General features: G+C 43.7%; 2 protein-coding genes and 1 long non-coding RNA gene across 3 annotated transcripts; all 3 read right to left on the reverse strand.

Annotated features, from left to right (window-relative positions):
* Positions 1-33,042: 33,042 nt before the first annotated feature.
* Positions 33,043-36,307, reverse strand: LOC112945097. The gene is made up of 3 exons (XR_003248951.1): positions 36,194-36,307; positions 34,362-34,559; positions 33,043-33,166 (listed from the first exon to the last, which is right to left on the reverse strand). It is a non-coding gene; the product is annotated as an uncharacterized LOC112945097 (long non-coding RNA).
* Positions 36,308-37,196: 889 nt separating this feature from the next.
* Positions 37,197-41,542, reverse strand: OTOR (otoraplin). Its single transcript, XM_026036607.1, has 4 exons — positions 41,415-41,542; positions 40,818-40,957; positions 40,148-40,258; positions 37,197-37,260 (listed from the first exon to the last, which is right to left on the reverse strand). The coding sequence occupies exons 1-4, from the start codon at positions 41,536-41,538 to the stop codon at positions 37,237-37,239; spliced, it is 399 nt and encodes a 132-aa protein (XP_025892392.1). The 5' UTR covers positions 41,539-41,542; the 3' UTR covers positions 37,197-37,236.
* A 2,316-nt stretch (positions 41,543-43,858) lies between these two features.
* SNRPB2 (small nuclear ribonucleoprotein polypeptide B2) lies at positions 43,859-49,649 on the reverse strand. The gene is made up of 7 exons (XM_026036606.1): positions 49,583-49,649; positions 49,325-49,406; positions 47,818-47,990; positions 47,215-47,355; positions 46,088-46,141; positions 44,708-44,796; positions 43,859-44,182 (listed from the first exon to the last, which is right to left on the reverse strand). The coding sequence occupies exons 2-7, from the start codon at positions 49,386-49,388 to the stop codon at positions 44,023-44,025; spliced, it is 681 nt and encodes a 226-aa protein (XP_025892391.1). The 5' UTR covers positions 49,389-49,406; positions 49,583-49,649; the 3' UTR covers positions 43,859-44,022.
* Positions 49,650-72,089: the final 22,440 nt, after the last annotated feature.

Genomic DNA, 72,089 nt, shown 5'->3' on the forward strand with positions numbered 1-72,089 from the left:
GACACAAAGCTGGATCTGCATTTATCCTGGAGTGAAAAAATGAAGGGGAACAGATACAGATTTTTAACCAGGAAAGTTTTATCTTTTCCAATTTACACCTCAGCTCTACCTTTTGCTTTTACAATATTAATTACACACTAAATGACAAATATACCAAAAAYGTACGACTTTATGAGAACAAACGTTGCTGTGCTTATTACCACATTTTTAGACAAGGAGAAATCCTCTGAAGAGACTTACCCAATAAAGAAATTCAAAGGGAAAATGTTTTCTTGACAACATATGACAACATCTGTCACACACATAGAGCTTTCCCCCAAAAAAAGAAAAAAAAAAGGTCTGATCATCGTAGGCTCATTGTAGCCTAGCTCCCTTTTCAGGCGGACACTACAATTTAGTTTTTTTCACAGAATCATAGAATCCTTAAGGCTGGAAGGGACCTCCAGAGATCACCTAGTCCAACCCCCCTGCACACACAGGGTCACCCAGAGCACGGGGCACAGGCTGCATCCAAGTGGGTTTAGAAGATGTCCAGAGAAGGAGACTCCACAACATTTCTGGGCAGCCTGTTCCAGGGCTCTGACACTCSCACTGTTAAGAAATTTTTCATTAAGTTCCTGGGGAATTTTTGGTGCTTCAGTTTGTGGCTGTTTCCTCTAGTCCTATCAGTGGCCACCACTGAAAAGAGRCTGCCCCCTCCTCCTCACTGCCTCCCTTGAGGTATTTAGAGACACTGACCAAGGGCCCCCTCAGCTTTCTCTTCCTCAGGCTGAATGAAATGCCTAGAGAGAAGTGTTTGTGAACACCAGCTTCAGGAAAACCACCCCTGTTACTCACCCCAAAGCTGCACAGCAGAGGGTAGGTTGGAGCGACCTGCGCGCAGCTCCTGCCACACGCGGCACTGCCTTGAGAAATGGGGACAACACAAAGGAAACATCACGAAGGCCATTAGCAATCCAGGCAGGTGCAGAAAGGGGGCACCGTGCTATCCTCTTAATTTGGTATTTAGGAATTATTCTAGCACTGCTCAAGACACATCTGCCTAAGGCACAATATTCCCTCTTGCTGTCTTAATTGCCATTCTGAGAATTTGCATTTCAGAAAATGACTTTATTCTTTGCAGCACTACRGGTCACAAATTCGGAGGATGCTGCACCGTTTCCACATTACAAACTAACCATGCACTTTGCTAAGATAATTTCACCAACACTGTTGCCTCTGGCACAAGAGCTCCTAATCTCTTACTGTCCTGGGGTCTCGTTCTGCTGTGGTACAATTTGATGCAGTCCACAAAGAGAGAGAAAACTGATGGGACCTAAACCAGTTTACACCAGCAGTGAACACAAGCTTAGCATTTTTCATGCTCCATTTTCAAGCTCCATTCTGGGGGCAAACACCCATTTTCCAAAGTAGCTGACAAAASTCTTGGGTCCCACTCCCCATCAGCCACACATGATTCATTACCAACACACACAAGTCCCATCTGGCCTGTGTTTGCTTTTGTAGTAGTAGGTTATTTTTAATATTAGAGAAGGAAAAAAACGAAAATAATAAAAAAAAGTCTTATTAGATAAACCTAATATGGAACTGGATTATTGGCTCTGAACAGAAATGCCCAAGGATTCTGCATTTCATATTAGAGAACACTGATTCATATCGTTTTGACTACCAACATCTCATCTCATGTCAGGCCATAGAGAGGAAAAAAGGATTGGGGTASAGAAAACAATTAAAGAATTAGTCTCCATTATCTGCTCCCTGTGCAACACCTGATTTTAATAATATCAGATAAAAATCAGATAATACTTACAAATACTGACCTGTGCAGACAGTAACACTAAGGTGAATTATGCGACTTCCTCATTCACGACAGGGAGACAGAAAGGTCTCCAGGCCCTTCCACTTGGAGGGGGCAGAGCTCACGGACATCCATCGTAGCTCCCCRATTTCACTGGGAATGAGGTTAGAGATACAGGCTGGATAATCACAGTACAAATACATCTCTCTCTCAAGCTGTTCACATGAGTCATTTACTTCCAGGCTTGCAAAGTATCCTCTCCATGGAAAACAAGGACTAGGTGGGCTACTGAAGCAAGGAGAAAAAGGAAAAGTAAACCAAGATGCAAGTTCAAATTTTAACCTTTAAGGCGATTGCTTCTTTTCACATTCTTGAGCTTTCCAACTGATTTAACAGCAAACACTGACTTTTCAGAAGCTGTTTCTATTTGTAACCGTCAAAACAGCACCTAAAGAGACTGTCATAAGTTCTCTGGGCTACTTACACCTTCCCCCAACTTTCCAACTAAAAACAGCACCCTTCACGAGGCTGCTCTTCCATGYTTTGCCTCTGAAGCAAGAGGAATGATCTGGCTATGGCACTGAGCTTCAAAACCCTGTCACTCATGAGGAGTGCATCAGCAGAAAGTCAATTCTCAGCATCTCTCATTTTCTCTCCTTTACCCTCTTCTAATAGAAAAGGAAGATGCGAGTTAACACTCACTGTGACACCCACTYACTTGGTATCATCCCTTCCCTCAAACCACTGCTACAGGGACCCATTTGAAGAGATACCTGCAAAAAGGGCTCGAAATTGGGGATTTGCAACTCAAACCCTTTCAGCAGGTGCCAGTTCTCATCTGAAGAGCTAAAAGCCAAGCTTGTCTCAGAGGTTTATGTGAAGCACCAGTGGTTAGAAACACTTCCGTCCTTCACCCTACCTCAAAATAAACCCCTGAAAAAAAGCATAAAATATTGAGCTCTACAAACAAGAATGAATTCAGCTGCTCTTGAAACACTTGGATGACACATATATCATGACGTGTTTCACCTGGACTTCTCAAAGAAATTTTACATTTCTAATAAATTTAAGCTGCAAGTCTTGGTCAACAGCATTGGCTTTCAAGTTCTCAAACTGCAAAGCAGTGCTGAACAGAGAAATCTGCTTGCTTTGCTTGTCAAAAGGAGACTGGATTGGAAGATTTCTTTTTTGACACAGTACACACCATTGTCAAAATCTGCACGTGCTCTTTACACACAGTTACAAAAGAGGAAAAATAGAAGGATAAATGAAAAAGTATTTCAAATTCCAAACTTTCTTAAGAAGCTTTACTTCATTGAGTGCTTTTTGAGGGCAGAAAGAATCTGTCCTTTTTCCACTGACTCATCTGAGCACAAGGGAAACAAGGCTGAAATGAAATGAATACACAGCCCAACTAGCAGCTCTCCCGCATTTCCAATGACGTGTCTGAAGAAAGAATTCATTGCTGGGGCTTCATTCTTATGCCCTTACTCATCTCTTCTCAACTTGCTCTTACTCTTTGCAGAGTTCTAAATTGAGTCACTCCATGTGGATCAAGTCGAGAGTAAGAGAACACGGTTACAACAGGAAGATGGAAAAACAACTGATGGTAGAAACTGATGGTTTTCAGATGGAAAAGATGGAAGAAGGGGCAGGAGGAGTCCATGATACTTCTCAACTATGAGACCGGAATAGGGGAAGGGGTAACATATGGGTGAGTTAGCAGTGAGGCATCTCCTCTAGACCAGCAGCTTGGAGCACTAAGGTGAAATCTCTACTAGGCTGAGAAAAGAGGCAGGGAGCCCAAGTGCCAGAGATTCCCTGGCTCATCCCAGCAGCTGCTCCGCAAAGGCCACACACATCCTTGTCCAGCTGAAACAGGCCTGGGCTTGCCCCAAACCACCTTTTGGGAACTCTTCCTTCAGAAAAAGCAGCAATTCTCATCCTGCACCACCGCTGGTGTTCTGGAGCTTCACCACGGCAAAACTCTCCACCAACTGGGCCTGCAGGAGACATGCAAGAACAGCACATTAATATGGGATAAATACTTACAATAACTACAGTACATTCAGGACCTCCTTTTGATGCATTTTTAAATACATTAAAACCCCTGAAATCTTGACTTAGCTACTAGATTTACCACTTTTCAGCCCGTGTATCCATTTATAAAGTAATAAATTAAAAGTCAGCTAGTGCCAGSGTATTAAGAGCATTTTAGGAAAGGGCTTAACTTCTGCCAGCAAAAAATGTCAAGTTAAATTCATATAGAAAAGAATGGAGGGAAATGCCATAGYGCCCCTTCACCAAGTACTTTATGTAAATCCTTACAATATTTCCAAGCAGTTTCATGTTGTGATTTGATTATCCGATAACAACATCTCCTAATATCCACATTTCCCAGACCTAAAAATAGTAAACATTTTCATTTACTGAAGTGTCTCACTTGCCACTTACTCACATCTGCATTGAATGAGGCAAATTAACCAAAACATCCACAAAGGCTTCRTTTATCAACACGAGTATTACATGAGATGGTGCCAGTCTAGAACAGCAGAGTCTATGACATAGTTTTAAAAACTGCTTCTGTGTGAAGAACTGGGCACCMAAAGACCCCATAATAAAAACAAGGGACAAACTGAAAAATACAAGATCTATCTGTCCCCTCTTTACCACTTAATGCCTAATAAAGTCCAATGACTTTATGAAGTCTGAACGTCATGAACTTTGCATGACTCCTAGAAGTGCTGAAACGCGATGGACATTTTGCTTCACACTTCTCAAACGTGAAGTATGAAAAAATTTTAAGTTGGCAACAACTATGGAGACCAAYCCATCTGCCTGTCCACACATCCAACTTGCTTTTCTCTAAACAATTTTTCCAYTCGGAGGCATCTGTGATTCACTTTCACCTTTGGAAATTTATAAATTGCCTGCACACAATGAAAATGCTTCTCTGTCAATTAGCTTCCATTTGGCCATCACAAGAAACGGCCAGATGTTTAGCTGAGCCCCATCTGTTTGGGTTCACTGACCAGAGAGAAGTAATGCAGGTGGAACAGGATTTCCATTCATTAAGTATAAAGGGCATTCTTCCTCCAAAATATCTGCCTAATATTTCTCTCAATGTCTTCTCTTCATTTTGCTAAAACCATCTTATATTTGCTTGACGTCACCCAGCCTATCAGCACTGCAACCTTCTACCATAGCAACCCATTATCCTACACACTCGTATAAACTAAAGATGGATGTGGCACTGTCCCTATGCATATGAAGTTTTAATTTAGGTCACTACTGAGGGCTGCAGCTCGTATCCAGAGCACAAGTTGATAAGCACAGCGTGTACCGAGGCAATTTATATACAGAGGTGGCTTTGCTAGGCTGCAGTGCTGGAAAAAATATTGCTTAAACTTGGGATTTGGTTCTTTTTAACTACTGTAACCGTCTACTGCCAACCTGTGATAGGAGGATTTGGGGACAGAGGACTTCTGCATGGCTCCTCTCTCAGCACCCAAACAGAAGGTCATGAGCAAGTACACACYGAAGGAAAATTGAGAAACTTCAGTATTTTCTCCTGAAGTCTGGCATGAAAAACAAGATGATTTCCTAGATACAGCAGCAAGGACTTTGTATTATGCTCACAGTGCAGCAGATGCCTTCAAACCTGCCTCTGAGTAGCAGGAAGGAAGAAAGGATGGTACAGGCAGGACAGGGTAGTTAGCCTGACCTCAGGGTAGGGTTTTAGAGCAAAATTCTCAAAGGGGAAGAGAAAGAAAGAGTAAGGAGGACACAAATAACAGAACATAATTAAAACATGAATTTCCAGTGGTAATGTGAAGAACCAAAGACAAAGGTCTAAAGTACATGATATGCCCCAGAGAGCATCTCTCAGACTTTCATTTCCCACCGTGAGTTTTTTCACTTTTCCTTCCTATGCCCCAACTGGGAAGTGGAGCCTGATTTTGTTCTCGTCCAAGAGGACTCTACAAATCCCTGTTGCTAGGGAACACCAGGGGCTTCTCGTTGTTTTGCTGTTAAACTTCATTTCCTTTCCAATTTCTCCTCCTCCATCTTTTTACTCGTGGTACAATCTAGAATTAGCCAAGTGCTGCAGCTGAGTGCTCTCCATTTACAGAAGAGGAGCCCTCAAGATTGCAGCAGGTATTTGCAGTCCCCTGTAGCAGGGCCTCGCTGCTTAGAGCGCTCAGGATGTCAAAGCGCGATGCAGTTGCACACAGAGACACCAAAGCAGTGGCATCCACCATGCAACACGTGCTGGGCAAAGGGTTTAGAAGCTGGCACACACTAGAAAAACAGTCCATAAGTTACATAAGATCTAAATATATATACAGAACAAAACCAGGAACACTTATATCTCTCTGAAATGAATATAAACTACGTGCCCTGCTATGTCTTCATGGCCACAGATCCACATGCCTCCACAGTTCTCCAAAAAGAACATATTTTTAGACCCATATTTTTACCAAACCTGATCCCCATGAACTTGCTGTTCTTTTACAGGTGACCATGTTGGACAACACACATGAAGTTGTTGTCTTATTTTCAGCTAAACCCAATACTACCCATCATCATATTCTGCACCAGCATTTCTAATAAGTTATGTTTTCCATAACACTTGAACTTGAATACTGCCCATTACCAGTCTTGCCCAAAGACTATGGCCACCAAAACTCTGAAAAATCTGTGAGTCTGAGGGGCAGAGGGAGGAACCACACACACACACACACCCCTTACAGATAGTTTCTGCCCTCATTGGAATCTGCTGCATGTGACACTAGGACAAAAATTACACAGAACGGTTGAGGTTGGAAGGGACCTCTAGAGACCATCTAGTCCAATCCCCTGCTCCAGCAGGGACACCCAGGGCACAGGGCGGCATCCAGGTGGGTTTGAAGACCTCGAGAGGAGACTCCACCACTCCCTGGGCAGCCTGTTCCAGGCCTCTGTCACCCTCACAGCGAAGAAGTTCTTCCTCATGTGGAGATGGAACTGCCTGTATTTCAGCCTATACCTATTGCCCGTTCTCCTATCACTGTTGGTAACAGTGTTGGTAAATTGTTGGYAACCTCAGTCTTTTAACCTCAGTCCTTCCAGTTCGAAGCACTGAGCATCATCATAACTTTCTAAAAGTGATGTGGTGCTGAATAAATTGTGTAATTCTTTTTGTCATTTCCTACTGTGCACAAAAAAGGCAGGRCATCTTGACATGAAATGCACCCTTCTGTTTCCTTCTGGGGAATGCCTTTATGGAATGAYGGCTGAAATTTTACCTCAAAATCAGCCTGACTAATGATGACACCTCTCTCTTCTGAAGCAGACAAGCACCACTTCAAGTAGGTAAGCAGTAGTAAAGACAAGCACTTTTAGTTGCAAGGCTAATACATTACCACAGATTTAATAAGAGAACCAAAGTGCCCTTAAGAAGCATCTGAATTTAACCCTCTCTTGAATCTCAGGAGAGCAGGGCAACACCTMATGGCCTTGTGGTGTTAGTGATTTCAACTCATCTCTACCAAATAACAACACGATCACAACCTATAGCGTACGTGTGCTGCACTAATTGGTCCTACTGAAGCCACAAGGCAAAAAAAAGATAGGCAAGAATATCAAAAAGCAGCCAGCTTTGGTGAAAGTGAGGAGGTAACCTCTAAATGAATCTCACAGCAGCACAATTAATTTATTATCCCCTTCATTGGAGGTTGACAGAGATGTTGGAGAGGCTGAAACAAGACTAAATCTACAATTACAGGACATCTCCTTCCCACTGCTAAGGGACACTGCCACATCACATCGGCTCAGACTCCTCAGGAGGACACGTGAATCTGGCCAATCCTTTGGTCAGGTTTCATTTCAAGCTCTATGTCAGGGCACAAGAAGCATTTTGGAAGATTAAGTAGATGATTTTTTTCTTGGAGTTCCAAACTGACACCAGTAGATACTCTATTTTTTCTCAGTACATGTTAATTGTTTCAATRTCTTTGTCCAGTCTGAGAACTCAAAAGCTTCTACTGAAAACTAATATCTTCTGGAAAGTTAGGATTCCTGGCTAGACTTTACAGTAAGACACTGCACAATGACTCAACGGAGGTTCATGGTATGAGACTAAAAAAACCCACCATCAACTATATAAGAATTTCAAGGAAATATCAGCAGTTCTTACTAATAAATAGGTAGAACACAGTGACCYGATAGTGTGCTATTCTAGAGATAATCCATGTTCAGCTTATGTTAACTCATYTTAGGAAAAGGTTAATAGGAACAGAGATAAGGTATTGATTCAGTCAAAGCCAGTGGCTTCTCAAGGCTACTGAAGATGAGACTAGGATTTCACCTTCTCAAATCACTGTTTTCTGGCCACCAATGTGGGAAATATGGAGGCAAAAATACAATAAACTGGCAAGTCTCTTTAGAAGGGCACAGTAAAGACTTACTCTCCACATTCCTGACCCTATGTTTTGTTCACAGAAGAGAGCACTTGCTTCGCCATGCATCAAAATACTCACCTCAAACACTTGCAACTTCCACRGCTATTTTCAGTCTCCTCAGAATTCCTTCTGTGCTTGGTACATACCTGAACTGCAGAATAAGAGGCAATAATCTCATGAGAGTACACAGTCATTAGCCGCATCTTAAATACYAGGACAAGATTTTTTTTTCCTCTATGCAGGAAAGAAGAAACACAAACCCCTATTTATTTCATCTGGAGTAGGTAATGTTAAGCTAGATAAGGACCAGAAAATTGCCTGCTAGAAGCACAAAATCCATTTGCTTTGGAATTTGATTTTTCTTCAGCTTCCAAAAACTCCAGCAATTAGTTAATGCAGACAAAAGGGGTAAGAGGACACATAATAAAGCTCCTTTTTTTTTTTTTTTTTTTTTTTTTTTCCCCTAGAAAAGACAGGCAACCTGATACTGGTATACTGGAAAATGAAACAAAAATAAACAAAACCCACAAGATCTTTAATGGATTTGTCTCCCCAGCATTTCTGCACTCTAAAAGAGGTTTCAAATCTGCACTTGTGTTAGATAAGCAGAGATCCTGAAGTCAAATTACCTACCTAGACATCTATTTCCGTCAATGCTCTGAAAATGGTGAGGCTGAGACCTGTGTGAAATATAAAATCCAGTGTTAAAATCCATATAGTCCCTATTGGATGTTTTTGACCYGGTATTCATTGTGTACACAATCTTTTCAGCACAGGACCGGAATAGGAGGGAAAGACAAGAACTTCTATGAGTTCCTATAGAAGTTTCCTATAGCCAAAGCTGCTAAGAGCTACTTCAGCCCCAGCATAAGAGAACCCCAGCACTGTTTTACTTTGACCAATTGCAATTACCTGAAAACACCTCCTGCATCAGAAGACTTCATTTACTAGAAGACCTCAGGTTTCTTCAAGATATAAACGCCCTCCCTATTCCATAGGAAATCTCCAGCTTGTCAACAGGGTCGTTTTTCCTGCAGCCTCATTAAGGGCAAAGGTGCAGGTTCTGTGGATGGTTTGGTCAGCAGTGGCATCATTCTCAGTCACCAGGAGCAGCTTCCAGTTCTTTTCTCAGCACTGTCCCATTGCCCTGCCAGGAGCTACCGTGTTGGCAGATCTGCCATCATAGCTATTGAGCTTATTTTTAAACCTTATGTACTTTTTAACTTATGGACTTGGGTATGAGTRTATATTTTGCTTATACATAATGAAAAACACTGAGTAACTTCTCTAGAGAAAAGGGGGAGAAACATTTGCTTTATTTGATTTTCATCATAAAGCATTTAACAGATCATGTTTCAGGAAGAGCTCCCATCTGCAACAGCATTAGCTGAGGATGCAGGAGCTTTCATGAGGGTAGACTTGAGGAGCACGGGCTATAACCCCTTGAAGAAACAGAGCTACTACACAGGACAAGAACACCCAAACTCCCCGTTTCCATGCTGGTCTCACAGCCTCTGCTGAGCGTGCTTCATCACACACACACACACACACACACACACGTATGTGGTGTTGCTATGATAAGAGCTCAGCACTGCTCAGGATGCTGACGACAGCACCAGTCGTTTTTCCACACATTTTCCCATGCTAGTAAGAATCACCAATAGATACACAACAAAATAAAAAGGTGAGAATGTTATTTTGGATATTCTGTTTTCTCTACAAAAATGCCATACGAGATGGAGAGTTGTATAGATACACGCAATAGATGTTTGTTCACTGAACCTTGCAAAAAGAGTCAAGCTCGGACAAAAACACCAGCCCTGCACCTCTCGCGCGTTAATTCAAGTGTCTGTGATGCCTTCCAAGGGCTCTCAGGCTAGCAGCACAGCCACTGACAATAAGAAGGATAAGAACACAATGGCCTGCTTTAAATGCCACCAGAAAGGTGCACTCAAAAGATGCAGGATTTCCTCACGTGGCAKGAGTGGTTTCTGTCCCAGAAGAGCCATGGAAGGGAAGCGAAGTTCAACCCAATGAAGTTACCYGCTGACAGAAGCTGTGTGGGCCCTGCAGCAGCGACCCAAAGGCCCTGGTCCTTTCTGCCTTCCCCAGCCCCTTGCCAACACCCTCCAGGAGGGTATTTACAGCGGTGCACACAGCGGGGCAGACACTTCTGGGCTCCCAGGAGCCTGCAAAGTCCTCATCTACCAACGACAGGTCACGGCGAGAGGTGAAACACGCAGGAGAAGTCAGTCTGTAGTCACCTTGGCTCTGGAAACCACTCACAGCCTTGAAAAGGGCACGAGCAACCTCACAAACAACTGAACTGCTGAACAACTTCACAGCTCGCACCGTGTCAAGCTGCTGTTACACCACATTAAAGAGCACAGGATCAGGAGCTGGTAACCACCACCACAARAAGCCAACAGTAAAACCCCTGCCAAATAGCCTAACATCAGCTGCAATGACAAGTCAAAGCAGGCCAGCTGAGCCAGTCTCTGCATAGATTTAATGTCAAACTATTAATATAGCTTCCCCCAAAGATTTGCAGGGGAGTTCTGGCATTAGTAAGGGCCTGTAGCATCATTTCAATTGCTGAGAAGACACAAGGGCTTTTTGTCTGCTACTGAAACACCAGCACTGAAGCATGGCTCATATTAGAACCCGCTGAAGGAATAATTCCCCCCCACCTTTTCTTTAATGAAAATATTTAACTGTCAGGGCACTCTCTAGACTTGGCACTTGCTATTTCATCAATAAAGCTGCTGTTAACTGATACCCTCCTCTATTTCACTGACCGTTTTTAAATGAGCACAAGATCCAACTATTGATTATCAGCCCCCTCCCTTCCCCTCTCCAGAGGGCAACTCATCTCTACCAGATTCCAGGAGCTCATTCACTAGAGGAGTCAGCGCCAGCAAGGGCTGGATTTCTGCTTTATCTTGTTGCACATCCTTTTATTGTGCCCATGATTCCCTCCTCTGAGCTCATTTAATTGATATTGCCCCAGAAGACCCCTGCAAGATGCAGGAGGGCTCCTGCACTTCTGTGCTCTGAGAGCAGGGAGCYGAGATGGGGCTGCAGACGGGCCTGGCCCTCACATCCACATGGAGCCAAGGACAGCCGGCACCACTGCCCTCCAAGGCGGGCAGAGCCCYGGCTCTGTGCACAGGATTCACCCCACCCTGTGTCGTTGCTCCTTCCGATCCCTGTTCTGCACTGCCGCCCTACCAAGTCCGATTTCCCGGTTATTGGGTTTTAATAAAGAAGGGAATTGGTTCTTCATAATGTTTTGTTTCCAAGAAACAGAGCAGCAYGGAGGCGCAGCACGGCCTCACAAGCAGACTGACAATAGATTTGTCTAAATTACCAAGTTTTAGTGCTGCCTCTGTAGTATTTTACATAAAATGAAAAACCAGGTGATCTGTATCACTGAAGTACTTTGCCTAAAACAAGAACTTTCAGCTTTTAATGCAGTCACCCACCCCTTTGCAGGGAAGGCTTAAGGCTTCTGGGACACTGCTGGGTGGGAACAACTGGCTCGCTCTCGGGTGCGGGGAAAGAAGTTGAGACTGATAATGTTGTTCTTGCCACTATCTTTTTTCCACACACCCCTATAGCTATCTATTATCTTCTCTCATTTATTCCAGCTCCACAGAAAGAGGTGACAGAAAAGCCACTACAACCGCTTTATGTATCAGATGATCTCTGCAGACTAAGTCATCACTGACAATCCTTATGCTCACAGCAGATCTCCAAGATAAGGCTCCTACCAGGAATGTCAAACACAACAAATATGTGATGCTTGCATCGTCCTTGAAAGAGAGCAGGGGATGAGATTTCCCGGAGTTTAATGAGGCCTCGTCCACCTGCCAAAGCAGCATTGCTGCAGGACTTGCCAGTTCCTCAGGGACGGTCACCCCAGCGGCCTCCTCACCTCCTGAACGCAGGGAGCGCCGGCTCCCACACGGGCCCCTCAAGCCCATTCCTSCTCTTTCACTTTTATCATCTGCTCCTTCTAGCTCCCTGAAAAAGGTCTATTTTTCCAGCAGGAGCCAACCTGAGGCAGTTGCTGTGTCCGAGCTGGGGCCCTCGTGGGGACACGAGCTACAGGGAGAACAGGAGCCGTGTTTTCCGTGACGGCCTCCGGCTGCCCTCACCTTCCCTCTCACAACAGRCACTTGCCATGTGAACAAGCTGACTTTCCTCCTGCAAACATTTACCCATTTGGCCTTTCTGCTCTACTGCTCTCCGAGGGAAAAGCAGCACTTCTAAGCAAATTAGAGCTCACCTGCGAACAAATATGTACCTAGAAATCTTCATTAACCCCTTGACCTCCTTATGGTGCCCGAGCTCCGCATGTGCGCCAACCTGAATTCCCTCTGAGGTTTAGTCTTTAGCCTTGGGAAGGAGCAGCTTCTGAAGAGGTTTTCACTGTTACATTTGGAACACAAACAACACATTTGTGTTATTTAAAACACTTACCCAAAACTAGAGCTTAACAAACAATCCAGAAGGACTCATCACCTACATTTTGTTCGGCCACATTGAAAAGAAGACTGAGAGGACCTTCAAGAAGTGCAAACTTCAGGACTTCAGGCCATGACAGCCGAAAGCCACACTCCATCTGCTCGAGATGTGACTTTATCCACTGGAAACCAGTACACTGACACCTCCAGGTGATGAGACAGAGATGGACTCCTTCATACCAAACAGCTGAGGATTCCGGAGAGGCTTTCMAATGCAGTCAGGTACTTGGAATAATTCATTCTGGGGGGAATGCTCAGGGGAATAAAAGCACCCCTGTGCGCACTTCTATTAGTGCAAATGTATCAGAAACACAGCCTCTCCATCCCTTTGAAGCTTTGGGTTAATATGCAACTGTCCATTTTCTTCCCGATCTGGGCAATGCTTGCCACTTTGCCACCACAGGATTTGGCTGCCTTTCCAATGAGCTCAGAGCCTTTCCCACGTTGAACCACCTGCAGTCGCTGCRGGACTCACTGATGGTCTCTGATTCAGGGTAGTTTTTGCCTGATATTCTGAGATTAACACTTGACTCTGGTAGGTGCAGTAAGCAGCTCATGCGGAAAYGTTGTCTAAAGAGCTACACACAAAGCAAGAAAATAAAATCACAACAGCAAAGAGGCCCCACAGGGTGCCTAGGCCCAACACCTGCTACTGCACAGAAGCAGCAAGTTATCTTTTCCTCGAGAGAAGCACTGGAGGCAAAAGCTCCACACTTGTCTAACCACTCCAAACCATCCGCCACTCTACACATGCTCCCTCAGAGCCTCAGTTTAACAAGCTCCTCCAAGCCAGGATTAAGAAAATCTGTGTGCAGCTGCAAGGCTAAGATCTCATTGATTAGGGACACGTGGTGGGACAGGTCACCTGGCTGCAGTGGAGGGACAGGGGCCCTTTRGGAGAGGCAGCCCAGGAAGGCGAGGAGCAGAAGTCACCACTTTCTGTGACAGCAGCAGGGACTGGTGCATCTCTCATGAGGAAAGGCTGGGAGAGCTGGGCTTGTTCAGTCTGGAGAAGAGAAGGTTGAGGGAGGACCTGATCAGTGTAGGTAAGTACCTGGATGAAGGTCAAAAAGAGAATGAGACGAGACCATTTCAGCTGTGCTCAGCTGAGAGASGCACCAGGCTCAGGCTGAAACCCAGGAAAAAGCCTTTTTGTTGGGAAGGTGACTGAGCACTGGAACAAGTGGCCCACAGAGCTTGTGGAGTCTCCCTTCTTAGAGGCATCCAAAGCCACGRACATGGAGGACATGCTCCAGGGGATGCTGCTCGAGCAGAGTGGGCGATCAGGTGATATTTAATGGCCTCTTCCAAGCCCAAGCATCCTGTGATTTCCATGAAAGTCCTTCTCTGAACTGGTTGCTGTTTGTGCTGAGGGGAAGACGCCCAAACAAGTTTCCTGAGCCTTGCGTCACAAGGATCACGATGCAGAGGAAGTCTCCATGTGCTCCAGAAGGGACATCTGGGCACGTCAGGAATTCTGCATAGCCCAAGCTGGATCACTCTTCTGCTAATGCTCAAGGTGGGGGGAGACTCGTGTTTGAGCAGTGTCCCATCACACCCTTAAAGGTTGGATGACTCGGGGAGAACCAAACAGCTGCTCGGGCAGGCAGAGCTAGTGCAAATTTCCTTTCGGCTGTGCACACCGATGGCCACCACRTTTGCTAGGCTCAACGCCAGGAACACAGAAACATTTCTCCTGGCCTCTGGGGGAGCTAGGGGCAGCTGGAGCAGGGAGCAGAGCCTTCCCACTCCTGGGCTTGCAGCAGCCTCTCCAAGCAGCGAGGGGCCCTTTCTCCAGCACAGAGAGCAGGGCAGCAGCTGAACCCAGCAGCCTCCCTGTAAAATCAGACCAACCTAACTGCCACTTAGATAAATCAGTTAAAATCCTAAACGAGCATTTGACAATGAAGCTGCCTTGAACAATTTACAAGATTTTTTTCCTTTGTCTTCCTGTGTCTGCTCCCCAGGCTCTGATCTTATTGCAGTTTTATTTCTATTTTTCCTTTAACAGCTTTCATTTTTTACGTTCCTTTACTCACAGCCAAGGTTATCATTCTAACTCTTTAACTGCTTCAGTTTCACAGTTCAGATGCATCCTGCCCTCTAAAACACAACAGCCTCTGCTGACTCACCTGTAAGGATTAGAAAAGAGGACTGAAAAGGGACATCCTCCAAATTTCAGCAGTGACRATGAGTTGGAGAAAGCTGCTTGTTTGAGCTCCTGCTTGGGAAAAGATAATTTTAAAGTGTTGACACTCACAGCAATATTTGGATTGCAACTCAGTAGGGTAAGGCTGTTCTATATGTCTTTAATCCTCATGAAGGAACCCTGCTGCAGAGCTCCCGAGTCAGCTTCATGTTTTCACGCCATGACTCATACAACCAAGGCAGGGATGATCCCACAGAGATCTGCCTCCCTCTCAGACTTGCTTATCCACTGCCTGACTGCATGACTCATTTAACACCGAATAAAAGTATAATAAGAACTTCTGTTCATCCATAAAGACTATATTCCATGGCTACCATTAATGTCAAAAATGCGGGGAAATTAACTTTTGCATGGGGTTAKCCAGAAGCTGTGCACAAATTACCATGTTTTGACATTTTTAAGACTATGACCTGCAAAAGCAAGTTCAGCATCAGCTGAGATATAAAAACAGTTTTTGCCTAAGAACAGAAGAATKCTGTGGTGAGGAAACACCAGTACAACCAAGAACTGGCAGCACTAAAATAAATTTTTAAAAGTGMCAGAATGAAGGTACAGTTGCCATGATGCAACAAAGAGAACAAACCCATGCRAAACAGGAACACCTTTCAAGCAACCTGCCAGATTTTGAGCCATTTTCTCAGCTCCATATGGAGTTGCCTTCCCAAACGTGAACCTAAATCATCCCRGCAGGAGTGATCAGAATAGGTTGTCTGCTCTGCTATTTCCAGCAAACCGTGCAAGTGAAATAACAGTCCTCTGCCTTCTTTAGCCTTTCCACCTTCCTGGAGAGTCTCCTTTCGGGACAGGAACCCCACGTGGCTGCAGCTCACAAGGGAGAGCGGGAAGTCCTGGCACTAAGGCACAGGACGAGGCTCTGATCAGCGATGGGCTGCGATACAGACACGAGGGGCTTCCAGGAAAGGGCTCACATTTAGCAGGCTGCACGTTTCCCTTCTCCGTACAGGAGAAACACCTTTTCAGCCAAGCCACAGCAAAGCATCTTGTTTGCTCGAGTCACAGCCGCTGGCAGCCAGAGCACCTGGTTTAACAGCCTCTCTAATGGTTTCTCACTGCTTACCCTTTCACACCGCCTGTGCAAAGTTAATGCTGCAGAATGATCAATGACATTTGTACTGTTTAAACAGGAAAGAAAAAGTGCCTCAACGTTTCTGCATCTGTTTGCGCTTGTGCGGCTTCAATGGAAAGTCTACGAGCTGGCTTCTGTTTGCTAATTACTTCAATTTGCTGCATGGAGAGAAGAAAGGTTAGTACATGGCAGATAAGCTTCAGTCTCAACATRAAAAGAAACACATGGCAGAGCATTCAGGCCCTAGGTGAATGGTTTCTATGCTCCTTATGAAACGGAGAACAGCCTCRGCCATAAATTATGTTTGCAGAACAAGAGGGCTGTGCGTGTGTCCCAGGCAGCACCTACCACAGAGAACACAGGCTCCGGGCCCTCATCCCCAACTTGCTTCAGAAAAGCAGAGTACGTAGGAAGGAGTCTCAAAACACAGAGCAAATAACCTTTTTCTGTAATCTCCTGCTTTTTCAGTGCCGCCCCGAGAGGTCTGATGTGATGCTCTCGGCTAGGGATCTGCGTGGCCAAGTTCCCACTTGAGCTTTAGCGGAGGCGCGAGGGGGGCGCGGATCCAACTGCGATGCAAACAACCCTGTCTGTGGGTCAGGAAAAACCTGGCAAACCAAACATGAGGCAAAGGCAGAGCTGCTGCAGGAGGGGAAACCTCGCTGCAGCCTGCAGAATCTGATTTCTCTAGTTTTATACCTGTAATCTTGCAGTGCCAACATAACTGCCACAGCTACAATAGAGAAAGGTGTCAGCCATCCAGCTCGGAGTATATCACACCCCACGCTTACACAACAAGAAAATGGGAAGATGCTGCTACTTTAATGAAGGAAGATACCAATATTCATTCTTTTTCCACTTTCTAGTTCTTTTATATAGTAAATAATCCACATTTTAGACACAAAACAAATAGTAAAAAAAGGTAATGGTTAAAAACACTAACGCTCTTAAACCCCAAGGATGTTATTCATGACCTGTTGCATAACTGTGCATTCGTTGACTTCGATTGCAACTTGACAGTGGCACTTCAAACTGCAGCCCAGAGTAACTAAGCCTACAAAAATCTTTTCCCTCCTCTCTGCTCTTCAGTTCCTGATAAACCACTAGAAGATCTTAGCAAGGAGCCTGGCCACATTTTGTCGGATCTTTCTCAGTACCTGCCGGGGCTCCCGACCAAACAGAAGGACTTGCTGAGCGGCTGCATAGGTTATTCTCACCTGCCACCCAGTGGTTCCCTGTCCACCCTGCAGAAGCACCAGGTTGTTTCTCTGAAGCTCTGCAGAGCAAACACATTTTTGCATCTTGGAGAATCCCTTAAGAACCACAGAATTCTGCAGGCAACAAATAAGGAAACACGAAACGCTCTGTGGACAGCAAACAGCTAGTGACCACCCCTGCTCTCACACTTTGTTTCATTTCAACATGACCAAACGGACTTCAACAGGACTTCACTTGCAGCTTGCCTGGCAAGACCAAACCCATTAGTGCAAGTCATTCAGTACTGGCCTTATTTAAAATTTGCTGAACACTAGAGTGGGAAGGAGTGAAACTGCATCCTTGAATATTAAGGGAAAAAGGCTTTTTAAAAAAAAAAAAGGATTTTTTTTTTAAATCTCAGATTGTCTCCACTCACCTGCGAGGAGAGTAAAGGACATGCTGAGCTGGACATTTTATACCAAGCACAGGAGCCACAGGGCACGTCTGCATCTGAAGTCACCTGGCACCACTTGTTTCCTTTCATAATGCACTAACGTCAAAAAGCTGCAGCTGCTGCGACCCAAGCAGACTTAAATCTGTTCCAAAGAGATGTTCATGGACTGGTGGCCACGATAGCCAGTGTCAGACTAGCTTTAGCCACCCTTAGACCCATACTCTAAGTCCAAGAGCCTCATGTGCTGCCACACTCAAGTATCAGTCTCAAGTATCCCCAGAGAACAGGCTCAGGAGACCTGCTTTTCCTAAAGGAGCTCAGGAGAACATTCCTCACAGTCCATCATGACGACCCTCCAATCATGACTCTTCAAGGGAGGTGTCCAGGCAGCAGGAAGAAGCTAAAAGACTCTCCTTTTCAAAGGCCCCCCACAAATGCAACAGCCAGCAGCAGCCTCTCTGGCTCATTACTGACCAGGAAAGTGTCCTCTGGCAAACACTCACTTGAATATTCTATAGGGAAAACAATAATAAATAAAGAACAAAGCCACAGGGCTTGTTTTTATTTGTCCTGGAAAGAAGGAGAGTCCAGGAGAGAAGATTTGCATCAGGGTTAACTCAGTGAAACACTCTTAACAGGGGGAAGACCCAGCCCAGGAGCTACAGCACACTTGAAGCTAGAAAGCACCCCAGGGAGATGAAGAGGTTTTGTGGGATTATTTCACCTAAAATAAAGCTTTTCTCAAAAACTGGCAAGTTCCAGAGAAAAGCTCTCTCATATTCAAAATGGAAATTTTGCATAAAATCTAATATGAAAAACATGCAGCTTGATCATGAAGACAGTTGCCCAATTTTTTTTTTAATCCTGAAGCAAGTAAAGCAAGATTTTAAACTATTTTCCAAGCTACAGAACAGAACCGCAATATTTTTTCCCCACATTAAAGACATTAGAAGGGGTTACTTGAATCCAGAGGTGACAGGAAAGATCTTTGACACTTCACAAAGACTTTGAATTAAAATCACTATTTTCTTTCCCACCAGAAGATTCCTGGGCAGTTCATGAAGCAGCCCTTGTCCCAGCCAGTAACTTACGCCACATTTTGAGTGCCTTAAACAGGACTTCATGGGCAGGAACCACATTTATCTTTCTTTTGATTGTTTTKGATCCTCTTCAACCTTCCTCACCTCATCAGGAGGAAACAAAGCCTCCTGTGCCACAGAAATGCTGTTGAAAGTGGAAAAGCTCCTGCTCTGAGTAAGCACTTGTTAGGACTATCTGTACTTGTTAGGACCTTGGCTTATGAAGCTTGTTTGGTCAGGATAGCTCCTGCCACAAACACTGACCTGTCGGGTGTATTTAAAGCACTGTAGTAACCATTTGCAGCAGAACTATCTATCCAAAATGGTTTTGCTCCACATAATCTGTTTTACACTTCTGGTAGCAAACTCAGTCTTTAAAAACTTCTTTGTAGAGTCTACCCTTTTTCTTCTCCCCTGCCAAATAAATTACATCTTTCCTAAAAGGCTAATAGTTAAGTCTTGTTCACTTGACCTTCCACACTGTATTTTAAATGCTTTGTTTCTGCTATTAGCAGCTACATTCATCTTGGTATAAACAGTTTAACAGACCTTCAGGTTCCTTGAAAAAGGAAAGGGGGAGAAAAAAAATAGAGGTTCTGTTACATATTAGCATGTTGCAAATTGTCAGAAAGATTAAAATATACATGAAGTGCTGAAAATAAAATGACTGCTTTGAGTGAAACCACATCTACCCAAATCCTAATGAGAGGCAAGGAGAATGGAAAAAAAAATAATGGGCTGCCAAGCTTGTTGAGCCAAAGCTGTCCTGACTTTTGGATCCTCGAGTGACAAGGCCTGTAAAATCTGCAAATAATGAGACAGAGAGGACCTAGCACATGAAGTCATCTGCCACCATCTAATACATATGCATGAATTCCCAAGTTAGAAAGAGGTTTCAYTGCATATTAGTGAGCTTTACAGCTATATATAACAGCTGCTTTTCGACTGAATACTAGTATTCCCAAACCAGCCCACAGAAAAATCATGCGGGGYTCTCTATAATTTTTTAATATGGCTTTTAAAGCCTGTATTTTCAAAGCAGATATCCATTTCAGTTATAGACAAATTAAGGCTTATCAGTTCRCTGTGCAAACAACCAGGTTCAAACAGAAATGAGAAACTATGTGAGCACAAAGGAGCTATAATATGGGTATTAGCCTCCTTAGCCCCTTGCCTTCCATGTGCCTAACTAGGAAGTTTACAGTATTTGGGTACTGGAAAATACTCTAAGTCTGGCACAAACAGCCAACTACTCAATTTTATACAAAAAAAATTGCAGGGATGTTCCTATCCCCACGGACACAGGAACGGCAGCTATTCTGACAAGCAAACAGAGCTCAAGAGAATTAAATTTCTCTTCCCCATTTTCTCTGCCTCTTCTCGTCCTGGTTTTAGCCACTTTCAGAAGTTCCACTGTTCCTTGCTGAAGCCATCTGGGTTACCAGAGCCAGAACACGGTGCTAAAGAGCCCAGCAGGTCTTCGGCACGTTCTCTCGTAGCTCACCCGAGTACTAGCAAATTCATGGCATCTTTGACTTCAAACCAGGACGTAGCACCCCCAATATGAAGACAATGCTTTTAGYACCAGCCACAGCTGCTGCAGAGCCGCTGTTACTCATTTCAAGAGGCCTCAGTCCCTCCTTCAAAAACTCAGTTTAACACTATGAAACAACCCGGGCGTCCCTGTTTCTGTCGTTGACGTCCTGCTCGACTTCGCTCTACGCAGGGACAAGTGTAGTCAAGCCTAGGTGTTTGCTCAACATCAAATCAAATCAAACCTAGCAACTGCTTGCAATTTGTTTTGCAGTGAGAATGGTTTTTATTTATGTGGAGATTTTCAGAGCCCCTGAAAATTGCTCTGTACTAGAGGCACTTACCCAGGAAGCACAGTTCTTGGGCTAGTCACCTTCTGCCTCACGGGTATCAAATGTGACTTTATGTCAACCTTGATTAGCACTCACCTTCCACATGAAATGAGGCAAAAATCACCTCCTGGCAGAGCTAAAATCATCTTCAACAACTTTCCTCTTCATAATTTACACCAGGGCTCAACAGTTGCCTCCTGCTCTTCTCTAGACCGTGCCACAGTGATGCACAGTGAGGATCTCTGAGTTCTAGCAAGGGCAGTTCTCCCAGGTTCCTCCCACTGTAGCAGAAAGCTAAAACACCTAAACTCACTCTTTTCAGCTCCCTGTAACCTCTTCTCTTGGGTAGCAGGTTACCAATTGTTCCTACACAGACAAATTCTACGGGAACAGCACTGCCCCAATGCAGTTTCGCCCAGTCTAGCAGTATAAGCATGTTTTCTTGGTCAACAGAAAACTGTAAATCTTGCCCAGTTTGGGGTACACTCACAAAATAATTCCCCATCTCCTCTTCCGAAAGCCAAATTTCATTACCACTCCTACTCAGTTAGGATCAGTAGTTAACCCTATACTCYGCAAATGGGTGCATGCTTAGGTGAGAAGTGCCAGTCCTGAAGGAGAAGAATCTGCCCATTAACCAAACAGCCAGACAAACAGCAATTCTCTSATTTACGAGTGCTAAAGCCTCCCCTGTTGAAAGCAGGCACAGGGAGCTATCTGCAAGAAGAAAACACRCAGGGAAACCGTTTCATACTCCAGAGGAACTCAATTGCACTGCATTTCTTCCAGCAGGATCAATAAGCACATTTTAATTGTCAGGTTCATTTAGGTAAGGCTGGACGAGCTGTCAAGGCGCATCAGCACTGGATGGAAAGCAGCTCGCTGCCCGCTCGGCTCCCACCGCTGCCTGGTCTAACAAGCTCTGACAGCTTTAGAGGCAGCAGCCCTTCCTTCTGCCCTACGTGCAAGAGGCAGCTCAGGCCAACAACTCCAAACTAAGCAGCAACAAGCGTCACACCGACGTCTTGGTCACCCCTTTTTGTCTGCAGGGGCCATGTGAAATGTGTCTGTGAAGAGGCAGCCCAGTCCTGGCCACGAGACGTCCACCTATGGTGTCTCATTCAGGACCGGTGATGTTGTTCACCTGCTTTGAATCGTGAGTCACTGGCAGAGCGTTAAGGCCAAGACGGATCATGGTCTCTCAGCACAGGCTTCCGGGCCCGCAGCTCAGGTGTTCCAGCTGGGACGGGAGAACAGCGCCTGGAGCATCTCCAGGGAGGGACGAGACAACRCGGCTCCTCCCATGCCACAGGAGATACTGCCCCAGCCCCCTGGGACACAGTAAGCGAGCTCAGCAGCGTCACCGCAAACATGACCTGCGGTTCACYGCAAGGCTCCTTCTGTCCAAGCATGCTGACAAACTGTAAGTTAGAGGGAGGAAAACTAGCTCCTCCCTGAGAATGAGTTCAGCATTCCAGAAACACAGAAATTAACTGACTCAAACTCAGCAGCACCACATTAGGCACCGGGATGGGAAGAGGCAGTGACAAAGGCCATGTGCAGCCTCCCAGGAGCCCTGGCCCCACACTGCAATGTGCACACTTCTGTGTGGGAGATGGACAGACTGGCCTCTTTCTTCTCCTTCCCAAGTGCTTAAACAGGGGCCAGAAAAATCCATGAATCTCTGCCCTTTTCCCTTTAGTTTGCTGCTGTCGCCTCTTGGTGGGATCTGAAGAAACTGGAGAGGAAGGAGCAAACAGTCCCATTTCAAATGCAGAATGCAGGAAGAGTGGACCCAAGCAGACACTCCATACGGCAGGTATCACAGCCAGAGCCCTGGCCTCCTATGTGTTGTGGGCAGACTGCTGCCCCTGCCCCTGTTGAGAGCATCCTCAGCCCTTCCTTTGCAGGGACCTGCCCATTGAAACACCTGCTGTGCTCCCATGCAAGAAACCAGAAACCAGCAACTTCATCACAAATGCTTCTAAAAGCCCAAAGCAAGGAGATAAAAAGGCACTGCACCCCATGCCCGTGAAACAATGAACACAAAAATGCTACTACATTTACCCGTTCATAGTGATATTTTACTTGGCAGATAAWTCAAGCCAAACTCCCCCCCAAAGGAGTACCCAAAGTCCAAAAGAAGCAACGATACAAGATAGATGAGGAATAGCTGCACCCGAGGCTCTGAGGCTGACCAAAATCAGCACAGAAGACACCTGAAATCCTGGCAACACTGCACTGCTCCTCCCATCACATCTTGTTATCTAGAAGTGGTGCCCAGAGCACACAGGCTGCCAGTTAAGAACTGCAATGCAGAGCACGAGGACACAAGGACAGCTGCAAAGACCCTCCTTGGAGCCCACTTGCCACCTGGCCCCTGCCAGCCCAATACTCACATGTAGTGGACCCCGGTTGTGAGATGTGGGGGATACAGGAACGCTGGGGGGTTGYCAGTTCTCACATGCAAGATACTGCCAACCCTTAAGGAAAGAGGGCAGGAAAAACAAATCTAAAAACCTAGCTTTGATTTAAACCAACACTTCTTATGCTGTACCCAAGGACACACCTTGTCAGGTTAGGCCTGAGAATTAAAACGAAAATTCCCTTTGACAAACTGCTGCAGCCAAATGAACTTTAGCTTCTCCAGAGCTTCAAAAAACTGAAATTTTGCCATTTCCCTTTGTAGTTATACACAGGGAATTATGTATATAATAGAATATATATTATATAGAGAATTAGATTATAGAATATAGATTCTATAGAATTAGTCTTCTATATATTGGTCTTCTAGCAGGACTGGTGTTCTGTATTGAAATCAAGATACCATCAAGCCTGCATTTTCACAGTGCCATGCTGCTCAGCAGGCAGTTACATACCATCCAAAAGAGAAGTCTGCAGAACCCAGAGCCTTAGTAAAGCAACAGACATCTCGGGTTTTCACCTGATTCTTCTTGTGGAAGCTCAGTACATTTTGTGGCACTCGGATACTGTGGCAGAAGTSTCCCGTGCTGCAAGGCCAGTGACACTTGGCACAGGGATGCTCGGGATCGCAGGCGGGAGCTTTGCCTGCAGAAGCCCCCTCACCTGCCCCACGTGGCACTAGAGGGCCCACCCGTGAGCAGCTCAAACCAGCCCTTAGGGCAGCCTCACACCTACAGACCTGCTGCTTGCAGGAAGGTGGGCGACGTGTCCTCACAAAAGCAAAGCACCACACAAACCCACCAAAACCCTGGAATTATTTCCCTTCATTTTACTTAATATAAAGTAAAAGAAAAAACAAATCCTCCAAAGTAACATGCAATTCCAAATTACAGCTTAGATACAAAAAGATGTAAGAGTAGAACTATCATGAAAGAAAGTCTTCTCTGTTCACATTTGTAGGACTTTGACAACACTGAGAACAATCTGCATTTTCTAGAGAACCACATTGCTCCTGCAGAGCCAATTGCTACATGCTTTGAAAAGCACAAGCTCAAAGCCTGTAGGGGAACTTCAAGCTCCAGCCTTAACAAACCCAGAACATTTACTAAAGAAGAGAGAAAAGGTTTCAACTTCTAATGATGTACTATATATCAACTTTAGCTATTAACTCAAATAGTCTGTTCCTTTTCTATTGCTGCTCTCCTCTTTCTTTCTATTTTGTTTCCTTGCCTTTCTAYGGCCTTACAAATTTCCTTTCATCTCTCCCTCTCATTGCATTTTTCCTAGGCCCAAGTTTAACAGTTGTTCTCCTTTATTTGAGCGATTTGTTTTCCCCAGAAGCAATAAACCATCAGTAGCTTTTAATCCACTATTATCCTGATTGATTTTTAAACACAAAGTGATAGCTGAAGACAGTTCTTTCAATCATTCTAGCTGGTATACAACAATGCATTAAAATCTTGATTTTCTATCCCAATACAAGCTACTCTAGGATTAAATGCTGCTGATTTGTAAGTGTAAGCTATCCTTCTTTCCTGCACTTTAAACTGGAGGCTTCTAAAGGCAGCATGTAAGCAACATGTAGGGTGACGGCAGAGATGTTTCCTCCTTCGTTCCGTTTCCCCCAAGCACAAACTGCTCCTTTGGGAAATCCTTTCCATTCACCTGACACGCAACAACAGCGACAATCATCCTGCTTGGGCACGCAGAGCCTAAAACAACTGTAAATGGAACAGAAAAGGGTTTTGAAATATGTCCCCCAGCTCTCAAAAAGAAACTTGATCAAAAGAAAGTACCGCCATAGAAGAAATTTGACGCAATGGATGTGGACCATTTAACAATAAGATAATGCTTAATATCAAAAAACAGTTGGTTTTTCATCCTCCAAGAATTCTCAGTTTTTCTAAGCAAAAATGCCAATAGCCACTGGTAATTTTTCTTTTTTTTCTTAGTCAGAGGAAAGCAGAGGAAAAATGGAGGTTGGTCAAGCTGAAAGCGAAGTGAAAGTTTCCACGCATGTAGGAAAATTCAAGAAAAAAATAAAAAAAAAAGTCAGGTCTTCACTCAAGCCTTCCAAGACCAGAGCTGTTTATCAGGATACACCAGACTCCTCTATCCTCCCAGTAAAATAGTCCCAACCCCGAGCTGGTCCCACTAGCCAATGGAGTATTCACACTTCTCACTACCCTCTCCCAAATTCTCTTCACAGAGAAAAGGGACTTGGGCAGAGGCCAATGTCAAGTTCTCTCCTCTGTTTTACATCTCAAAAGCTGCTTCCCTTGTTCTGAAGAGGTCCAAGCCCAGAGGTCCAACCCCAGCTGACTCGATGCTCCCACAGCTAAGCCAGGAAGGATCCTGCCCAGGACTCCCATTGCCATGGGCAAGCTGACTGCGTTGGGATGGATGCCCAAACAGACACAACTATTCCCTATTCCTCCCAACAGCCTTCCCKCCTCTTCATCAGATACTTGATGGAAGGACAATTCAGAGATTTCTCCATCCCTAAGAAGCTTATCTGCTCATAACGCTGCGGAGCCTAAATTAATCTCCTTTGGGTTAAGCAAGACTGCAGCTGGGGCTGATGCTATGACACAGCAGGTAAAGCCTGAGAGGAAAGTACAGATTGAAAAGCCTCCAAGAAAAGAAGTTTAACTCTGAAAAAAAAAAAAAATACAAATTCACTGTGAGACTCAGCTTAGTCACACAGGCACCCAAAGCTGTTGCAGGCCACCTTCCTAATGCCACTTGCCTGCACACTTCTGGGAAAAGCTGCTCTTACCCTTAGCATGGCCCTCCTTTGACAGCCCTTTCTAATAGGACTGTCTCAGCAAGGGCAAAGATGATGGTGATGTTGAAGAAGAAGAAAACGGGTCTAACAGCTTGGTGGGGTTGGTCTCGCTTTGTCTGAATACACWGGGCTGCCCTTTACCAGCAGATCTCCAGCCTTTGCAAAAAGCCTCCAAACTTAAACCACAAGGACATCTAGAGGTCTAAGCACATACTAAACCCAGCTACTCTGGTAGCTGGATTCACATCCATAAATGATTTCCAAAATGTATACAGGGTCACTCTGAGGGTAGACTGCAGACAGCATAGCACAGCCACCCAACATTTGTCTGACCAAAATGAACYGTTATCTTTGTAGCCAAGTGGTTTGTGAGAATGGGAAACCCAGGATCTTCCTATGTTCTCRTATTCAAAGAAAAAGTGGCTTATGTGGCCAGCTTACTCTGCAGCCACCTGCAACAGCGACAYGAGACAGAAAAACCATGGACTGTCATTATACTAAGGGTCTTCAAAATGAAAAACAGCCCACAAAATGCACTTTTAGGGCACTTCACATCACATTCAATTCAGAGAAAAGAATATCCTGTGTCGCTGTCGTGGCAGACTAATAATGGCACCTGGTCGAAATAATTACAAAGAAAATAGAGAGAGAGAGAAAGAAGGCAAGTGCTTTATTAAACCATAAGTGTTCTTTTATATGTTTTATGTAAAATCATGTCATTGGCTTATTGGCTGCAACAGTCAGCAAAATACAATAACAAGGTTGTGATTGGACAAACTTCAGCTTGGTCAGTTTTGCAAGTTTTCTCACCCTGCTCTGTAGCTGAAACTTTTCTTAGACTTGTTTACAGTTTTCTGCTATCTAAGTAACTTCTCTTTCTCACGGGTACACTCTAAAGTCTTCAAGGTTAACCCTCTCCGCTAAGGGAGCCAGGGATCTCACAGACCTGCTGTAATCCCTGACAATCCTGTTTAAATAAAGCTTGTGACTCTCCAGCACAAGGGGAGTGCAACAGTAAATGTGAAAATCAAAGCTTAACCACTGGTCCAATATTTAGAGTCTTCTTCAGGGCACGGAATCAGACTAAATTCAGCAGTGCTGTGATGACAGCATGTCCYATGGGCAGACCCCAAAAATTCCCACTATGCTTCAGGGATGGGCTCCCTTCAAAGACAGAGCCCCCAAAACAACCCATTTTCATCACCAGCAACTAGAAACCTCTACCCCACTGTGTACTGCTCACAAACTATTGCTTTAACTGAGAGCATGGGTGCTGGGCAGGACAGAATTCCTGATGGGAGATGAGGAAAGGCTGCCCTCCAGTCACATCCAGTATCCGTGCACCTCACAGCCCTGGCTGAAGCCAGAGATTACCACTGTCCCTGCAGCTCCACCACCAACTTGATTTTTCTGCAGCTGTGCCAATAGACCAACTAAACCCAAGAACCCAGCTCGAAAACTTAATCCCCGAAGCACTGGAATTAGCAGTTCACAGTTCAGTCTCAATAAGAGKATCACAAATAACCCTTGCCTCACAGGAGAATAACCTATTATAGATCTTTCTCTGTTCGCAAGAGAATGGCAGAAAACAAGAGCCATTTCAAAGTGGGTAAGTGGTTATTTTCTCCTCTTGAAGCACCAACAGATTGCAACTTCAGTTAGTTCTTCCTCTTTTACTAGCTCAAGTCAGAAACAAGAGAAAGAGCAATTTATTTTTAAAAAGGTGTCTGGCAGGCCCAAAAGCCTTCTCCTCAAACATTAGAGGGGGTGGCTGGCACTGTCTCTCAACATTTGGACTTGCAGCCAGCTTTGTTGGTGTATTTTCATCTACTGTTTTTGTTTGGTGTAATTATTTAGGAGCTATTCCCCTGAAATGGCTAAAGAAGAGGTTACCTTATATGCAACCGCCTCTCAGCATCTCTAGCCTGAAGAGGTGCTAGTTGTAGAAAAGAATGAAGCAAATGGCTTTGAGATGTTTGGGGGAGAAAATAGGCTTGATGGTGAATATTCAGGTGTTATGGGCAGCCACAGGAGGGGCTGTGTGTGTTGCTGTGGGATGAGAGTGACACCCACGCAGGCAGAGAAGGGCTAAGGAGACTGTTCATGTCATGACATACACGGAACACGCCGTGCCTGGGAGAAAAACAAGTTCTTTGCATGATGAGAGGACTGAAGATGGGTTTGAGATTCTCAGCAGCGCTTCAGTGAGAAAACTGGGAGGGGGGGAAGATACAGTAAGAGCTCCAAAACTGCAAGATCTTATTTAAAACTAGGGCAAGAGGGGTTTAAACTTCTTTCATGTGTTCCCTTAACATCACCAGAGAAGGAATTCAACTCTGTCAACAAGTGTGATGCCAGCAGGATATGAATGTAAAGTCTTTTTTGAAGTCTAGTTAGCAGAACTGCTCAGGATTGCCATTCCTATTAGTCACTGAAACTTAGGGGCTTTTTCCTAATAGGCACACAGTTGTTTCCATCACTTACATCACCACAGCCTCTTGAGAGGTACAAGACATGATTTTTTTTTTTCCCCCCACCACCAGGAAATGGAGCCAAAAGAGCCAAAAGCAGAAGAGAGATTTTGGCTTGTTGATTCTTTAGGCTGTCAATGGGAACGGATGGCTACAAACAGCTTCACCTTGTTGATAAAAATCAAAACTCAAACAGCCAGACTTTAACATTTCAGATAAAACAGGCTGTGTCTGCAAGCAGAAGAATAAACCAACAAGGCCACACTTGGGAGCGAGTCCCGCTGGGGTGCACAGGGTATGTCAAATGTCCAGGACTCACTGCTTTAAGTTGCCTTTCAACTTCCAGAGCAGTGAGCTCCCACCCATCGCTAGGACATCTCACCCGTGCTGCCCTGCACCTCCCACAGGGGGAAACACTTTAAAAGCTGTCAGTCATCCCAATCACAGGGGCTGCTCTTTGCATACAACTACCAATTTAAATGGAATGAGAAAATCACTGCCCACACGCTGCACTCGGAGACTTGGCTACTGACAGATTTGAATTTCAGCACAGCTAGAGCCCAAATGCTATAATCAAATAAAAGTGAGTATATCTGTAATATTCAAGGCACAAATATTAAAAGAAACTTATCTATCACTCAMTGTGCAACAAATGCAGTTACAGTGATACACAACAAGCAAGTAAAGGGTAGCAAGCAGGACCCCCTATGTTCACTGGTCACATCCAGACAGTTCAAGGCAACTCCTGTTAAGAGTCAAACCATGCTAGTGCTTGCACAGAAACAATATAAGCATCCAAACAATTCAACTTTCCTAATGCCTAGCAYGTCTAGCCCACTGAAGTGTAAACACAAAACACACAGAAGACTTTGCTGAGCAGCAGTTATGATTTTATATATATATATAATAATATATAATAAAATGCATATTACAAATAGCCTGGGATGACCTAGCTTAACAGCCTGCACCACACAATTATTAATTTCCTGACAGGAATGTTTTAAATATCCTTGACTAGCTACTTCCTCATGCACTCTCCCCTCTTCGAAAAGCAAAGAAATAAAGCAAGTTATTTTGAACAAAGCTCCTCTGCTTTGGAAGAAAAGGTAACAGTTCAAACCCTTAAGAACATAGATCATCCACTTAAACCACAGGCCAGTGGCAGCGTATTRGGCTTGTTCTGGCAGACAACCGTGTCCTCTGCCCTGGGGAGGAAGAGGATGCCCCAGGCAGCAGAGCTGTAACACTGCTGCTCTGCAAGAGCTATTTAGTTGAGTTAAAATGCAGGGCTGATTTACACTAGGGACAGTGTCACACRGACATAACTAAGCAGCTTCCACTACTCACATGCATTGCCTGGAAAAACAGCTGAACAGCGTGGACGCAACCATGAGTTTGGTGCACGTCAAAATATCCTTGCAAGCTACAGGGACTGGATGAGTTTGAAAAAAGCAATCTGCAAGAAATACCAATCCAGAGTTATAAATACAAAGCTGTCCGCTCTGACCCATGAAATCCTGGGATGGATCTTCCATCTAATTCGGGATGGCTGTGTTCTTGGAGGGACCAGCTAAAAGACCCTAGTCTGGTTCCTCCCCATCTGGGTTTCCCCACACAATTAGCTCTTCTGAAGTCCTGGGATTCTCCTGGTCCTTGGTCCCCTGCCCACAACCTTTCACTCCTTCCATCACTCCACATTTCCTTCACCCTTACTGGCATTATTTGAACCAGCAGGTTTTCCTCTTTGTTGGTGGGCTCTTAAATTCACAAGACTCTTCTCACTTTGAATTGCAAGAGTAATTCCATGGAGAGCCTGTCTTGGTCTATGAACATGGTAGATAGACTACACCTCCTAACYGGGATTTTTTTCAGATATTTACTGTTGTATCTTTGCAACCAAATTTCCCTGAAAGCTGAATCCAGGCTCTATCATTCACTGTCTCCCTCAGCAAAAGCAGGCTAAAGAACTAATTTTAGCAAGAGGGATTATACACCAAGGGGAATGGGCAACACCATAATTAGGGACCAGACTAATTATAAAGAAAAACAAATTAGCCTGCAAAAAAAAAAAAATTGATTACATTTGAGTCAACTATTTGAGTTAGGCCTCCTCTTTCTGTCATYGCTTAGCTATTCCACTTGCATATAGTCTTGACAAGGATCCACAGCCCMAATCAAGAAGCCTTGACAAATCCCTGCAGTCCTCTGTTCTACAGGATGACCTGTTAAAGTCTTTATAGTGACTTTGTACCTTCTGCTTTTGCTATGATTTTGTATGCTGCTATAATCACTCATTCTCAACTTCCCCCAGAAGTCATTACCTCTTCTCAAAACTGCCTCATATCTGGAATCACACACAATTATTATTTTCTACGAAACAAAAGGATATTTTCAGATATCCTTAGCAGCCAGCTCATTATTTCTCTATTACATTTCCTTCTAAAGATTTCAAGGCACAGCATGTGGAGTATTGCAGGCAGCGATTTGCAGATGTGCGTTTCAAAGAAGATACAAGGAAGTTTAATATTTTGGTTGGCAGCACAATCAACACATGCTGTAAAACATGTGAAACTAGCCTGATTGTASAGTCTCATAAACAGAAAAGCCCTAGCAATTTTACCTCTGGCAGCTCTGCCAGCTACTGGAGCCTGCCGAGGGTGGAAGAATCCAGGTGCCAAGTTGGCTGCATTTGTTCACACAAAGCACTGTCATGTTTCCAAAGACCCTGCACGAGCGCCCAGGCACTTACAGTACCACCTGCAAGCAGCTGTCCATTTGAACAACTAATGAACATTTCACACATCACAAAGTTTCTGAAACCATCCCTCTCATCACTAGCTTCTGCTGCAAGCTCAAGTATGAGGACAGCTAGAACAAAGGTGGTGAGGACTTCCCTACTTGCCGGCTGAACAGCTTGCCCTTGGCTTTTTGCACATGCCGAGGGCACTCTCCAGCTCCAGCTCCCAGAATTTCTGCCTGAGACATGAGCAACCTCCAGCCAAGAAAGCATTACTGTGTCTTGTGCATTCATAACAAAGTACTGACCAGTGTGGACTATACTCCAGCACAGACTTCAGCATATGGATGAGGAGCTCTTTTTTGCACAACTGTTTAAAGGATGTACCATATGGGGGGAACAATCTAATCTGAGYAGAGCTGGGTACTGCACATCCAAACTTAGTCCTCCCCTTAAACAATTTCATGTATTCACATAGCAAAAGAAGGAATAGCAGGGCTGGGATCTCTTTTTTCAGAAGGCTCCAGCATATAAAGGAATCTTTGGGGGGATTGCAGAACCAAACCCCCCCCCCCCCCAGTAGATCTTAAAGCAGTGCCACTATTTGCAGACCTGACCTTGGACAATGCTTTTCCTCTAATATCATACCAAAACAAGCTTGGAAGTACAACCAGAGAAGAAAACTGCATTTTAACTGCCTTCTCACTGCTCCAACATATATGGCAAGCTTTAGGGCTTTTGTACCTTTTGCATTTTACACGCTTCAGAGAAATTCACACCTTTAAGTGATGCTAGGAGACTCCAGCACTATATGTATCTCCTGTGCTATTTACAAAAATACAACTCACATTATTCTATGTAATGCCATACTTTAAAAGCTGCTGYTTTTCATGAGCTGACAGCATCGTTTCAGTTGGTGCAGGAAGGGCAATCAGCCTCATACTGGTTTCTTGTGACCTGTATTGACATAATATTGGTTGTCCCAAGGCAGCCAAAGGAGCTTTTTTTTTCCCTCCAGCCATTTCCAAAAAATAAATAAATAAAAAATAAAAATCATTCACCTTTAAGGGATAGGGCACAGCCCTTGCCATACCAGGTCAAGGAAGCAAAGCAGGAGTGGGAGACTGTAAGAGAAGAAAACCCTGCAGCCAGGTCAGTATTAGCCACCTAAAGATAAAGCATCTTTTCTTTGCCAGAGAGAAGGAAACAAAGGCAAACAATTTGTCAATCTAAATCATATAATCCCAGTATATAAACATAACAAGTAGCGGTTTAACAGCAAACTCTATTTCCAGAATCAATATAAAACCCAAGGCTAGGAGTAATATTCTCCAGTTACTCTTCCAACCTGGTTCTCTGTTACACAGCCTGGAGGTCCAGAGCAGAAAGAACTTCCACATCCCCTATTTGCCCCTTCCAATAGTAAGCAAAGATTTAAATCCCAGAGCCTAYGTCTTGGGCCACGCTGCTTGTTAATGAAGCAGTTATTGCAGTCTCCCCTTGTATCAAAGCCTGACACAACAATCATTTCTGCTCTGTTGGTAACATGAGATCCTACCTCTCATAATACCAGGACATCAGAAGGGTATTTCTCTTGTGCAACAACCAAGGTGAGGAGGAAAAACAGAGCCCAGACTCCGGCATTTCAGGAGAGAAAATAACACCTCCCATCCTCAGCTGCTTCTGCTACTCTCCTGCCTTCCCAGCCTCTGCCAAGGYGGGTTTTTTGCAGCAGCTGCTGCTCATCAACTCATTACCCCCAGCCAGGGCTGCAGTTTGCCTCTCACTAGCCGTGTCCTGCAGCACCATGGTGGGGAGCTGAGGATGCTCCCTCCCCCAAAGCCTTCATCCCCCACCCCACCTGTGAAAGGGAATGAATGTGGCACCAATTACCTTTGCTGTTTGCTGTCACTGATGTTTGTTGTGTGCAGTTGGCCACACACTGGCAACTCCATCCCAGYGCAGGCCCAGGCAACTCGAGTAACRTTGCCGTGCCCCAGGCCCAGTTGCTCTACAGGAACAGGCAGCACTTGTGTTTTCAAAGCATGTTGGCATTACAAAGTTGTGGCTGCAAAACCACATTTTCTGTGGAAAAAAAACATATTGCAGCAAAACCCTAAGTGAACTCCTTGTCATCCTTCATAAGCCCTGAGGCATGTTATGTTTATTGTTAGCAGAATAGAAAGCAAGATGCTTACAGCAGTACGTGTAATTAGAAAAAAAAAAAAACAACTCCAGTGTAAAATGTTAGTGGCACCATAAGTGAGAATTAAATAAGCATGTGTGAATCCTTCATAAACACAGTCATCCTTATCGCTGTCARCAAGCCAAATCAGCAACCTGGCGTGCTGCTGTGTAATTGCAGCATGTTCTGCAGACTGCCACCAAGATGGTCAGCAGCCACCAGCCCTATGAGCAGAAGCTCTAGGACCTGGGCTTGATCAGCCCCAGGATAAAATAAGCTTTGGGGMAAGCCAATAACAGCCCCCCGACTATATGAGTTTATTGAGAAAGCAGAGGTAAGCTCTTTATTGAGGTGCCAAGTGGAGGACAATTAACATAAATTCAAAGAMTAGCTTTTATATCAGAAAAATGATTTTCACTATAAGGGTAATTAAGGACTAGGCCAGGCTATGCTGGTTTTCAAGCCTGGGCCACATCCTGAGCAGSACAGTGTGAATTCAGTGGGGCCTTTCTTTGGGCAGGAGGCTGGACAGGAGACCCCCTCCCCGGAGTGACCTTGGTCCCGGCTGGCATGTCCCTGCGATGCTCCACAGCTTTGTCCTTCCCAGCGCCAGGCAGAAACCAGCCACTGGATGTCACCCTGCTCCCACCCAACAGCACTGCCTCACCGGGCAAGCAAAGGATTAAATCCCACAGCTGGAAGGCTCTCTCCATTACCAGCTTTCTACTTCAGGTAATAAGCTGAGAGCATTACACTTCTTCAAAGCCAGCCTTCTGAAAAATACCCAGCAGTTTTAATTTAAAAGTTCCTGAATCACCACCTAGGTTGAAAACTTAATGCGAACTTCCTTCAGAAAAGTAGCATGAAATCAGAAGTAAGAATGCAGGCTGAGCCCGCACCAGGAGTACCACACAGCTTTGAAAACTAAATTCAAATACAAAGCAAGYTGCACATATATTTCCCCTGAGGTGAAATGCAGGCATGCGTTGCAAGGTCTTATCATATAAACAGCATGCACTGTATGTAAGATAAGAGTTATTGCGTACATATGACTAAAATCAAATTAGTGAAGTTGTTGTGATTTCTGTAAAGTACCTGCAGGGACAATAATCACTGTAGGGGAAAGAGAAAGAAATCAGAAAATCAAAAACATCCTCTATAGCCTGCGAGCAGAATATTGATTCCTCCTCTGCACGTCCTGGAAGTCGGTTCCTGTTTATTTCAGCCAGGTGCTCTGCAGCCTGAATGSGGGAATCTGAATGGCAAGCTGGGCTGTTCTGCAACGAGCTTCACCTAAGAATGTGAGAAGCAGAAAGCAGAGCTGTGTTCAGCATCAAAACTATTGATTTTTAGCTGTCAGATTCACACTAATAGTGCTGCCAACTGCAAGCACTCAAGTTTTCTACAGACAACTTCAACTCTCCTGCCAATTCTGCCTTCCCCACATCTCCCCCTGATCTCATCAGGCTGGCCTGGGATCATTTTGTTTACCTTTGGTGCTTGTGCTGTTAAGATTAAGGTTTTCATACTTGCCTGCATTTGTGAAGGATGGAAACTTGGGCTCTGCTTTAAAAATGAGACGCTCAAGCAAAAACTTGGCCTCAGCAACAAGCATTTTGAACTATTAATCAAACATTGTGAAATATGCAAGAAAATAATGAAAAATGGCAATCTGAAAACACAGCTGAGTACCCCGTTGACTCAAATGAACAAATAGCAACRGAGGAATACCATGGATCTTCTCTAATGTTAGGAGACCATGTCCGACTGCAACATCTCTACCCACCTGGCTACGGACACTCTCTCTTGCCAAGTGAGTCTATCCAAGAGGCTTTCACAGTGCAGCATTTGCACAGGGAAAGGATGGGTCTCAGGGAGGCAACAGCCATAAAGATCAGGATCTGTTGTATAACATCCCTCATTTTAACTGAAAATATATTAGTGAGTGAGCTCACAGTTCTCCTTTGGAGAACTTTAAAAAAAAAAAGAAAAAAAAAAAGAAAAAAGATGCTATCAATAAATCATACAAGAAAACTACGAATATACCTAGCCTGTTACAGCAGAGTTCAAGGCAGGGGTCACCGGTGCTTGTGTGATGACTGTTACACAACGTTGACTTATAAAACCAGACGCTKTGGCACTGTGGAGAGCAAAGGTGCTAAAAGGCTTCATTAAAAGGGCGGCCATCCCGCACTTGCCAACACACCGGCCAGGGAATTCAGCTTTGGCAGACAAGCAGCTCGGCCTGTACAACGCTCCTTCATACCCACATGCTTTGTGGGCACTGGAAAGTGAACCCTTATCGTTTTCTTCCCCAGAATTAAATTTTCAAGRTGCAAAGATAGGCTTTGATGCCCTGTAAAAGCCTATCAAGCTACTGCTTCCAACACAGAACAGGGTCTCAGAAGACACGCAGGGAAAGAGAAACGAGCACCCTGACAGGAGAGCGGGGCCGGCTCCTGAGAAGCCCTTGCAGGCCRTTCTCCACAGATACTGTAAGTGCTGTTAAGTATAAGTAAGCGCTCAGGAAAGGATAACGTATGTGTATCCGTATCCTTCTGCGGGCACCTTGTACGGGGGGGATCCTCTCCTGCTATGTGCCTCTCCTGCAGCATCCCTAACTCCAGCAAGCTGATGAGAAAGCAAACACAAGCCAACACTAGTCAGCTATAAACTATTCCTTAAAGGGGTTAAGGATTAAGGACAGTAACCAGKGATCTCCATTTGCTGCCCTGGAAGCCCAGGTCTTGCCTGAAGCTCCTGCACTGCAAGTGAAGAGATGCTGTTTTCGTGTAGCAGTGTATGCACAGCTTTCTATATCCGCCTCTAACATCCATGTAAAACTGGGCACAATGGTAAACGTATGCCAGTATCTGAGACACTGATTTCAGGAAAAAATAGTACTAATAGCGAATGCTGAATCTCACCTTCCCTCTTTTTATTTGTGGTATCCACAGTGCAATCAAGTACAGACTGCACTCTGCTTGCCAAAACCAATGGCAACACGAATTCTGCAGGTGTTCAGGCAGGCTTCTAACAGGTGCCCAGGTGTATAATGCATTGCCATTAGAAGGACTACACCTGTGTAAAAGGAACACTGGAAAACAGCACAGAACAGGCATGCTTCAATTACAAGGTGGGATTACTACAGAATTTTACCTTTTGGGGTCCATTTGAGCGCATGGAGCCTAAAGGGGCACTGACACCAAGGTCACTTTTAGGAACAGTTTTGTTCAACATTAGCCACTATCACAACTCGCTCCTCAGCCACCACGTGGCCACCTAGCACCGTTGCCAGGCCTTGCCCAACGGTCGCCGCCTTTATGGGGAGGGGAGAGGCCGCCCTTCCCGCCTTCTGTCTTTCTCCCCGCCCCCAGGCCAGCAGCTACGATTCTGATTGGCTCAAATTCCCACGGCGCCTGATGATTGGCTGCTCGCAGCCCACCCTTCTGGAAGGTTCTCGGCCAGATGGCGGTGGCTCTGAGGGGGGTTGTGGTGATTGTTGGGTGTGCTGTGATGGGGAGTGTGGGGAATGGGCATTTGCTGCGCAACATTACAGCCACCGGCGATTTCAGCACTGTAGAATAGCTCCTTCCCAAAAGCTCTACTCCACAAGGTAGAGAAAGCTCACAAAAGCAAGATATTTTAATTTTTATTTAGCCGAAGACACAAAGTTAGGGTAGGGACATCTCCCAAGGCAGAACATCTCCCTTCAAAGCGTATCCATACCACTGGATAAGACTTACAGTATTTATTTCAAGAGCTGTTAACATTACTGACAGGTAGCAAAGTGTATGCTGCTCAAAACAATACAAAACTTTAAATCAGGTTTCTCATTTGAGGCCTATACACTTCACAACTGCCTGTTAAAAAAAGTATTCTGTTGTCCAGCAAGGGTGTCCAGGTGGATGAGGCTGGTTTCTATCCTCGTTTCTTGTAGCAGCCTAGAGCTACCTAGCCACTTTCGGCACTATTCGCAGAAGAAATCAATGTCCTGCAAAACAGTTAAAATGAAATATGTTTTCAGATTACTTGACGATTAATGTTCCTGCATCTCCCCCCCAAAGGAACTTAAGTAGATGCAAACACTCAATGTTTGAGTGTGTTTGCTATATAAAGAAAAATATAACCTCAATTGTGGAAAAGAAAGAAAAACAGCTCCTTCTTTTTTCATTTATTGGACTCTATTAGTATAGCTGGTATGATTTCTTACCAAATATTTTTAATACTAGGTTAGACAATAGCAGGGTTTTCTCTCTTCCCCCCATCCCGGAACAAATCCTTCTTCCTATTTGTGCACCCAGGAATTTATTAAATTTATATTTATGATTTATTAAAATCATATGTTAACGTGCATCCTTACTGTCTGACAGTTGCTTGCTTACAYACGAAATGTGTTTGAATAACCTCACCTTCGAGTGAGGCTATACAATGCATTCCCCACAGAGAAGTGTGACTAGAAAAGGAACGCCAGCCCTTTGCTTGAAATCTTGCAGCCTAGCATACATTTCCACTGCTTATTGCTTTCATCTAGCAGTCTGCTGTTCTTTTACATGCCTGTGTTGATCTCCTCCTGATTTTCCTGCAGGGTGCAATTCTAGCTGGARAGCCCGAGCTCCGCAACATTTACATTAGAGCGGGGTAAGTGTCGCTGTCCGCTGGAAGCRGAGGAGAAGGAGCCCTTCCCGAGCGGATCCCTCCTGGTAACAAAAGCACTCACTGCTGATTTTAAGTGACTGAGGAAAGGCAAGCCACCACCACTTCGGTTTCATGCTTTTGTAGCGCACACCAGCTATGCTACTGAGCAAATTCAGTGTGTGATTCAACAGTTGCAGCACTGGGCAAAAACAACTCCTAAGATTTATCACTCGAACAGCAGCTGACAGGCATGGATTGCCTAGAGCAGTGCAAAGGATGCTGAGATAGGCTCAYAGGCATGAAGATTTATTAGGAGGGCTCCAGCTCATGGTGAACATTGACTCCACCAGGGAAGGTTATTTGGGAGGAGGAATCAAAGACAGAGGCCCTGGGGCTAATGTTCCCCCACCAGCGCAGCAGGTCTTCCCCTCTCCCATACACTTCACCCCATACTCGCCTCCACACACGCAGTGTACACCACTAGCTCTGATAAAACTGCACTTTTTACTACAAAATATTTCTGGAGAAAGCAGTAAATCCACACAGGCATTGATCAGGATGGTTGTGGAGAGTTTTAAATCTGCGTGACGGGAGAGCTGGATCCTTAAGATCAGGTTGGCAGCACACTGCTGACCACCAGTGCCCTTTGTAAAACGCAAAGAACGAAGTTCAGAATTGATCTGTATCACCATTAAAGTTCTGTTGCTATAGCACGAAGTGGAAGAAGCAAAAGAAGAGGGAAAAGAACGGGGCAGCTTTACACGTCATTAGTTTTGCGAGGTTTTGATGCAGAAGTTGTCCTTCCCCGTTAGGATTCAGCATTGCAGCCCAGTGATGGACCCATGTGGCCCCTGAGTCAGGCTGCAGGCTAAGGTGCTGCTTAACCAACCTCCTTCCAGCTCAGCTTGCCCTTCAGCAGATTGGCTGTCATATTAGTCAGGGGGAGGAAAAGCTGAGAAATACATTTACTCCTTCTGTCTGCAGCAGACTGCACTGTTTCTGGGCCAAATTCAGAGAGAAGCAATCACTTAGCCCTGATTTGCATGTGTTCCTTTAATTTCCTCAAATCAAACTTGTCGGACACAAGGTAATTCAAAGCTTAGCAACTGTTAAGTGAAATGAAGAATTCTATTTCATCTTATTACCTCTGTGCTAATGAAACCCACCTAATCATCTGGACCTAGGATTAAAGGCTCAGTATGTGATTGCAGGATTGACGTACTAATCCGTGGATGTTCCTGTAGTCTGCAAAGTGGAATATAGCTAAATATTCAATGGTAATAAATGTGCTCATTAGAAAACTAGCACAAATTTCTTTTCAATATAGAAATTAGCTATGATCAACCGTGAGTTTTCAGCCTGACCACACCAGAACCAGAGGAAACACCCTTTTCTTCCTTCCACTGTGTGAAATGTTTYAAATCTTCAGGAGAATTAAGAATTCCAGGTGGAATGTGATATGTGAGAGACTACTGCATGTAACTAGGAAACAGAAGCCTCTCAGAAATGTAGCCTACTTAGTTACAAAACACTGACATGTTTCTGAGAAGTTTTTCAGTGCTCCTTTCTAAGGGATATAGCAGTAACTTGTTATGAGAAAACCAGCATGCTTTTCTCATACATTCGTTACATACACACAAAATTTAGGAAATATTACCCACAAATACAGCTCACAAATAGCTCAATATTTTACCAATATTTCTGTTTCAAAATGAGAACTACAGAATGCTGTTTCTACTCTCCAGCTGAGTACTGCAGAGGTGAATCTTTACAGATAGGTGCCAAGGATCTGAAGTGGGAGACTGTCCTTGGGGCAGGGGAAATAAAAACCTAACTTCCCTATGACTTTAGCCCACATATACACAATTAATAGGGACTGTGCTTGCACATTAACGTACATAATGGAATATCCAAGCTCTTTATAAAGCAGTCTGCTTGTTTTGTGTTGCAAATAGTTTGGTAAGACTTGAGCAGCCCTGAGGCAACACGGCTCAAATGAAGAGGACTCTAAGAGGGTCAAGCCCTCAATGCAGCATCTGGATGCAGCCCTGTAAACCCAGAGCTCCTGTTACTGTTTCACTGAGGCTCTTTGCACGTGTAAAGACCCAAAGGATGGATGGATCCCATGGCATCCGCGATGCGCTACAGACAACTGCCGCAGCGATGATTTGTTTTTACAGCAAATTAGCATCCCGAGGACCAGCTTAATTACGCAGCCAGCTGGGCTCTTGCGAATTCCTTACCGTTGTAGGAACGGTCTTATTTGCTTCCTGATAGACATGTTGTTCCGAGACTAAACTGCTTGGGAAATAACCAACTGTCCCCATATGGTCTTCGTACTCTTCTCCATAAACCTTCGAGCAAGAAGATGCATAATTAGATACCTCAGAGCAGTTCACATCCAGCTTGAGCTAGTTTGTGGTTTGGTCAAAAGCAGTTATTAATAATGTTTCTTACTTTGGTTTTAGACTATCTATCCAATTAGGACTTAAGCTATTAACACAAGAACCATTATATGCATTTTTTTGAAGTAAATTAGTACCACTTATAATCAATCTGGAAAAGCTCACAAGTACTCCTATGTTTATCTTTGCTTCTCTTGAATTTAAGAGTTTCATGACAAGGTTTTTTTCTCCATAGTTTCGACAGTTGCAGGAAAAGGAAAAACAAAAACAAGCAACCCGTTGATCCCTAGTTTTATGGTTTGTTCATAATTAGAGTTACTTGAAGATATTTTCATACTGAAAAATGTATGTGAAATCCTGAAGATTCCACAAGGAATTTCTGAAGTTTAAATAATTGCTTTGAGAAGATAAGTTCTATTTTAAAAGCCCTCAATAACACGATGTTGGCTGCCATTTATTGACCAGAAGTGTTAATGGTTTGCTTATATACACAAGAACATCATCTTACACTCCCAGCCCAGAATTCTCCAGATTCTTTTTCTTTCACTAGTTTTGAATAAACATAAATCAGTTGTCCTTTTTTAATATTAATGAATCTGCAGTCTGGAGCGTTATAATCCTCTTCTGCTCTGGCGAGGGAAATGGTGTCTAGGAAAAGAAAAATAGGGATGAATTCAAAGGCACATACAGAGAGAAATATRAATGTGTGGGTGGACACACATGTACACACATGTAAAATTTTCTACAGACAGAACTAGACAATGCTGAAATTATTAAGTCTGGAAAAATATCCTGCATGTGTCTACATCTCCAGTAACAAAGGACCAGCTTTGGAGCGCATAACTTCATCCTTAACTGACGTTTCCATCCTTCTCACCATCCTTACCCGTCACTAGAGGGGAAAAAAGGTCTCTTAAAAAACTTTCTGTAGTACCATTGTACATGAAATGAGTTTTCGTGTGACCTCTCCCTCTGCTTTTTAAAGCCAAAACCCAAATATAACGGAGCTAAATAAGGAGCATAGCTTTTCAGATGCCACAGTGTGCAAATCTCACAGTTGATTTTCAAAATATATTTTGCTCAATATTAAGGCAAAACTACTTACAGACGCAGTCATCATCTGCACACAGCTTCTTACTGGCGAGTTTGTCCATAAAAATTCCCGTTACAGGAGGGTCCATTAATCCCAGGCACAAAAGGGCAACAGCCAAACCAACGCGGTGGGTCATATTTTCCTGTGTTTCTTGCTAGGCTGCCTCTTAACTGCACTCCCAGCTYCAGTGATGCCCATCTTTTAAGGGAGAGCCCAACATCTGGACAAACATCCGTGGCCAATGGGAAGAGCTCAGGGCAACATTCCAGGCTCGTGGAGGAGCCGCAGGCAGGGAGGAAAGCTCTGCTCCCATTACAGGACTGAATCCTTCCCCCAAAGCCATCCTGCATTAACATTTCAATAAACCACGAGGCTATCTCAGCATTTTAAGCTGTCCTGTAGCCTTCCATACTCTTTAACTTTTCCACACGGAAGGTCTGTTGAGACTAGAAAATTAAGTCACAGGAAGTCGAAGGAAAATACATCCTTTCAAATCCTTAAATTATTTATTCTCACAAGTACTTAGAGACAGCGCTCAGCAGCAGAGCTCCCTGTTAGGGTTACAGAAAGTGAGTACCRGTACCCTCAGCACCGAGGACAAAAAACAAGCAGGAGCTGAAACGCAGGAAGAGATTTCACCTGGCAGCAACTTAAATTTGAAATATAAAGTTCAAGCACTGAGTGTTTGTATAGACAAGATTTTAATTCCACAGGGAGATGCAGTTGCAGAGCAAGCAATGCACCGGTTACACCAGGAGAGTTTCACCCAAGTTCACAGAGAGGAACGCRCTCAAGAGCTCGCGCGTTTGAGGCACTGAACAGCACCACCACATGCTGACTTTCAGGTGCCTCTCTGCTCCTTGGAGAGGGCATGTTATAACCCAGCCACCTTCCTGAAATCATGGCCTAGTGTACAGGGCAGGATTTGTAGGGAGTTCTTTAATTTGAATAAATAAGCTGTGTGTTTTATACATGAATTATAGYGCTAAATTACAGCACTTGCTCAGAAACCTCACGCTAAGCGGACGTGCCAGAACTAAGAGGTATACCAAGCTGTTTGGAAATGCCATCACACATTCCTGAAGGTGCAGGGCTTTGTTCCCAAAAGTAATTGCAAGTCAGGTATCCATCACATCCGAGCACAAACTAGGGGGGGAAACCAGGGTGCTTCACAGCTGCAGCCGAGCGGCACAACATGGCAAGGGCACATGCTGAGCAAGGCCAAGACATTGCAGCCCTCAGGTCATCCTGCAAACCCAACATTGGCCAAACTTCTTGGAAATATTAAAAATAAATCAGCACTTAACACTTGCAGTACAGTTTTTTATATTACTTTGTACATTCTTGTCATTTCTGATCCAGATGCTGTCTATTCCAATGCTGGGTTGAGCGTTTTTAATGAAGGAAACCTTGCTAACTGTATTCCCTTGCTGCTTTATCTGAATGGGGAGCTAGAAGCCTCACAGCGCAGAGCCTTCCAATTGAGGAACATGTCCCCTCTTCCCACCCATGGCTCTCAAGGGCCCCCTACAGTGATCCAAGGCAGCACCAGGCAACCCCCCCACTACGGATCACAGCCCCCCACCACCACCAAACAAACCCCAACCTTTTAAATCTTCCAAAATTTGAACCAAAGACTTGAGCATTATCCACGGCCATTGACTGATTTCTATGAGTGATTTCATTGAGTGATTTCCACAAGCAGTGAGCATTGAGTGATTTCTACACCCCAATACCCAGGAGTTACAACCTTGGATACTACTAATATCTGATCACTGCTTAATGTATTTCTGGTCATGTAAGTTCTATAAAGGGTATTTAACACAATGCAAATGTGAAAAAAGATACACAGAAGCACTGATGTGGGCTTTGGGAAGTCTGTCTGGGCACAAACCAAYAGGTTCACGTGCAGTGTCTTGTTAGAGGGCCAGAAAACTCTTCCTAAACCATTTATTAAGAGTTAACTGGCAGTAACAGATTCAAGAGGAACGACKGTGTTTGTCTGCTGTGCACCTACTTCTCCTGCCTGTCATGCCTGTAAAGACAAAGGAAAGAGCTGAACAATAATGCTGTTTAGTTCTCCACAAATCTCTACCCRTTCCCTGAGGGGCTGGGGCTAGTTAATCATTACCTATTTATTTTCAAAAATGTCTCACTGAAAAATAAGCTGCTCCCTTGATAATGAGACTGACAATTAAGTCCCAGGGTTCTATTTAATCTGAATGTGCTAAGATTCAACATTCTAAAAAGAAAAGTTCTTTTTTCCAGCACTCTCTTCCAAAAATGAAGTCACTTTAAAAGCAGTTAGATCAATATAATGAATAAGCCCCAGGAGCCTTACAGACCATCATAAGACAGAATAATGGTCAGATAATAAGACAGAAAAAAGAAAGGCATAGCTTGCAGTTTTCAAGATAAATTTATTTTACAAAAATCTGTATCTGAACGCAAAAATTTACCATCTCCTAGATCCATGGAAATCCTACAACTGTCCTGACAGCTGCTGTAATTTTACACAACAGTCTTGTCTCTTCTGCTGAGAGCAGCAGACATTTTAGCTGATCAGAAGCAGTCTCAGGTTGAACAGCCATCCACACAAGTTCCTTAGAAGAATGTCCAACTATTTCTTAGCATAAGTGATTTTCATGGCATGAGATGGAGTAATCTTGAATCCTTGTAGAGCATCTCGAGCAGCTCCTGCCTGTGCCTCGTTCTCAAACTCCACAAATGCAATGTCATGACGTCCAGGCACTAAACGTACTTCCTTGAAACCAGGAAACCTTTAAAAAAACGTTGAAGGAATCAGACAACATTCCCTGGTTCAACAATACATCTCCCTCCTGTTCATGAGCATCTGCTAGTATCATAGCTACCACTAAAGAATGATCTAAAGGTGTTTTAAACATCTAATCTTTGGAACTATTCCTCAATTAAGTGGCAGTAATTTTATCAGTCTTGTACATTTATGGAAGCAAGTAAAGCTAGTTTTAAAACTGCTTACCATAAAATCTGTAAAATTAGAGTCACCAGCTTAAATCTGTCCCAGTTTGTTAGTGGGTAACTATGCAGTCAAAATCAGCTATGAAAAAATCTGATTTGCTTTCTGCACCAAGAAGTCACCAGAACGGAACCTGCTAGTCTTGACAGCAAGACAAAGAACTGGGTATTTTTAGTAGAAACTGTTATCCCTAAAAATCAAGTAGTCAGCTGAGGGATGCATAAAAAAACRCTGAGGAACTATAAAAAAATAAAAGCATATACATAACAAGCATTCAAAGGCAAAGTCCTTTTCATCCAAAACTTACTGATTGAATAACATGGAGAGCATCATCTCGTTTGTTTCCTCAGGCAAGTTATTAAGGAAAAGGATATAGTTTGGTGGGTTATCAGGCACCTGCCAAAACAAAAGAACAAAGCTCAGAAGATTATGCACAGCTACGTGTTCCTCTCCGTCTATCTGCAATATCAGTTGTACTAAAATTCACTTCTCCTTAGCTTTTCTCATCATGCTGCCCGCTGAACGTCACTGTATCTTGTGTAATCCGCAGACTAGCTCCCTGGCCCTGGTCCATGTTAATTTGGGGGAAATCTCTGTTTCCCCACTACATATGATAATACATTGTCTCAAGTTCTTATTAACAAATTGGCAGCTCAGCACTGAGGACTCCCCTGCTCTGGTGACTGCAGCACCGGGGTGGCAGCAGGTGGCCAAACACTGGCCCTACAGCCACTGCAGGGTACACTGGCTGCCCAGTATGGGGCAACCTATAATGAACCTACGGGAGACAAGCAGCCTCCCACAAGGGCATTTGGAGGCCAAAATAAGTATCTTATTCATCTACAGTGGTACTGAAATTGCCCACTTTGGGGTGACTGAAACCCCCATCATAAACTTTATTACCCTGATCTATTCATGTCTCCTGAGACTGGCATACACAGCCTGTGYTGTTTTACATCTGATACTCCACAGAAAATATACATGGGGAACAAGACTTTTTCCTRTGGTGTAGATACCCAGCTCTCAGTCTCAAGGATTAAGAAATGCAGGGCGAAGACTTTCTTATACAGTATCTGCCTGCCTACAAATTCTGACTCTTTAGGAGCTCTGGTTTTAACACACACTGAATGTTCAGAAAGTCTCCGAGTAGCCAAGAATGGAGCACAGCAAGTTGTGGTTACATCTCCACTCAGTCTCTTTTAGAACATAAGACGTGTGAGGAAGAAATTAAAAAGCAGAATTCCCATAAAGAAGCAAACAGTTCACCTCCAGAAGCTACTGGAGCTGTAAGCACAGCTGCTCCAGTACCATTATTCTTAATTGTATTTGTTAGAAGCACAAGAAGGAAAGGATGTTAGGTGAATTTTACTAAAGATGAAGAGGTTTAAAAATCCTTCAACTGATACGAAGTACAGACCAAATTTAAGAATCAAACAGAATTTGCTGATAGTGCAGTGTTCTGTGTAACACCRAAAAAGTGCATTATTTTCACTTCATGCCAGATACAGTAAAGACAGTTTTTTCCCCCCTCCTCCCTTTATTGTGCTTTAYCTGCTAGACAAAGACTTCATGACAAAAAAAGTAAAATATATCCTCAAGATTCCATCACAATTCCACATATAATGAAGTTATTCGTATAGAAGAATTTTAAACATCAGTGCTTTTGGTTACAAAGAAAAAGCATTACCTGTGGATTCTGCAAGGAAGTTCCCGGGGCATTGGCTGAATTCTGTGTTGTCCCCTGGTAAACAAGTATAGGACAGTTTTACAAAGGTGTTCAGTCAGTCAGGAAGACAGAAACCCACATCAGCAAGAGTTTGTACAACTCAAGAAGCAGATGGGAAGTTTCAGCTGTGGCCTGGGAAACACTTGTGGTTTATGAAATACCTTCTCTGRAGAAACAAAACTGTGGATACTGCTGAACTTCAAAGCCCGACAATGAACAAAAAATACAAAAGTCCAACCCAAAACAAGAAAAACCCCTGCCAGCACCAGTATCTGATTTGACTAATAGCCAAGTCAGCTAAGGGAGCAAATCACTGTTTCTCACAGTATGAATTTGGGTAAAACAGGTGGGAAAGCAGCAGCTTTTAGAATCATCTAGATGGGACACATCTTCCRAGAGAAAAAGGTGTTTCCGCTGAGGACTGTAGCTCAACGGGAATAACTAAAGCTCCTGTCATTATAACTGTTGGCAATTACTTGTTTCCTGACAGATTTATACACCAATTAACTGTGAGTAAATTGTGAGAAAGCAGAAKACTGTGCCTAAAATAGTGCAGCTCTCCCTGAAATTAAGTCTTTGTAGAAAGAATAGTTACATAACTGAATAAGSAAGTGCCCCTGCCTTAGTATTTTCTACTATATTTTAGCATATAAGTTTATAGACTTTGTTAGTTTGAGTCAGGCCAATCCTTAATGAAAATAGATTTTCAGCCAACTCCTTTTCACATAACTAAATGGACTGGCTTGTTTTTATTTACCCTTCCACAGTGCTTATCTATCAAACAAGGCATTAGCATAATGAGGTGGCTTGAGTATTTTAAGCTGACAGTGAAGATAGCAACTTTTGCAAACTCCATGAAAAAGCTTACATTCTACTTCACTTTATCATATATTGACCTGTCTTCATTTTCATCCAATTAGAGCACAAAAAGGTTAACAAGGAATATGTGATCACCTCCTTTCCTTCAATTTCTAATAAGTGCTCAAAATGACTAGTTTCCAAAAGATCAAAATTAAGAAACTGAGAAATATTAAAAGATGACATTTAGTAAAAAACAAAAGAAAAACAAAAATCCAGAAGCTCCTTACCAGGAGAATCTTTTTATTTGCTGCATTTGCTGCCTGCTCCAATGTTTTKGCCTTCTTCTTCTCTTTCCTTTTTTCCTTATCAGCAAATGTCCCACGCATTTTGGAGATGATGTCGGAGTCCGTTTTTGCATATTGAATGCGCTTTTTAAAAAGAAACAAAAAAGTACATTTTATAATTCATTATACCGATTCACTATACTACACTTTGCATCAACTTCAGTAATTGTGTTCTACTGTACCTTATCTCCTCTGGGAGTTTCTTATATTAAGGAAACTATTCGGAACTGCAGATACACTTCAAGGAGCCTCATAAAAAAAAGCCTTGGACTTTAATTGTTTTACTTCACACTGAAATCTGAACTCATTACAATGAGTCAACAGCATCTTTTACATATGCCTGTCAAGACACCAGATGCAAAAAAAAGCAAAAAGCAAGAGCTTAAACTCCAGGCCCCAAATGTAAAGGCTTAACCACTCCTATGGCTGTTAAGGTTCTGCAGTGATTTCTCAGATCATTACAAAAACATGAAGTATTGATGTGAATTCCAAGGTCCAAAACCGTGTCCTGCCTCATGGCCCCTACACACACACACACACACTTACCATGGGTTTCCCATAAAATGGAAAGCCCTGTAATTGCCTCAGGGCATTAGTGGATGATCCGAGTTCTTTGAAGATGACAAATGCCTGTCCTCTCATCTTCATAGTCTTTAGAGCCACAATGTCCACRACATGACCGAACTGGGAGAATAATGCGTACAGGGACCTTTTCAGTTCTGTTGAGGAAAAAAGAAAATATATGGGGGGGGGGGAAGATATGGGGAAAAAAGAAAAATACCACACAGCTTATATGCAAAATTCTGCTTCTATAAAGTTTCTTGTCACCTACAGATAGCACTTTTTGCTAGTTTTATCTCAAGAGCAAATATGCTACATAAGTTTGATCAAAGTTGCAAAGTTGTGGCATGAGCTCATTTATTTGCCTTTTTTCCCTCCTAATGTAAAACCAGGCATTAAATCCTAACATATAAGTTTTTACTCTGTGAAAAAGTGGTCCATCCATCCATTTTACCGTTTTAAGGGAATATAAATTATGCAAGGATTAACGTATGCAGACATACATACACATTGCAGTATTCTGCATTCTAGCCAAAAATTGACCAGAATATCAGTGTTGTAACACATGGCATAAAAATCAAGGAGGAAATCAAGGAAATTAAGTAAAATACAGACTGCAAGTCAGTAAATAATCAAAATGAATTTAAGGCAAAGTAAAGTTAGAAATTTTGTTTAAATTGAGTTTGAGTTCAATTTGAGGCTTATGTGAAATAGTTTTTTCCTACTACAGATTGGAATATGTTCTCACATGACCACACTACCCTTACAGTTGCTAGAGATCTGTTTTCACAGTTTTAAAATCATTAAACTCCACAACAATCATTCAAGCATGCAGCATGTAATGATTCACTTACAAATAAACAAATCAAAACAAATACCCCTTTCAGTGCTATTTTCATGCCATTAAAATGAGAAGGAATAACAGATATAACACACACGAACGTGCCTGTTGCAGACACCTAATATTCTGGTGGACTCTTCCTGTGTTTACACAGACTGAAAGAAAAAGAAGCCTCATCTGTGAGACCAGCAGCACAACTACAGCGCACAAGTAATCACAGAATCACAGAATCCTTAAGGATGGAAGGGACCTCCAGAAGTCACCTAGTCCAGCCCCCCTGCTSATGCAGGGTCACCCAGAGCACGGGGCACAGGCTGCATCCAGGTGGGTTTGGAAGATCTCCAGAGAAGGAGACTCCACAGCCTCCCTGGGCAGCCTGTGCCAGGGCTCTGGCACCCTCACTCTTAAAACATTTTTCCTCAAGTTCCTGTGGAACTTTTGGTGCCTCAGCTTGTGGTCATCTCCTCTAGTCCTATCCCTGCCCACCACTGAAAAGAGGCCGCCCCCCTCCTCCTCACTGCCTCCCTTGAGGTATCTATAGACACTGATCAGGTCCCCCCTCAGCCTCCTCTTCTCCAGGCTGAACAGCCCCAGCTCCCTCAGCCTTTCCTTCCTCAGCCTCCTAAGGAAGTTCTCTTAAAAAATAAATACCTTCTTTTTTAATCTTGTCGTTTATGTTGTTGATGTAGATCGTGTGGTTCGGCCTGATGTCCATCGTGGCCTAGGCGCCGGCCTAGGAGCAGAGCACACGTTACCCTGGGCACGCGCGAGGAAGGAGGCGCCGCCAGCCCAGGGGCACCCCGAAACCCTCCAGCGGGGAGCGGCGAGGAGGCCTCCCGCTCCCCCAGGACAGGGATAGGGATTGGGATTGGGACCGGGATCGGGAGCGAAGCGGCCACCCGCGCTCACCTCGTCACGCCGAGATGGAGACCGGGCCGCGCCGCAGCCTCCCGCGCAGCGCAGACGATCCCGGCGCGATCGATGGGCCGAGCGCCGACGCATCGATGGCGCGTGCGCACTGTCGGGCGCGGCCGTTGGGGCGGCCCCTCGAGCTGAAGGGGCGGTTGAGGCGCAGGCGCTCCCGCCGCCCCGCGACTGCGGGGGCACCGGCGCCCTGTGTGAAAAACAGAACAAAACAGAACAAAACAAAGCAAAATAAAACAAAACCAAGCACCTTTCTGCCATCAGGGAGTCCAACTGAGAAAGGATTTCTTTTGTCCCTCAGATCAGAGCTGCRCCTGGACAGCGGCCCTTTCCATCATACTCCAACACGAGCCTGTCAGCAGCGACAAATCTCATCATGGGGCTCCCCGGTGAGGGGATGGCCTGCAGCTAGTGCAGGAGAGAAACACTCTCCATCCCTGCAAAGTGAATGGGGGAGAGTAAGGACTGCAGCTTGAGTGATTCCCAGAGGAGAAAATACGGGATTATTTATTTATTTGTTTATTTATTTATTTATTTACTTTCTTTCCATGCCTGTCTGGTTCCTGGAACACATCTATCCTTGTTGCCGTGCTGTTTTTGCAAAGGCAGTACGGTAAAAGGGAAAAATGCACCATSAAACAGCCAGACAAATAAATATAAAATATCTGTGGTATAAATATCAAAGATTAGCAAACTGCATGGGAACCATTTGTTCTGTGGCTATTTCCACCTCCACAGTAGAGATAATAAGGAATTTATGCACAGTGCAATTATTTTTTACATATCATTTAGCAACTATTAAACAAAAGCATTATTGCCAGATTTCCAACCACTTATAGTAGAAATTGCTATAAAAGTCCTCACATATTTTTTTCTACTGAGCTGATTACATTATTAGTTTAGGACTCCATAAATTCCTCTGAAAATCCTCACTCACTGCTGTTTCTACATGTCTTCATCATGACCRAGCAATTTAAACCTTGCATGAAAATAAACCAGACTCTGTATCCAAGCCACAAATAACCTCAATGTAATATTTTATATACCTCAGATGGAGAATGGATAACGTTTTATAGATTTCTTTCCTACCTGCTTCTCACATTTGGGGATGTAGGATAGAAACACAACCCCCTGAAAGTCTGGAACCGATTCCCGTACTGCAAGTGAAGGGCAAGGCAGACTGCAAGTCAGCAAAGTACCCTCAGCCCCGGCCTGCTTAAATGGTTTAGTGATGTATTTCGTTATTTTTTTGCCCAATTTTTAGCTCTGRAGCATTTAGGTAGAGTAACAAGCAAAGTTAACGTTGATTTTTCCTCTTGTTATCAATTGACACAAGATGCAGCAGTTCTTGGAGAATGAAGAGAAGCAGTAATTTGAAAATGCCTGCGGATAAATATTCATCAACTAGCATTTGTTTTTAGCTTGGAGATTGAAAAGACAATATATCCAAGCCTTTCATTTCTTGAAGATCCTTTCAAAATCCCTGCACTAACAGTAGCTCAGGATAAATAAACAGAGCAGAGATTCTGAGGTTGCAGCCTTCGGATTTTTGGAATAATTTTGCAGGCAGAATGCCTGTATTTCTATGAATGAATGATCATTCAGCCTTTTTCAGAAGTGATTTGATGTTTTGAAGGATTAACCTGGTTGCATGTCAAAAAGAAGCTCTTGGAGAAAAACAGTCCTAAAGGTCGTTCTTGTTTGAGCTGCAAGTTATACGTTTGGACAGGTCCACAGTGAATCTTTTCCCTTTACAGTGAAACAAGAATATTAGACAGGAATATTAGTCCATTCAGTTATTTATGATAATTTCAAGCAATTTCAAGCAAGTTTAAGAGTTGGGTTTTTTTCTTTGTTTATTGTCCTAAAATTTAGTTTTTAAAATGATACTTAAACTTGAAATCCAAACCATTTGAACACTGCTTTTTGATAAGGCTGCTTTTGTGCTGCTCTGTGTGATCAGTGATGTAGTCCATTGAGCTCATACATAAGTGACGAAGTTTGAAACCACTTCGTTGTCATTGAATCAGCTAAAGCAAACTGAATTATCTGCAAGCAAAAAAAAAAAAAAACCCTGATTTTTAAAATAAAGCCTGTATAATTCCTCTGAAGAGCTTAAACAAAGCCAAAAAAACAAACAAACAAACAAACAAACAAACAAAAAACCTAGTTCAATCTGATGCACAAAGGAGGAATTCATGGCATCCAGAAATTCTCACACTTGCTCAGGGTTACTTTAAGCACTGTTGATTTATTATTCCAGAATTTGAATGAAAATAAAGCAGAAATGCTGCATCTTTCATGCTGCACAGGCAGCATTTCACAACCTGTTCATTGGGCGGGGTATTTCTTCTTCAGGTGCAGTCTTTTTCTGCCTCAAGATTTGTTTTGCTTCCTTTTTTCTGTATCCCAAACCAGAAAGTTTCGGTGCTTATATGTTCACCAGAACAGTCACTTATTTAAAAATCCTTGAAAGCTCAAAGCATTGTAAAAAAAATAAATAAATAAATAAAGCAAGAATCTTAGCAAGAAGACTGCCTGTAGCAACTTCATAAGCAATSCCAGTGCCTCAATGCTGTAAATGTGCTCCCGACTCCAGCAGGGAGCTTCCCTGAGAGGGTGCCAGGCTGTGCTGGAGAATGGAGAGGAGAGAGGACCCGGCTCTGCAGCACAGCCCCTGCCCGGCCTCCTGCCCCCTTCCTGCCTTTTGCTCAGGGATAAGGAAACCCGGCATTTCGTTTTTATTGCTGCTGTTATGAAAACGGTAATAAAAGTCAGGTCTGTTTATTAAATAAATAAATAACGTAAAACTTCCTTTCTCTAAATTAAATGAAATTCTCCCAGCTGAAACAGCACAGCAACCAAAAGCTGTGTTTGGAGAAAATTGCACTCCTGCTTTGCTAGCAACATCAACCCTTTCACCTATGATAATTTTTACAGTTGTTTTCTTGTTGTGTTAAGGCTCTGGGATTATTAAAGTTACTCTGCTTTAACAGCATAGAAATATTTTCGTTTGACTTGGGTGGGGAAGGGAGGAAAATCACATGCTGAAAAGAAGCATACATGTGAATTCTTTGAGGTGATGCAGGTGAGTCTGTCTTCAGTAGTTTGGTTCCACCCTTGATTGCTCTGGATATATAACAGGATAATACAACACCATGCTAAATATTGGGAAATGGAGAAGGACAGTGAATGAAGCAACTGACAGGCGATACAGAAATTCCCTAGCAAGCAAAGGGTGTGTGTCAGTGGTGTCGTAAGCACTTGCATTTTCTGTACTTTGAAGTCAACATATATGAAAGTTGACCTGCTGGAGGGCAGCTCCACGGACCTAGGAGTCCTGGTTGACACCAAGTTAACGATGAGTCAGCAGTGTGCCCTCGTGGCCAAGAAGGCCAATGGGATCCTGGCTGCATCAGGAGGATGTTGCCAGCAGGTCAAGGGAGGGGATCCTGCCCCTCTGCTCAGCTCCGGTGAGGCCGCACCTGGAGTGTTGGGGGCAGTTCTGGGCTCCCCAGGACAAGAGGGACATGGAGCTCCWAGAGAGGGTCCAGCGGAGGGCAGCACAGATGATTAAGGGACTGGAACATTTCTTGTATGAGAAGAGACTGAGTGAGTTGGGCCTGTTTAGCCTGGAGAAGAGAAGGCTGAGAGGGGATCTGATTAACATGTATAAGTTCATGAAGGGGGAATGTAGGGGGGAAGGGGCCAAGCTCTTCTCCGTGGTGGCAAGTGACAGGACAAGGGGTGTAAGTTGCAACACAGGCAATTCCATCTCCATGTGAGGAAGAACTTCTTTCCTGTGAGGGTGACAGAGCCCTGGAACAGGCTGCCCAGGGAGGTTGTGGAGTCTCCTTCTCTGGAGATCTCCAAACCCGCCTGGATGCCGCCCTGTGCCCCATGCTCTGGGTGTCCCTGCTGGAGCAGGGGGTTGGACTGGATGATCTCTAGAGGTCCCTTCCAACCTCAACCACTCTGTGATTCTGTAAAACCTCACATTTAAAACAAAAATGATCCCTCAAAAGGTGAGCAACTTAATGATACATGTTCAACTGGAAGGTGTGAAAGAGAAGCTATTGTGTCCTGTAAATCTGTGGTTGCTGAGTAGTTAGACTGACCACAATCCACTGGTGTAAATTGCCAGAAGCAGCTGAAGAGGCAGCAGGGATTTACAGACTGTTGCTCAAAGGCTGTTACTTGCTGTCAGAAAAGTAACAAAGAAAGTGAATGGAGAGCGCGGTGGCAAAAGAAATCCAGTATTGACAAGTGCATGGCAAGTCTTCGAAAAAAATCATTTCAACCACTACATTGACTGTGACCACGTGGGCAGAAGACCCCTTTGGAGGCCAATAAAACATCTGGCAACAGTGAAGAAGGCAAACAAAAGCTGACAAATGTACCACAAGGGGGTTTATTTAATAAGACTGTTACATAATTACTAAAAAATTCTTGGATGCGTTCGTGATTGATTAAAAAACCACACACAGAGTCCTCTGCTGTCTATTATTGACAGTTTGTRCTTATTCTTTTTCATACAAACACAGTATCTGATAGACCTTTCATGTAAACTATAAGTCAGTCAAGGGACCCTCACCAACCATCAGAAGCAATTACTTATTAATATTGTTTCAGAGTGAAAAGATTCTGCCGTGCTGAGTGTTATTGCTGATCTCTTGGTTAAATCACATTTTCCTCTCCCCATGTCTACAGAAAGACAGCGCAACGYGACGCTTCTTTTGACACACGCCTAGTTTATGACAACAGAAAGCAGACAGTTGCATTGTTTTTTTTTTTAAAAAAAACTAATTACAGTGATTAAATGAACCAGAATTAAATCATAGATATTTGAAATTGTAGTTAATTAATTATATCGAGCATAAGCTACGAAATAAGTACTTTTCATCTTCATGTTTTATCATTCATGCTGAAAATCAATGGAACTCGGATGCAGAATCTCAACGGGGTCCCATAGAGAGCTTGTTCAGCAGCACCCGCTCAAATCTACTAATAAATGACTGTTTCCTAACGCCACTTGTTTCTTCAGTTTTAGTGTTCAATAGGTGATGGCAATGACCACTGCTGTAGTAGTACCAAAAAAGTCTCAAATAGCATCAGGCCTTCTTGAAGGCAGGAACAAAGAAAAAGAAAGAGAAAGAGAAAGAGAAAGAGAGAAAGAGAAAGAGAAAGAGAAAGAGAAAGAGAAAGAGAAAGAGAAAGAGAAAGAGAAAGAAGAATGCACACCATAAGTAAGGGTCTGTGCTCCAGATAACGGATAAAACCTCAAATGAAATCTTCACCCAATGTCCTCGATGGTCATACTCTTTTTTTTCCCCGGGGGCAGCCTTCTGTTTTACCAGCCTTTTTGTTCTCTCAGATCAATTGCTATCAATTAACAGTTATCTGGGTCTTGTGTCTTTCATGTTGCACCATTAATTACACCTCCTTAGGCAAAAGATCACCAGAATTTGCAAGGATACTGAACACTGCCCTCTGCAAATGTAAGAATTACCTTTTCTGCTATGTTTACTCTTAAAATAATTCCCCGTCATCTCTAGTAGTTCAGGTGTGCTAGGTTTGTTGAACAGGATGAAATGTGGATAGTGATTTTAATTTCATACTGGTGGCTCCAAATTGCTTCTGGGTGCTTGGGATTTCTTTTTATTCTTACTGATTGGTGGCAGAGCCATCTGTCCACATTGAAACTGTGCATTAAGATGAGCAGTACACAGGTTTGATTTATTGTAAATCAAGACTTACCTGGTTAATGATATAAAATTATCTGGTTGACTCACACCCTTTTTTAAATGTGTCTTTTCATTCTGTTCGTCATTTGTCATATTCCCACTGCAGTCGTTTTTCCTGTGTCTCACACCCGGCCATTGAAAACTTCCTCACCCATGTTGATGGGCAGTAGTTTTAGCCGCAACTCTTGCAGCAGATCCTGGGTACATCTTTTCACAGCACAGCAGGGACCTCCGAGCTGCAAAGCCAGGATGAGAAGTGGTTTTGAGCTCTGGGTAATGTATGGAAGAGGAACACAGGGCACGAGAGAGCATGAAGCTYTGCTGGGAGCAACAGACCAAGGACACTAGGAAGAGGCTGAGGGCAGATAGGCTTCACCAGCAAGGACAGAGTCCCCATAGACSTGGACAAGGGGAGCAGATCAGAGAGAGAGTGATCAGGGTTAACAGCCCTCTGCAGTGACCGCCAGACTAACCAGGAAGGAGAAGGCAGATCTGAGGTCAAGCAAAGTGAGGAAGCCCTTAGCAAAGTTTCTCACAGCAGTTGGAACCACGATCACAGCTGCACCTTAGCAGTGCTGGCAGTGCTCAGCCACCAGGCTGGCTTAAGAAGGAAGCTACGGAAATCTGAGAACTTCTTTCTGGGATCTTACTGGAGAGACGTGCCCAGGACCCTGGCACAGACAAGCTGAAGAACTACCGGGAGTGCAGACAGAAGCTTCTTATAGAGACTGATGCTGTGGACGTTACCCTTATTTCTTGAGTCTGAAGCATCTGGAAAACAGGGGCTGATGTCTGCCACAACATGGATAAACCATCACAGACAGATTGATGGGAGTCTCAGCCTGCTTTAAACAGCATCCCTGAGCTGGAAGCCAAAGCAGTGGTGGCATGGGGCTTCCTCATCAGACAGGGAGCCTTAGCAGCTGGTGGCATCACTGTGAAGCCCCTCAGATCACAGAATCACAGAATATTYAAGGTTGGAAGGGACCTCTAGAGATCATCTAGTCCAACCTTCCCGCTCAGATAGGCACACCTAGAGCATGTGGCATAGGGCGGCATCCAGGCAGGTTTTGAAGACCTCCAGAGAAGGAGACTCCACAACCCCCCTGGGCAGCCTGTTCCACTGCTCTGTCACCCTCACAGGAAAGAAGTTCCTCCTCACCTGGAGATGGAACTTCCTGTATTTCAGCTTATGCCCATTTCCCCTTGTCATGTCACTGGCCACCAAGGAGAAGAGCTTGTCCCCTTCTTCCCTGCATTCTCCCTTCCTGAACTTATACATGTTAATCAGATCCCCTCTCAGCCTTCTCTTCTCCAGAGAAAACAGGCCCAGTTCCCTCAGTCTCTCCTCATACAAGAGATGTTCCATTCCCTTAATCATCTTAGTTGCTCTCCGCTGGACCCTCTCAAGAAGCTCCACGTCCCTCTTATACTGGGGAGCCCAGAACTGMACACAGTRCTCCAGGTGCGGCCTCACCAGAGCTGAGTAGAGGGGCAGAATCACCTCCCTTGACCTGCTGGCAACACTCCTCCTGATGCAGGCCAGGATCCCATTGGCCTTCTTGGCCATGAGGGCACTGCTGCTTCATGGTTAACTTGGTGTCAACCAGGACTCCCAGGTCCCTCTCCATGGAGCTGCTTTCTAGCAGGTTGACCCCTAATCTGTACTGATCTGAGGTTATTCCTCCCCAGGTGCAGGAACCTACACTTGTCCTACGCTTGTCCTTATTGAACCTCATGAGGTTCCTCTCTGCCCAACTCACCAACCTGTCCAGATCCCTCTGGATGGCAGCACAGCCCTCCAGCRTGTTGGCTACTCCGCCAAGCTTGGTGCCATCTGCAAATCCCTTCCCTCTCCAAAGGGGAAGGGATTATTGTATGTYCTGGATGGATGGGTATATTGCTGCTTGAAAGAATAAGGGCCTGACAGTCAGAGACAGGTTTGCCCATAAGAAAGTCCTCATTAACAGAGAGTTGGTTGCACCAGCTTCACCCAAAGAGGAGGTTTGCCCAGCTGATGGGGTGCCACAAGTGCATACTGGACCCCACTGATAGGATAAAGTGGGGCCACACGAGGAGCCTATAAAGACGCTCTCCATYTCCAGACCACCTTTCTTAAGCCACCCCAGCCTTGAAATTGCTCCGATTCACAGCAACATCGAGCTATGAAGCCATAAGTTTGTTCCTTGCACGTCTTGCCTTTAATAAATTACTGCAGAYTGGGCAAACAGCATTAGCCAGCTCCTCTAATAAGTTTTGACTGGGCTTGTATTGAAGCTTTGCCTGTTCCCTGTACGGATACTAATAAAGCTCATGAGTTATTTTGATTATCTCATTCCTGCAAATATTTATTGATTTAAGTCATTAAGTTTTCAGTGACAGTAGACATTGGGGATCTGGGGGTAAATCACAGCATCTCTGGTACTTGAGTTGGCTGTAAATTTACCATATTGAGTAAATTCAAGCTGGCTGTAAATTCCCCGAGTGCTCCTAAAGCTTCGCTGGCCGTGGAATAGGCTGCTTGTGCTTTGCCTCCTTGTGGYTGCAGCCAGGCCAGGAGCTGGACAACCTCTCAGCGCCTCTTTCTCATTTAGCCTCAGGGTGGGGTAGCCTCTCCCAGGTGTTCAGCTCCTCGTGTACCATCCCCTAGGAAAAACCTCCATTAAAAATTGGGTAGATGACAAGAGCCATCAAATGCAATTTCTGTCTTCTCTATAGAATTGTATCATGGAGTGGGTTTCTATGTGTTAACTCCCTAAAATGTTCCATTCCTGCTATGATTTACACCATCCTGCATCCTGTGGTGTGGAAATAAATCTCAACTCCAAGAGATGAGATGAGATCTTACCTCTGAATGAATAAATTTCCCACCTCCAAACAGTGAGACGGAAACAGATGCTTGGATATACGAGCGTGTGAATCTGCTGGCTTAAAGTTAAGTACACGTGTGGATTAGGACAGACCTTCCACCACACTTATGGTTACAGAATAAGGGCTATACAACACCCAGCAGTCAACATGCTAAATCGAATATGAATTTCTGGTTTYGATATGAAAGGCAAGGGTTTCAAATACAAGAAGTGATTTTTTTTTCAAGAAAAAGATGACAAAAAAGCATTGTTTAAGAATATTTTTACAAACACTACACAAATTTTCTTCTTCATAAAATAGATAAAACACATGCATATTTTCAAATATTCAAATACTCTTAAGTTTTACCAAATGAGAGGGGGAGCAGGGGGAGGTTTTGTTCTCCTTACCCTGGAGAGTGGATGGCCTGTACTGCAGCCAAATGGATGTATCCRTGGGGAGAGGATGACTGTTGTCGCTGGGCATTTAGGGCTCAGGTCTCTGCATCCGGGYGGATTTCCAGCATTCCAGGTGGCTGCAAAGGTGTCGCTCCTTGGCCCTGGGCTCCAGCAGCACAAAATGACTGCCTGGAGCGCCAAGACGGTGATGGCACCACGGATCCGTTGTCAGAATCCCATGGAAAACGTGACCCTTTGTGGGACACCCGCTTACACCCAAGCAATGTGGCCGTGCTAGCTGTGCTCAGCCCTTGGGGATGTCAGCCAGGGTTGCTGTCACCCTAGGAAATACTGCTTCCCAGCCAGAAAACGTGCCAGGAACCCCTTCCTCGAAGAATCCATCTTAAACTCATTTTAGGCTAACACACTCAGAGCCATATATTACATAAAGAGKCCACTAACCTTATATATCTGCTAAGTGTGATTGAAACACATCACTCACTTGYTCACTACCTGGACACCTCTATCCAAGGAGACAGTCATGAGGGGACAARCTCCCTATGCAGACAGTCAGAGAGCACTGTGAATGATCCAAAAGGTTTCTTTGCCCTATCTTCAAACCAAAGCTGCCAGAAAGATAAGCACAGAAAATTGTTTATTCCAGAGCACGCCTGTGTATTTCTCCAAGCTAAACAAATTTTACCTCAGGGCATTAAAGTATTAACAATATTTGCAGCACCATTACAAACCTGAGTATTGATTCTTTGCTGTTAATGTGTTTTCCTTGGTAATGAGACCATGCAATATTTCTTCATTGTATCCATGTGTTATAAAGCCACCAGCCCTTAACCAGGAGCTGGTCCTTGGGGAAGTGCAGAGAAGTATGATCATGTCTTAAATGAGCACTGCAACTTTAATTAAAGCCTCATTAAGGCCAGGAAAGAAGGGCTGTAAGAACTGGGGGACAAATGAGATACTTGTTTGGCATTGTCGGACTGCAGATACCTGATGTAACCAACATAATAGAAATGATAGAATTCTCTTGGCGTAAAAATACTGGCAGAAATTCTCTGTAACCAAGAAGGGGAAGTAACTGTCTTTTCCTTTCTCTTACCCATATACTTTTAATACTGTCACAAAATCCTAATTCAGAGGGAAAAATATCTAATTCAGGAAAAGTGGTTTGAGTGTTTTTTTTTTCTTTTTTTTTTTTTTAATGAAACCAGGTTTCCTCTAGACTGAAAATGATGCCTGTTGGTGGGCACTGTTTCGGATGACCAGTGCAACTGAAACAGGAAAGTTGCTGGTGCCCAGCCCAGTCCCTGGCCCAGCACAGTGGCAGGAGCAGGACATGCAACCACGTCATGGGTAACCAGCATCATCATGGAAGGGTCCTGCTCCTTTCCGTTCTTCCCATCTTCACTGCAAAGACTTTGACTCAAATCAGAGCCTCCAAAATTGCAGCTAACTGTGGGGAGGAGGGAAAAACGATCATATATTTCAGCTTGAAAACACAAATGTGTATTTGAAAACACTTGGGAGAGCTGCTCTTTTTCCATTTGTTCCCCTTTGCATCCCTTGCCTSCTTGGACTTGGACAAGAGTTTGTTCTCCAAGGGAGCAATCTTCCCTCCGGGTGCATATACCACAGGATAAAATACAAAAACATYTCCATCTAATTTTCTGCCTTTACTTACTTTTGCCTAACTTTAGTTCTAAGAAGGCTCGAGAGTAAGGTAGCTCAAATAGGAGATAACGCAACATCTTAATGACTTGGTTCTTTATCTTTTAGTCTTGATATTAATGAGACACTATCTCTGTTTAAAAATGCAATGTTAACTGTTTTCCTTTTTAAAGGAAAGATCAGTGATATCCCCAGTATTAGATTAGTCACATTACCACATGTTCATGCTGTATACAGAAAAAAAAAAAAAAAAGAAAACAAAAAAGCAAAAACAAAACCTCACATTAAATTACTCAACTGGTAAAGCCAATCCTGCTGATAAAAATCAGGCTTGTTCTACACAATACAAGCAGAAATGGGACTGTTATATTTTGGGTGAAATAATATGGYATGATTCTGAAAGTAAGAACCTACAAAGAAAAAAAGAATTGATTTTCAGATAAAATCCCATTCGTAATGCTTTCCCTGCATAGCAAAAAAKAATGATTTGTGTTGGAGCCTGATATTCCAGGAGAAGATAACACTGATACTCTCATTCCTTTCTGTGAGACCCTAAGGAAGMGTCTAGGGGCTGTATGAATAAGAATTGTTGGCATTCATGGAAGTGCCTTGGTGCTTTGTTGCCAGGAAACCCTAACGAGAGCAGAGCAATGCCAGCCTGGCCACACGCATCCCATGTTAATCCCGTGTTTTGCAGACACCAGATCTCTATCATTGGTTACTGGGATGCTCGCACAGGCTGGCAGGAATTGTGGGAGGTCATTTCGCTCATGGTTTTGCAGAAATGTAGAACATTAAAAAAAAATAACCCAAGCCAATGACAGCATCACATTAGAGCTCTGGAAAACAATGCAAAATTAGAAGATATTAGAGTTGGGTGTAATGTATTTGTGCTGTTTGTTTTTGGATAAGGACAGTGTAACTAAAGAGACTTGCCTCTGCAAGGATAAGGGCCCATCAAACCCCCATTACTTAATAAGCAGAGAGATGCTCTTACTTTTACTGTGCAAGGCAAAGAAAGACCCTGGTAGATCAAGAAAGGGCTTTTCTAAGCAGGCTTTCAYGTGAGCAGAATTCAGACAAGACCTTTGCTGAGCCATGGGAATGGGAAAGTAGTGTTGAGTCTAAATTTGGGGGCTTTTATTTTTGTTTATTTTGTGCAATATTCCCTGCTGTTCACTCGGTGGGAAAGATATATCAGATTCATGCTTGTGCCTTCATAAAATGGCAGGGTTTTTGAAAATAATTTATCCCATACAGGGTCCTTTATGTAGTCCTGCTGACTTTCAAAGGATTTGCATCACTTCCTAATAATGATAATGAAATCCTATAAAGTTTATGATTGTGCTTCTTGGGTTTTTACCACTTGTTTAGAATATTTTGTTTAAGTGTATGCACTAGGAATGTACTGAACTATAGTAAAGACTTCAGAAAAAACTAAGAAGAATTTTTATTTTGTATAGCAGTAACTATTTTTCACTCTCAGTCATCTTTTGTCATTAGACTGGGATTTCCTAGGTGTGTGTGTGTATGAGGGGGAGAACCCTGTGAAACAGAGGGAAAAACATCAGCATCCTTTTCCACTGCTGAAATCTCATATAGAGTTCTGACCGTTCAGGGAGGCTGATCGTAATAAAAATCTCAGGCTGCTTTTAGTCATTCTGTTCTTTAATCTTCAAGAAAAGCCATCTTTATGTGTTAAAATGACTCCTCTCTCCACATAATGTACTTAGATATATATATGACTGGGCTGCAGCAATGTTGAAGATAAGGACTTAGTGCCTCAGTAGCAACATAATGAGTATCCTTAATATCAATAGTGCCTGCAAAGGCTCCCTCTTCTCTTGACATCTGGACTACCATTTACATACTGTTAGTTGCAATCATTTCTAAAGCAGYAAAGCTTAGATTTTGTACTTAATTATTCATATGATCGATAACACTTCTCAAGAAGTGTTTAAATTCCTAATAATACTTAAATGTTTCTGCAAAAGACGGTAACACACAGATCCAGAAGGCTGCAGTGAAAGGTTGCTCGTGGGCAGYGTGCAGAGAAGCTGTTTGTACCATCTCTTGAGAAATTAGGTCCTGCAATATGTGTTTTTTTTCTTTTTTTGCAGCCTCAGGAAGCTCTTACAGTGCTGATAGCAATCATCGCCAAAGAAGACGATTTTCAAAAGAAAAACAGTGCACTAACCTCTGGTAAATACATCTCTTGAGAGAAGCAAAAGCAATCTCATGATGGGTTCTGGAGCTCCTGAAGGAAGGAGCCTTGGTAAATGAGCCTGTCGTTTTGACCTTTCCAGCCAAATGGGGCATGAAAATGGGAAGGTTAAAGAGGCAGAGCCCGTTCAGCTGGTGGGAGCTTCAGAAACAGATATAAAACAAACAGAACTGAGCAAAACAGAAACCCAAAACTTTGTATTGCCTTTGCGTTAGAGGCCTAATCTGAAGAGATGTTGGTTGAAAGAGAGAAGTGAGATGGTTTCTTGCAAAACCTATGACCCTGTCACAGAGAAGTAATGCATGTGTCTTCTCTCCGATGGCAAGTGCTTCTCACCATGTGTCCCTATTTCCTTACCTGTAGGACAGTGGCTTTCCTCTGTGAGAGGAGCTCTGACCTGGCATTGACTTTATGGTGGGTGGAAACTTGAGAGCGACTCCTGATGGAACAAGTGACCACGCTGYTGTTAGTCAAAGGGACGTATTTGAGGACTGTGATAGTTGACAGTTCATTTGGGACTCCATTACAAATGTAATGGCCATCAATAGTGATCCAAATGAAGCTTGTAAGAGCTTCCACTGTCCAAGGCCTCCCTGATACCTTCATTTAGGTTCCTAAGAAGTCTCGCCTTAGGTTCAAATTTTCTCCTTGCTTTAACTGGTTCTGTCCAATTGTTTAAGTGGCTCTTCTGTTACCAAAAGATCCTATGCCCAGAAAGAATTAATCTGCATTGAGTTGAAGAGGCCATTTTCTGTGGTGGCTACAACCGTACAAAGTACCTACTGGAGAGATGCCCAGTCTCCCTTCTCCTGCATGTTAGTCCTCTGCTTCCCATGCCCCTTTTGAACCAGGCCCTTCAGCTCCTTCTTACTCTTCTGTGTTATTGGCTCTAACAGTGAGAAAAAACAAGACAGAAGCAAATAACAGTGGAAGCAGATGATCAAGTCTGGAATGCAGCAGCTTTCCTTTTGTTGTCTATTAGAATACAGAAAAGTACTGATTGCCACTGCTTTTTCTTATAGGATTAGCACTGYGTATGCTGACTATATGTTGTTATGGGAGACTTAATTCAGCCCCTGAATGGTAAATACTYCTTAAATTATACTGACTTAAATTTCAGTACGTTATTGATTTACTAGAATCGATCTTGTGCATGCACAGGTYGGTTTTGTTTAGAGGCAAGGCACGTTTCTTTGTAATATGCCAGACTGGGCTGGTGTCTGAGGTAAAAGGTGTGTGTGATTCGTTACCTAGCTGGTCTTCTGCTCCTTTCTAAGTAGCCAAATGATTACACTGGGGGAGATGTAGGCAACTGTTTCTTGGTTTACCAACAGAATCACAGAGTGGTTGAGGTTGGAAAGGACCTCTGGAGATCATCCAGTCCAACCTCCTGCKCCWGCAGGGACACCCAGAGCACGGGGCACAGGGCGAATCCAGGTGGGTTTGGAGAMCTCCAGAGAAGGAGCCTCCACAGCCTCCCTGGGCAGCCTGTTCCAGGGCTCTGTCACCTTCACAGTGAAGAAGTTCCTCCTCACGTGGAGATGGAACTGCCTGTGTTTCAACTTACACCCATTGCCCCTTGTCCTGTCGCTGGCCACCACTGAGAAGAGTTTGGCCACATCCTCCCTACATTCTCCCCTCAGGTACTTACACATATTGATCAGCTGTTCTCTCAGCCTTCCCTTCTCCAGACTAAACAGGCCCAGCTTGCTCAGTCTTTCCTCATACGAGAGATGCTCCAGTCCCATAATCACCTTTGCTGCTCTACGCTGAACCATTGAGCGCTGGCTGTGCCCTGATGAGCAGTTCTGTGCGATCCAGCTGTTTGGCTGCTGATGTACTTGTGTGCTCACCGAATTCTTGCGTTACTAAATGCAATTCTTTTCACTTCTTTCCATTTCCTTTACCTCTTCCCTGTCTAGGCTGTAAATCCGTTGCRCAGGAGGATTACGCTGCAGCAATGGCCTTTCTGTCTTGGCTGAGTGGATGCTGTAGACATTTTACATAGCAGTGTAAATTGTTATTGCCAATAATAATACGACCATAGCCATAGCAAAGCAAGGAGCAGAAACATACATTCTCAACAGCATCATCTGAAAGTATATATGCAATGCTGCCCCATGTAAATCTCCCKTATGTGCCATCATCATTACAGCAGCACTGATGCTTCTCACATCCAGCACAAATGCTGTCACAGCTTTTTTAATTCAAGGTCTGTGGAAGACTGTATTGCTGCTTTGTGTCTTTATACACACACGGAAGAAAGTGGTCTTGCTTTAAATRTTTAGTGCTGGTTATAGGCCATTATCAAATATAGGCAACAATATCAATTGAAATATTCAGAAAAAAAGTATTTGTATCTCAGTTTGTATTCTATTTCGAATTTTAGTCAAGAGTGGGTTTGGTTCACAATTTAATAATGACCTTTTAAAGGAATCATTAAAGCAGATCAGAAATGATTTTTGCACTTTTTTGCTGGATCAGTACTTTAAGAGTGGAAATTCAGCTGGCCCTTCTCCAACAAAAGCATTTTGACCGTGGTTTTAAAATATATTATTTTTGCTGTAGTTCAAGCCCTAGAATGCTCAAGATCTCAATGTGCTGGCCTGTCCCCAGCAATATTATATTATTATATATAATATAATGAGATATTGCCAAGCTGAAGAGTGAACACTTGAAACTAAAAGCAGTTTTGAGATTCCTCACATTCCCTTCTGACATGCCATGTAGTCCTTTTTTTCCCCCTTTTTCAGTGATACAATGCTATTTTTTTGCAACAGTGGTTTCCTATGAAAATCCTCTTGCAAGACGGTGAGTTCTTCTGCCACCCGCCTCTGCAGAGAACGTGTTTCACTGGTGCAGCTTGGGCACCGTAGAGAAGGGAGCTACCTTTCCATGGGGAATTCTGGGGTGAGGATTCGAAATAGTCCTGATGCCAAAGGACAAAGAGTCATCATGTGCACAAAGACGACGTGGATGCAATATATGCTAAATATGTACATATATATAAGGTTATTGGTGCTAGCATGCTACTCCAGACCTGCTGCCTGCTGTAGCTCTGTTGGATTTCAGCAGGCAAAGAGGCAGCGTTGGCTTCCTGCTGTGGCATTTTTCCCGCAAATGCACAATTTAACTTTGTGGATGTTTTTCGTAAGAGAAACATTGGCCACTAGAGGGAGAAGGGGTAATGTGTTTGCTTTGGACGGGTCTACTTCTCGTTCGAGTTAAATGATATCTTCTACATGCAATTACTGACACATAAAACCTGTCTTTCAAGTTCTGGCTTGTGTGACCTTACTCTAATTTTGTCTCATCGAAGATACACAATGAAGCAAGAATTACAAGCTGTAGTTTTATAAAATACAGCATTTGATTTGTTTCGATTTGGGTGTAAATTACAGCAAGCATTGCCTAATGCATTGCCCTGCACAAAGAGTATTACAAATTAATGTTGCAAGCCAAAAAGATTACTTAATAATAAATAATCATTTTCTTATTTCTAAGGTCTATCTCTGAAATGAATTAGGACTAGGTTACAGTAGCAAGTTGGGAGAAAAAAATCTGACAGTGTTTAGGTCTTTGCAATAAAGACTTCCCCAAATAATATATATATATATGATACTCACAGCTCCTCCATTTTTTTTCTATATATATATATATATGTATTTTTGATACTCACAGCTCCTCCATTTTTTTTCTCTCTCTATATATTTTTGATACTCACAGCTCCTCCAATTCTTTTTTCCCCAGACGATCTTTCCAAGGAGCTTGTTTGAACTTCTTATTTTCTGCTACAGGAAAGCACACAAAACCCTTTTTTGCATGACTAAGTGAAGAAGAAAGCCATCTAAAGGCATCCACTTTGGGAGCGTGTTTCCCTGGCTCGCTCCCTTGGCACATCCTGAAGGGATGCACGCTCCGGAGAGGCTGCTCTGCAGCTGAAGCAACACGCACAGCCGCTTCGGAGAGCGCCCCAAGCTCTACCTATCCGCCTGTCTTTAAAAGGAGGCCAACTCCTGCAGCCCTCCTTTCTTTTCCAGGCAAAAGTGGCCTTTGAAGCTGTCAGGAGTTTTGCATGATGAAGTTTGTTTTGTCGTGTGAGGAAAGGTCGAGGCAGGGCTCTGCATCCGCAGGAGAGCGGCGGCAGTGGCAGGGATCAATGTCGGCAGTGGCTTCCCGCGCCGCTCCCCTGATGGGCTCAATCCTCCCTTGTCCTCCCCGCACAGAAACACAGCTTGTGTTCCTTGGTCAACCCTTCCTCCTGCTCCGATGGTTCCCATATGTTCCTGTCTTCAGAGAAAGACCACCTGCCCTCCGCAGCCCCAGGTAGCAATCTGTCATCACACACTTCCCTCTATTTGTGATTTGTATTTTTGCCTTCTTCTTTTTCCCCCTTGAAAGTCTCAGCACGACTCATGTGCTGTCATGCTGGGCAGGAGACTTGGCATACTAATAGGCAGGTTCCTGTCCTTATTAGAAAGAGGGCTATGTTTATTTTCATGGGAAAGTACCAGTAAAAACGTTTTCCACAGTGACTAAATATTTAATTCCAAATGAAGGAAGCCTGTAGATCCTTTGAAAATGTATATGTCCTCTTTCAAGTAGCTCCTAAAATAGTTTTCTTCTCAGTATTACCATATTCAGCAGTTCAGACCTAGACCATGACTTTCCCTGTGATTTACAGATAAGTCTCTACCTTACTAAGAAAACTGACCCATACTCCAAACTATTTTTCCTCAGATGCTAATCTTAATGTTAAGTACAAAAGGAYGTTATGTAGAAAAAACCTATCAGGAAAGAAATGTGCATCATACTAATTCAGAGTAATCTCTTTATTTCTCTCCAAATTTCACCTATCCAGATGCTCTAGTTTTTGTTTGTTTGTTTGCTTGWTTTGTTTTTCCCAGAGAATATTATTCCAAAATTTTGAATTATATTTCTGTCTTTTTTTATCCCTGGAGATATTGATACAAATTTTGTTGAGGTCAGTATAAAATTTCTCAATAATTGGACTTTGCATCCATTTACATTTTCTAAGGTCTTTGTTCTTTTCTAACCTTGGCTGTGCAAAAAGTTTTCATTTCCTTTGGAATTATTCCAGGTGAAGGTCAAAGTCAGACTCTTTGAGGATAAAGGACCTCCAATTGTACTTTTTGGGTACATGACTTACCTGTGTTCTACCTGAAGCTGATGTTCATTATCAGTTACCCTAAACCATGATACAGAATTGTTCACTAATTCCCATCTTGAACCTTCCTGGGGGAAGGAAAGGGGCTTTGTGCTGGGAGAAAGAATAAAAATAATGGAAATGTAGAATGAAAGTTTACTTTTCTGCATGACATCAACCACGTCTTCTAAGACTTCCATGAATCCCTCGTATGCTTTCTGAGTTTTACATCTCAGAATCATCATCTTTACAATAAATGCTCGTGAAGAAGCTCGGTGCAGCCTGATTCTTTCCCCATCTTTAATGTCAATTCTGGAGAAGAGAGCAATGRAAAGTATCCCAGAATGAGGAGGAAGGCGGAACGCGCTGCCTGCTTAACGTGTGCTGGAAAATGGACATCTCMTAGAAGGCCTTCCATTCAACCAGGCTGCAAGAGTTTGAAAAAGCCTATACTAAATGGAAGTGCCATAGGCAAGGGGTTCCCTTGGACTCCTGGATAAATTACTAAATTGACATAGCAGAGAACTTGAGCCTCATATACTCTTAACCATTACTTAGCCATGTCCTGTTTATTTCTCCTCTGTAATTAGAGTATCTCTCCAGTGTAGAAAACAACATTGTGAAAAAACAACAGCTGTCATTGCTTTTAATCCACGTAACAAAATACTTTCAAAATATACCTATTTTTAATTCAGAGCAGTGACTTTTTTCCAATGGCACAAACTTCAAACAGTTTACATGCTAATATATTGCATAAATCCCATAGTAGCACCAGAAGAACATCTTAACACTGCATGGGGATAATTCATTAAAGGTTATTAGATCTATTTGCAAGTTGCTTGCCTATTAAGTTCTGTCATATTATCTTTTTGATATAACAGATTGCCTCCATATTGAGTGAATGGTACAAGAAAAACACATCAAACGAGATCTTAGAGGCTTCCACCATACATGAATTGCAAATAATAAGGACTCAGTAAGGAAAAATTACCAGAATATCTCCCTATTTTATTTAATAAAGAAACAATAAATTGCTATATTYTTGGGTGGTTGGGTAAAATAATGAATGGAACAATAGAGGATCTCATTTCTCTTTTCAGCTGTGCAGAAATTAAATGTCAACTGTAACCACTTTTTCTTCATTTCCAGTTCTATGTACCAYACTTTTACTTGTCAGGCTCCTTAACTGAAAGTGAAGCAAGAGAAAGGACAAACACAACCTCATTTCTGAGAAGCCACTCTACATTTAAAATGCTGGAGCTCATTCTGTGAAACTCATGAGTGCTCTTTATAATGAAAAAAGTCTCCAGAGAGAGCAAACTTCTCTTATTGTGTAAAAACATCTCCCCTCAATATTTTAAAACAGAATTAAATGGCTATTTTTTTGATAGTGTAGAATTTGAGGTGACAACTGTGTTTTAAAGCAGAAGTTGGTCTCATACAGAAATATATACTGACAAATATAAGCAATACAGTTATTTTTCTGCTATTAAGTAACTTTTGTGATTATTAATTCACACATGGAGTGTGCTTAAAATGCTCTGAAACCAAAGGGAGATGAAAGGTGCAGCTAACTGAAAAACAAACCACAAAACAATTAATTAAGCAATTAGCAGTAGATCAAAGAAATATAGAGTCAAAACAGTGTTTGTTTGTTTTTGTCAGTTCTAATTTAGTTTCAGCTATGACTGAAGCTGTTCTGGCTCAGTTTTGGATCAAATCTAACAAAACATCAAATTTTCAAAATGATGATGTGTAGCCAGTGGTTTGGTTTGAATGCTTGCTTTGAATGGTTTGATTAATTAGTCAGATAATCAAAGTTTATTTACAAATCATTTGTTGTGTTGTGTTGTTCAGAAGAGGATTTGATCTTGATACTTCCCATGGCAAGCAGAAGGGAGCGATCTCAGCCCTGGGAACTGGACTTGAGTCCTGGTTAGATGAGCCAAACAGAGCAACACTGTTGTTCCCACAAAACAGCTCATTGACCCGGTGCCTGGTTTGCTCCTAAATGTGCTACAGAGGAAGACCAACACACTGCGATCTCTGCTGCAGCACCAATGGTAGCTGCAGGGATCCAGCATGATCTTACAAATCCCCTCTTGAACAGCACTATTCATTTCGTATATGCAGGAAATTCAGCTGTACGCCCTGCATGTGCAAATGCTCCGGACACAGGGAATCACATCTCCCACAGCAATCCTTGCCCTGATGCTCAAAGCTTTCGTGCATGTAGCTGCAGATGTTTCTCTGTCCTGCCACAGCTTGTCCAAGCCTGAGGGCTTGACCAGTCCCTTGGGCCTGGTGCAAAGGGTTGGGGAAGGCCCTCAGTTGGCCTCCCCATCCCAGTGTGGGAGCCAGGGACACTGGCTGGGGTGTTTCCTCATCCTGCTCAGGCTCTTGGTGCAGGGAGGTTAGCACAGGGTATCTACCCCATCTCCATTCCTTTCTGATGCATGGGAGGATGGAGAACCTGCAAGAGAGAAAGAAAGAAAATGTCTCAGAGTGGCTCTGCATTGCCCAGCAGGAAGCCTGGAGACCCATTTGAGTTAAAAGGATGGAGAACAGGAAAAGGAGGGGAAATGAGATACCTTCATTAGCTCTTTACCTTCCTGCCATGCTGTTCTTGCCAGGTAAACAGAGCTTCTGTGACTTTGCTCATGGACATTAGTGCACACTTCACGTAGCTGCTAAACCTTTGCACCCTCCCTCATTACACAAATGGAGCTGTGTGTAGAGGCATGTCAGCGAGGACACCCTTCAGCTCTAATATCCATTTCTGTTTATCCTCCCACAAGGTATTCAATTAATTCCTACAAAAGTGCCACCTCGCACTGGAAGCAGGCTCGAACAGCAGCTGCTCTGTGTTCACCAGTCTCTGTACAAATACGCCTTGATCCAGCCTCCAACCTTGTGTGGCAGGCACACAACTCACTGGGAAGGGCTGCACCTGGAAAGAAGGATCCTATATCCATAATATCGTATATCCATAATACCCAGGTGCTCCATGAGCTACTAATAATCTCTCTACAGAAGCTTGCCAAGAGCAGGAGATGCTGTKTGCACGGTCTGTTTTTATTATTATCGCTATGATTAGAGCTGTGAAGGTCAATGAAAGAGCTGGACACGAATGACAAAGGTGTGTGGGAATGGCCCTGTTGACATCTAGCCTAAGCAAAGGGCTGAACGCAATTCCCCAGGCCCAGCACTCGTCCTGACGTGTAGCTGGACTCAGCAACAGAAGCTGCTGCTGCCAATGGTACTAAACGCTGTTATTTCCTCAGCAGTTGTCTGTGGTGTCCCCAGTTTGCCCAGCCAAGGGTGGTATGGGCACTGGGAAGCACCAGCTACCACCCCAGCCACCCTAAATTAATTCCCTGGACTCTCAGCTGTGGGTGGCCGCCCCACATTTGGACTCTCTAGTTGTCCACAGCATTTCYACACTCAACGTCTCACCGAAAAGGCAAATGCAGGACCGACCACGCAGGGAAATACCAGAACCCAGCACCCAGGGCAGCTCATTAAAACAGCACAGGTCCAAAGGAAGATTTCAAGCTGACAGCTTGATACTTATTTACTCGGAACTGCATGCTGAGACCTGCTGGAAATCATGTAATTCTCCTTGTTTAATGGGGATTCATGTAGCACTTGGTTTAATTCTTAATAGARTGAAATCCTTTATTTTCCAGCCGTCAGACGGCTCCGTTTGGAYGTTCCATGAGGAGGATCATGGAACGAGGCCTGGCCGCTGCCGAGGCTGGCGGAGGTGCTGGCTTCACCCTCGACGTTCCCTCCGGGAATGGCGGATGTCTCGGGGAAAGGGGCAGCTCGGAGGCGGCTGTGGCGGAGCCAGCAGGCCGGGCGCAGCCCGTGCCCCACACACSTCGTTTTGGGACATATATATGTGCTGCCTACATGCTGTCCCCTTTGGTTCCTGYGAGGAAAGGGAGCGCGAAGCCGAGATGAGCACATGCATATTCCTTGTGAAGCCAATACTAACATATACATCGGGAACGTGAGAAAGCTACTCGGGGAAACAAATGGGGTGTATGGATTAGAAAGACTGTGTTTATGTACCACGGAGAGTTGGGAATGGGCAATGCTGTTTACTCCTCATGATTCTGACAGAATGAAAAATTGAGCTGGCCTATGAGGAGGACAGTGCCAAGAGCCTAGATATAAAGAAGTTCACAAAACATCTCAGTGGGGAAAGCAGAAAAGACATCTAATTTTGCATGGCAAGTTAGGCTTTAAAAGCACCACACAGCTTGTAGCTAATAATGCTGAGGAAAAGCAGCCAGAGRATAAAACTGAATGAGTGTTTTTCCCTGAAGGATTCAAGGGAATCAAGAGGAGGATAACTTTTATGATGAATTGATCTATGGTTGTGACAAGATAATACCTTTTCCAAAATATTGGCCACAGA

This window comes from Nothoprocta perdicaria, unplaced genomic scaffold, assembly GCF_003342845.1.
Source record: "Nothoprocta perdicaria isolate Ctin4 unplaced genomic scaffold, notPer1 scaffold_181, whole genome shotgun sequence".
NCBI lineage: Eukaryota > Metazoa > Chordata > Aves > Tinamiformes > Tinamidae > Nothoprocta > Nothoprocta perdicaria.

Coding starts and splice junctions, on each gene's coding strand:
- OTOR (XM_026036607.1), bottom strand. CDS start 41,538: ATGACCCACCGCGTTGGTTTGGCTGTTGCCCTTTTGTGCCTGGGATTA. Junction 40,958..41,414: donor TGCAGATGATGACTGCGTCT/GTAAGTAGTTTT, acceptor TTCTTTTCCTAG/ACACCATTTCCCTCGCCAGA. Junction 37,261..40,147: donor ATAAGACCGTTCCTACAACG/GTAAGGAATTCG, acceptor ACTGTTTTGCAG/GACATTGATTTCTTCTGCGA.